Source organism: Ursus americanus, chromosome 32 (assembly GCF_024610735.1).
Source record: "Ursus americanus isolate L20-20 chromosome 32, mUrsAme1.1.p, whole genome shotgun sequence".
In the NCBI taxonomy this organism is placed as follows: Eukaryota; Metazoa; Chordata; class Mammalia; order Carnivora; family Ursidae; genus Ursus; species Ursus americanus.
In genome coordinates this window covers 27,848,929-27,921,017 of record NC_142158.1, presented here as the reverse complement: position 1 = coordinate 27,921,017, position 72,089 = coordinate 27,848,929, and positions in this window count along the sequence as shown.

The window sequence follows — 72,089 nt, the reverse complement described above, 5'->3', positions numbered from 1 at the left end:
GTTCCCCCCCCACACACACACACACAAGAAGACCAGCACAGACCCCTCACATGTACCAAGTCAAGTGATCAGAAACTAGTGCAAATCTTCACCTATAGGAGAAATAGAATCTAGCTTCCTTTAACAAGTAAGCCAAACACATCGAGTTCAAACTTGCCACATACTGGACAACACTCCCCATTACAGACAAGGAGAAATTCCTCAGAGGACTGACCTGAGTGAAAGAGCAGTCAAAACACACCACCAGAGTGCACACTCTGAAACACCTTCTGAAGCACCAGGCCCAAGAAAGTACAGGACCTTCACTCAATATAGCCATTTCTCTCAGGGGCAGGAATATAATATGCCAACAAACTGGACAATCTGGAAGAAATTGACAAATTCATAGAAACATATAAACTACCAAAACTGAAATAGGGAGAAATAGAAAATTTGCACAGAACCATAAGGAGCAAAAAAAAAAAAAAAAAATTGAATCAGTAATCAAAAATCTCCCAACAGAGTTCAGGGTCAGATGGCTTCCCAGGGGAATTCTACCAGACTTTTAAAGAAGAGTTAATACCTATTTTTCTGAAACTGTTCTAAAATATAGAAAGGGAAGGGAAACTTCCAAACTCTTTCTATTAGGCCAGCATAACCTTGATTCCAAAACCAGACAAAGACCCCATTCAAAAGAAGAATTACAGGCCAATATCTGCGATGAACATGGATGCAAAAATTCTCACCAAGTTACTAACAAATCAAAGACAATAGTACCTTAAGAGACTTATTTACCACAATCAAGTAGGATCTATTCCTGGGCTGCAGGCGTGGTTCAGTACTCACAAATCAATCAATGTGATACACCTCATTAAAAAAAAGAAAGGATAAGAACCAAGGAGGTACTTTGCTTTAAAGAAGAAAGCTTTTAGCTTGATTTTCTAGTTTAAATATGTGTGGGGCCCATGACGCAGTGAGGTGTAGTGAACCCATGAGGGCAGATCAGGGGAAAGGGTAGACGGAATGTTATTCTCAACTGAGTGTATGTCTCTACTTCATTCCTGCTCATTACTCACAAGGAGGCTTTGGAACCTAGACTCTTCAAAACCTCTTAATATGAGCCATAATCAAGCAGTTAGGGCCTTCGATCTTTTCCTGTTCCTCCTCACTGGCATCTAATTATTATTGTCTTGCCCTATCCAGCTAGAAAATATTTTTAATTATTAGATTTCCTGGTATCATGTCCCAGACATCTCTCCCAATATGCTTTGACATATTATTTTTGATAGTGCTGACATTTGTTAACTTACCATGGCAAAACTGATCACCTATCTGAACTTTTTTTATCTCTTTGAAATTTATATGATACATGATATCCCTGAAATAAAAACATTATTTTAATAAAAGCTGCAAGGATCGAGTAAGTTGCTTAGGCCAACCAATGTGGAATACCTCACCAATTGAGGCAATATTTTAAAAGATTTAGGTGCATGCTCTTATTAATGAGGTATTAAAACTTACTAACACCAGAAGGCACGTATGTGTCCTAGCTTGTGAAGTTATGAATCCAATATTTCATTTCATTGAACCACATCAGACATTCCTAACAAGGGAACCATCATACACAGGTACCCCTTAAGAACTTTCACTATGTGATCTGGTGGCTTGGAGCAGCTGGTTGAACGAAATGATCTACTTCTCAAGGATGGCAACATCCTGGGGTGATTTGGCAGAAAGTCCACCAGATTCCCATTTCCTGTGCAATACCTAATAGCAGTACTAACGGCTTGAATTCCTGCGTGACTAATTATGGATAAACAAATATCCTTTAGGGCAAAGCTACAATATTCTGAATTCCTAATTATTGAAACAACAGTAGCCATTTCATCATTTTATAGTGCTTCAGACTGAATAAACCAATAACTTCACTGAGACAACCAGTCGGTGAGACACTTGGGTACAGATCAGCAATCAGAACAAAGGAAGATGAAGAGAAAGACATTAAGGTTTGCTTGTGGCCCACATAGAGATTCCTTGGAGGAAAATGAAGCTTCAGGGGGCAGAGCTACATTCAGGGGAGTAATACAAGGAAGCCAAAAAAGCAATCCTCAAAAGAGATATGTGAATCATTGGAGGATTTAATTTCTACATTTTCTGCTATAAGTACTTAAAAATTCATATATCCTGATTCTCCTAATTTAAAGTAATTATAGAAAAGAAGGTTTTTGTTTGTTTGTTTATTTGTTTTTAACAAATAAACCTAATTCCTCTATTTGGTTATAAATTAATATATGTATTTAAAATTATAAATTTGAAAATGAGGATTCTCTAATTCTTTCTTTTATCTCCAGAAAGGATTTATTTATTTATTTTTATTATGTTCAATTAACCAACATATAATACACCATTAGTTTTTGATGTAGTGTTAAACAATTCATCAGTTGCATATAACACCCAGTGTTCATCACCGCTCGTACCGTCCTTAATACCCACCTGGTTACCCCAATCCTCCACCCACTTCCACTCTGGAACCCTCAGTATGGTTCCCAGAGTCCAGAGTCTGTCATGCTTTATCTCACTCTCTGATTTCTTCCCATTCCATTTTCCATCCCTTCCCCTGTAGTCCTCTACACTATTCCTTATGTTCCACATATGAGTGAAACCATATGATAATTATGTTTCTCTGCTTGCTTACTTCACTCAGCATAATCCCTTCCAATTCCCACCATGTCAATGCAAATGGTGGGTATTCATCCTTTCTGATGGTTGTATATATGTAATATTCCGTTGTATATATGGACCACATCTTCCTTATCCATTCATCTGTTGAAGGGCCTCTCGGCCCCTTCCACAGTTTGGCTATTGTGGACATTGCTGCTATGAACTGATTTCTGTGCATTGATTTTGTATCCTGCCACATTGCTGAATTGCTGTAAGAGTTGTAGTAATTTGGGGGTGGCGTCTTTTGGATTTTCCACATAAAATATCATGTCATCTGTGAAGAGAGAGAGTTTGACTTGCCGATATGAATGCCTTTTATTTTTTTAGTTGTCTGATTGCTGAGGCTACAACTTCTAGTATGTTGAACAAAGGTGCTGAGAGTGGGCATCCTTGTCATGTTCCTGACCTTAAGGGGAAAGTGCTGGTTTTCCCCCATTGAGAATGATATTTGCTGTGCTTTTTTCACAGATGCCTTTTATGATATTGAGGTATGCTCCCTCTATCCCTATACTCTGAAGAGTTTTAATCAGGAAAGGATGCTGTATTTTGTCAAATGCTTTTTCTGCATCAATCGAGAGGATCATATGGTTCTTGTCTCTTCTTTTGTTAATGTGATCTATCACGTTGATCAATTTCCAAATGTTGAGCCACCCCTGCATCCCAGAAGCAAATCCCAGCTGGTCGTGGTGAATTATCCTTTTAATGTGCTGTTGGATCCTTTTGGGTAGGATCTTGTTGAATATTTTGGCATCCATGCTCATCAGGGATATTTGTTTGTAATTCTCCTTTTTGATGGGGTCTTTGCCTGGTTTTGGATCAGGGTAATGCTGTCCTCATAGAATAAATTTGGAACCTATCCTTCCATTTCTATTTTTTGGAACAGCTTCAGTAGAATAGTTATGATTTCTTCTTTAAATGTTTGGTAGAATTCCCACTTGGAAGCCATCTGACCCTGGACTCTTGGTTTTGGAGAAGTTTTTGATTACTGTTTCAATTTCCTTGCTGGTTATTGGTCTGTTCAGATTGTCTATTTCTTCCTGTTTCAGTCTTGGTAGTTTATAAGTATCCAGGAATGCAACTATATCTTCCAGACTGAGTAGTTTGTTGGCATATAGATGCTAGTAATAAGTTCTAATAATTGTCTCTATTTCCCTGGTATTAGTCATTATTTCTCCCCCTTTCATTCATGATTTTATTAATTTGGGTCCTTTCTCTTTTCTTTGGTTAAGTTTGGCCAGTGGTTTATTGATCTTATTAATTCTTTCAAAGAACAAGCCTCTAGTTTCACTGATCTGTTCTACTGTTCTTCTAGTCTATTTCATTGATTTCAGCTCTAATCTTTGTTATTTCTCTTCTCCTGCTTGTTTTAGGCTTTATTTGGTGTTCTTTCTCCAGGCCCTTTAGGTGTAAGGTTAGCTTGTGCATTTGGAATTTTTCTAAACTTTTATGAGAGTCTTGGATGGCTATGTATTTTCCTCTTAATACCACTTTTGCAGTATCCCATAGGTTTTGAACTAATGTGTTTTCATTTTCATTGGTTTGCATAAATTGTTTAAGTTCCTATTTAATTTCCTCGTTGACTCATTCGTTCCTTAGCAGGATGCTTTTTAACCTCCAAGGGCTTGTGTTCCTTCCAAGTTTTTCTTGCAGTTGAGTTCCAGTTTCAAAGCATTTTGGTCTGATATCATGCAGGGAATAATCTCAATCTTTTGGCATCAGTTGAGACCTGATGTGTAACCCAATATGTGATCTATTCCGAAGAAAGTTCCATGTGCACTTGAGAAGAATGAATATTCTGTTGTTTAAGGATGGAATGTTTTGTATATATCTGCGAAGACCCTCTGGTTCAATGTGTCCTTCAAAGCTTTTGTTTCTTTGTTGATTTTCTGCTTAGATGATCTGTGTATTGCTGTGAGTGGAGCATTGAGGTCTCCTACTGTTAATGTATTATTATTGATATGATTCTTTATTTTGGTTATTTGGCTTATGTAGTTGGCTGTTCCCATGCTGGGGGCATAGATATTTAAATTGTTAGATTTTCTTATTGGATAGACCCTTAAGAATGATATAGTGTCCCTCTACATTTTTACTACAGTCTTTGGTTTAAAATCTAATTTGTCTAATATGACCATTGCTACCCAGGCTTTCTTTTGAGTTCATGGTAAATGGACTTCCATCCCCTCACTTTCAATCTGGAGATGTCTTTAGGTTCAAAATGAGTCTCTTGTAGACAGCATATGGATGAGGCATGTTTTTTTTTTTTTTATCCAATCTGAAACTCTGTGTTTTTTGGTGGGAGCATTCAGCTTGTTCACGTTGAGAGTAATTATTGAAAGATGAATTTAGTGCCATTGTATTACCTGTAAAGTCCCTGTTTCTATAGATTGTCTCTGTTAATTTCTGGTCTGTATTACTCTTGGGGTCATTCTTCTTTTATAGAATCTCCCTTAATATATCTTGCAGGGCTGGCTTGGTGATCACATATTCTTTCAGTTTCTGCCAGTCCTGGAAGCTCTTTATCTCTACGACTATTCTGAATGAAAGCTTTGCTGGATAAAATACTCTTGGCTGCATGTTCTCATTTAGTATCCTGAATATGTCTTTCCAGCCCTTTTGGGCTTGTCAGGTCCCTGTGGATACGTCTCATGGTATTCTGATGTACCTCCCTCCATATGAAAGAAATCTCTTCCCCCTAGCTGCTCTCAGGATAGCTTCCTTGGCTCTAAGATTTGCAAGCTTCATTATTATGTGTTGGGATGTCGATCTATTTTTATTGATTTGGGGAGAGGTCCTCTCTGCCTCTTGGATATGAATTCTTGTTTCCTTCCCAAGATTAGGGAAGTTCTCGGCTATGATTTACTCAAATATACCTTCTAGTCCTCCTTCTCTCACCACCCACTTGGGGATCCCAATAATTCTGACATTGGAACGTTTCATAGCATCATTGATCTCTCTTAGTCTATTTTCATGAGCTACTGGCTGCCTCTCCCTTTCCTCCTCATCTTCCTTCTTTTCTATCAGCTTATCTTCTAGATCACTGATTTGTTCTTCTGCCTCATTTACCTTGGTGATTAGAATATCCAGTTTAGACTGCATCTCATTCATAGCATTTTTAAGTTTGGTCTAATTAGATCTCATTTCTTCCCTTAGAGATTCTATATTGTCACTAATCCTTTTTTCAAGCATAGCTATTGACTTCATGATTGCTATCCTGAAGTCTGTCTCTGACATCTTGCTTATATCTGTATCCCTTAGTTCTGTGGCAGGGGACATTGTGTCTGGTTCTTTTCTTTGTTGGGAGTTCCTCCTCATAGTCATTCTGTTGAGAGTTGGTTGAGGGAATGGACAGAGTCCAAAATATCAACCACTACCCAAGCAAAATAAACCTTAGAAAAAATCTGAATTGTTTAAAAGCTACCACAATACGCCACCAAAGCCAAGATAGTCCAAAACAATAAAAAAGAAAGAAAAAAAAGGGTGGGATGTGGAGAGAGATTATAATCTCTCAGGGTGGACAAAGCAGGGTATTCTGCCTGTTCCTGATTCATTTTTGTCTCTGTGTTAGAAGACACTATATCCCAAAATTGCAGAGAAGTCAGAACGTATATATATATATATATATAGTCTTGATAAAATTGAGGGTAGGGGAAAAAAAGATGGCAGTGGAGTAGGGGACCCTATTTCAACTGGTCCCCTAAATTGAGCTAGATATCTACCAGACCATTCTGAACACCCATAAAATCAGTCTGAGATGTAAAAAGATACATCTGGATCTCTACAAAAAGGACATCTCCAGCAGTTGATCTCAAGGTATGAAGTGGGGAGCTGAGATTCTGTGGGCAGATACTGGAAGATAAACAGAGGAGGAGGAAGCCTCCATGCCCTTGTGCCCAGAAGGCAAAAGCCTCCCATGCTGGGGACTGGGCACAGACTCACAGACTGGTATTGGTGGGAAAGGACTTTAGGGCAGCTCCCCCAGACTGAAATCTGAAGCTACGGGGGCATGCGTGTGAACAGGTGGTGACTGGTGGTTTTAGAAGCACAAAGGTCAGAGACACGCCCAGCTCTGGGAACGAGGGCTGGGAGAGCTGCTGTGGGGCACGCAAACCAGGATGCTGTGGGTTTTTAGTAGCACAGACAGCAACAGAGTCAGCGTGGCCTGGAGAGCTCAGTGAAGAGCAGACTGTGATCTCTCTGTTCTGAGACAGAGGTTTGGATATGGTCACTTCTGCTCTGACTCTCAGAAGAGACACGGAAAGCTGCCAGGGAAAGCTGTCAGAAAACAAAAGCCCCAAAAAACTGGTTTTCACTGACCCCATTCCTCCTCCAACAGGGGGCAGGGCAACTCTGCCCAAACAGGATTGCCTGAGTATCAGCATGACAGGCCCCCTCCCCCAGAAGATAGGCTGGAAGAACAAGAGGATCACATCCCTAAGGTCCCTATAAAACAGGTGCATCTTGCTTGGGTTGTGGTCACTAATTCCGACTCTGTACATGCCCTCAACCACCCCTCAACAGAATGTCTAAGAGAAGGAACTGCCAAGCAAGGAACAAATCAGAGATTATGGCCTCTGCCACAAAAACTAATGGATATGGATATAACCAAGACGTCAGAAACAGACTTCAGAGTAACAATTATCAAGGCGATATCTAGGCTTGAGAAAAATATTAAAACAATATAGACTCTCTAAGGGTAGAAATGAGATCTAATCAGGCTGAACTTAAAAATGCTATGAATGAAATGCACTCTAAACTGGATGCTCTGACTGCCAGGATAAATGAGGAAAAAGAATGAATTAGTGAGTCAGAGGATAAGATGGTAGAAAAGAAGGGAAACAAGGTAGCATGGGAAAAACAAATTAGAAGCCAAGGTCTCAAACTGAGAGATTAGTGACTCAATGAAATGTTCCAATATCAGAATTATTGGGACCCCTGAGGGAGAGGAGAAAGAGACAGGTCTAGAAGATATATTTGAGCAAATCATAGCTGAGAACTTCCCTAATCTGAGGAAGGAAACAAACATTCATGTCCAAGAGACAGAGAGAACCCCGCCTGAGATCAATGATATTAGACTGACACCATGACATAAAACAGTACAGTTTGCAAATCTTAGATCCAAGGAAACAATCTTGAAAGTGGTGAGGAGGAAGATATTTCTTACGTACAGAGGGAGGTACATTGGACTAACATCAGACCTGTCCACAGAGACATGGCAAGCCAGAAAGGGCTGGCAAGACATATTCAAGGTACTAAATGAGAAGAGTGTGCAGCCAAGGATACTGTATCCAGCAAGGCATCATTCAGAATGGATGGCGAGACAAGGAGCATCCAAGACCGGCAGAAGCTGAAAGAATATGTGACCACCAAGCCAGCCCTACAAGAAATATTAAGGGGGAGTTCTATAAAAGGAGAAAGCCCCCAAGAGTGATATAGAATAAAAATTTACAGACACAATCTATACAAACAAGGACTTCACAGGCAACATGATGACAATAAAATTGTATCTTTCAATAATCACTCGCAATGTGAATGGCCTAAATGCTCCCATAAAATACCACAGGGTTGCAGATTGCCTAAAAAGATGTCCCATCCATATGCTGTCTACAAGAGACTCACTTTGAACCTAAAGATACATCCAGACTGAAAGTGAAGGGATGGAGAACCAGTTTTCATGCCAACAGGCCTCGAAAGCTGGGGTAGCAATTCTCGTATCAGACAAATTCGATTTTAAGCTAAAGACTGTAGTTAGAGATACAGAAGGACACTATATCATTCTTAAAGGGTCTATCCAACAAGAAGATCTAACAATTATAAATATTTGTGCCCCCAACATGGGAGCAGACAATTACATAAGCCAGCTGTTAACCAAAATGAAGAGACATAGAGATAATAATACGTTAATAGTAGGGAACCTCAACACTCCACTCTCAGCAATAGACAGATCATCTAAGCAGCAAATCAACAAAGAAACAAGAGCTTTGAATGACAAACTGGACCAGATGGACCTCATAGATATATACAGAACATTCCACCCTAAAACAACAGAATAATCATTCTTCTCAAATGCACATGGAACTTTCTCCAGAATAGACCACATACTGGGTCACACATCAGGTCTCAACTGATACCAAAAGACTGAGATAATTCCCTACATATTCTCAGACCACAATGTTTTGAAACTGGAACTCAATCACAAGAAAACATTTGGAAGAAATTCAAACACTTGGAAGCTAAAGACCATCCTACTTAAGAATGTTTGGGTCAACTAGGAAATCAAAGAAGAACATAAGCAATTTAAGGAAACCAATGAGAATGAAAACACATCAGTCCAAAACATATGGGATACTGCAAAGGCAGTCCTAAGAGGGAAATACGTTGCCATCCAAGCCTCACTCAAAACAATAGAAAAATCCTGAATACACACTCTATATTTACACCTTAAACAACTGGAGAAGGAACAACAATGGAGGCCTGAGCCACACACGAGAAGAGAATTAATTAAGATTAGAGTAGAGATCAATGAATTAGAAAGCAGAAATATAGTAGAGCTGATCAACAAAATTAGAAGCTGGTTCTTCGAAAGAATTAATAGAATCGATAAAACACTGGCCAGATTTATCCAAAAAGAAAAGAGAAATGTCCCAAATTAATAAAATTATGAAAGTGTATAGATCACGACTAACATCAAGGGAATAGAAACAATTATTATAAATTATTATCAACAACTATATGCAAATATATTAAGCAACCTGGAAAAAATGGATATATTCCTGGAAACCCATAAACTACCAAGACTGAAACAGGAAGAAACTGACAACCTAAATAGACCAATAACAAGTAATAAGAATGAAGCAGTGATCAAAAACCTCCCAAAAAATGAGTACAGGGCATTAAGGAGTCCATAGGGGAATTCTACCAAACATTCAAAGAAGAAATAATACCTATTCTCCTAAAGCTATTTCAAAAAATAGAAACAGAAGGAAAGCTACCAAACTCGTTCTATGAGGCCAGCATTACCTTGATCCCAAAACTAGGCAAAGACCCCATCTAAAAGGAGAATTACAGACCAATATCCCTGATGAATAAGGATGCCAAAATTCTCAACAAGATCCTAGCTAATAGGATCCAACAGTACATTAAAAGGATTATCCATCATGACCAAGTGGGATTCATCCCTGGGATGCAAGTGTGGTTCAATATATGCAAATCAATCAGTGTGATAGAACAGATTAATAAGAGACAAGAATCATATGGTCCTCTCAGTTGATGTAGAAAAAGCATTTGACAAAATACAGCATCCTTTCCCGATTAAAATCCTTCAGAGTGTAGGGATAAAGGGAAAATTCCTCAATTTCATAAAAACCATCTATGAAAAGCCCACAGTGAATATCATTGTCAATGGGGAAAGGCTGAGAGTCTTTCCTTTATGATCAGGAACAAGACAAGGATGCCCACTCTTGCCATTATTGTTCAACATAGTACTAGAAGTCCTAGCAGCAACAATCAGACAACAAAAAGAAATGAAAGGTATTCAAATTGGCAAAGAAGAAGTCAAACTCTCTCTCTACAGATGACAGGGTACTTTATATGGAAAACCCAAAAGACTCCACCCCCAAATTACTAGAACTCATACAGCAATTCAGCCATGTGGCAGGATACACTAACAATGTAACTGTAGAAAGAGATATTAGGGAATTGATTCCATTTACAATAATACCAAAAACGATAAGATACCTTGAAATAAACCTAACCAAACAGCTAAAGGATCTATACTCTAGACACTGCAAAACATTTATGAAAGACATTGAAGAAGACACAAAAAGATGGGAAAACATTCCATGCTCATGGATCAGAAGAATAAGCATTGTTAAAATGTCTATGCTACCCAGAGCAATCTATACTTTCAATGCCATCCCGATCAAAATACCAATGACATTTTTCAAAGTGCTGGAACAAACAATCCTAAAATTTATGTGGAACCAGAAAAGACCCTGAATTGTCAAGGAAATGTTGAAAAAGAAAAGCAAAGCCGGGGGCATCATGTTGCCTGATTTCAAGCTATACTACAAAGCTGTGATCACCAAGGCAGCATGGTACTGGCACAAAAATAGTCACATAGATCAATGGAACAGAATAGAGATCCCAGATATGGACCTTCAACTCTCTGGTCAACTAATCTTTGACAAAGCAGGAAAAAACATCCAATGGAGAAAAGAATGGTGCTGGGAAAATTGTACAGCTATATACAGAAGAATGAAACTTGACCACTCTCTCACACCAAACACAAAGATAAATGCTAAATGGATGAGAGACCTTGATGTGAGACAGGAATCCATCAAATCATAGAGAGAACATAGGCAGTAACCTCTTTGACATTGGCCACAGCAACTTCTTTCAAGACACGTCTCCAAAGGCATGGGAAACAAAAGCAAAAATGAACTTTTGGACTTCATCAAGATAAAAAGCTTCTGCACAGCACAGGTATAGTCAACAAAACAAAGAGGCAACCCATGGAATGGGAGGAGATATTTGCAAATGACACTAGATAAAGGGCTGATATCCAAGATCTATAAAGAACTTCTCAAACTCAACACCCAAGAAATAAATAATCAAATTTAAAAAATGGGCAGAAGATATGAACAGACACTTTTCCAAAGAAGACATTCGAATGGTGAACAGACACATGAAAAAATGTTCAACATCATTAGCCATCAGGGAAATTCAATCAAAACCACAATAAGATACCACATTACACCAGTTAGAATGACAAAAATTGACAAGACAAGAAACAACAAATGTTTGAGAGGATGTGGAGAAAGGGAAACCCTCTTACACTGTTGGTAGAAATGCAAGCTGGTACAGCCACTGTTTTAGAAAACAGCGTGGACATTCCTCAAAAAGTTAAAAATAGAACTACCCTACAACTCAGCAATTCCACTACTAGATATTTACCCCAATGATAGAGATGTAGTGAAAACAAGGGGCACGTGCACCCCAATATTCACAGTAGCAATGTCCACAATAGCCAAAATGTGGAAGGAGCCGAGATGAATGGATTAAGAATATGTGGTTCATATATACAATGGAATATTACTCAGCCATCAGAAAGAATAATACCCACCATTTACATCAAAATGGATGGAACTGAAGGAGATTATGCTAAGTGAAATAAGGCAAGCAGAAAAAGACAATTATCATATGATTTCACTTATTTGTGGAACATAAGGAATAGCAGGGGGGACATTAGGAGAAGGAAGGTAAAAATGAATGGGAGGCACATCAGAGGGGGAGATGAACCATGAGAGATATGGACTTCAGGAAATAAACTGAGGGTTTTAGAGGGGAGTGGGAGGGGGTGGGTTAGCCTGGTGATGGGTATTAAGGAGGGCATGTATTTCATGGAGCACTGGGTGTTATATGCAAACAGTGAATCATGGAACACGACATCAAAAACTAATGATGTACTGTATGATGAATAACATAGAATAATAATAATAATAATAATAATAATGATAAAGTTGAATAGAGTGAAAAACAGACTAGTATGGGGCATAAATCTATGAAACATATATGTGAAAAAAAGTTTAGAAGTGACTTAAAATCATAGGTTGGGAAATAATCTATTTGAAACAAGAATATGGTTTTAAAAAAAAGAAAAGAAAAAAGGGGAAAAAAAGAATAAGAAATGAACTAAAAAAGAAATGTAAAATCTTAGCCTGATCTACAACCAAGTCGTGAGGGAAAACCTGGAGCTTTCTTTGTTATTTTCCCCTGGTGCTGGAGTTTTACAGTCCTATGGGAGATAAGCTTATCATCACCTGTTCTTCCACTCTGTCTTCTGAGGAGGGTTGCTGCTCTGCTTCTCAGGAATCTTTCCTGGGTGGAGTTGCCCCACCCCTTGTCAGGGGCATGGGCTTAATATTAGCTAGTTGGCTGCATGGCTTTTTTTCCCTGAAGCCTTTCTGCTTTTCTTTGGACAGTCAGAGCAAACATGGCCATGGGCGAATCTCCAGTCCTGAGCCACAACCTCATGGTCCCCTCGCCCCAACAAATCCTCCAGGTCAAACTGTCTCCACCTCTGTGAGCCCTAAACTCCTCAGACTCACACATATCCTGCCCACCGCACCTCTCCCAGGGGAATCAAGGGGACTGGCAAGTGTCTCTGTGCTTTGTGACTTTGCAGTTGCTAGCAGCTGTGGGCTCATGCATGCACCCTCTTCCACAGCTCCCAGATCATGCTGGGTGCTGCCCCAGTGTCCTTTCAGGGGTCACACTGCCCTGAGAGCTGTCCCTGTCATGGGCGTAAGCCATTTTAGATCTCCCCTAGGATGTTAAACATCCTGTACCGTCTAGTCCTTTTCAGAGTGATCAGGCAGAGGGTGGTCTCCCTACCTGCTTGGCTCGCAGTTTATGGTGACCAGAGCTGAGTCCCTTCTGGGCTCGCTGACCATAACCAGTCTCCCCACCCCACTCCCCACTTGGGCACTCCATCAGTTCAGGCTCCCCCATTCTTTCTGAGTCTCCTGGAATCCTGAGACCACAGTGATCCACTTAGAATTCTGCCCTATTCATCCCCTGTGCCATTTTCAGAAGGGGGTGCATCTCACTAGAACACATTTCCAAGGGTCCTGATTTTTTGCTCCAGTGTTGTATCACCTTCCAGTGGCCAGTTTATGGAGGCTCCCTCCCTCCTCCATTTATCTTTGGATATTCCCCCCCAAAGATTCAAGTTTCCACACCTCCTACCTTGCAAAAAAGTAGTCTTTTTTCTGCTTGTGGAGATCCAGATGAATCTTACATCTCAGGTTGAATTTGTGTGTGTTCAGAATGGTTTGATAGATATCCATCTAAATTCCAGGGACCAGATGAAACGAGGTCCCCTACTCTGCCACCATCTTGCCCCCCCACCCTAATTCTTTTTATTTAAAATGTTATATAGAGGGGCACCTGGGTGGCGCAGTCGTTAAGCGTCTGCCTTCGGCTCAGGGTGTGATCCTGGCGTTCTGGGATCGAGCCCACATCAGGCTCCTCCACTAGAAGCCTGCTTCTTCCTCTCCCACTCCCCCTGCTGGTGTTCCCTCCCTCACCGGCTGTCTCTATCTCTGTCAAATAAATAAATAAAATCTTTTTTTAAAATGTTATATAGAAAGGATAGTCATAATAGGTGGAATTTGTCTTCTGTCATACATAATTTAATCAAGTTAAACAGGGAAAATTCACATTAAAATTTATTCCACTTAAAAATATAGTTAACTGGGGTACCTGGGTGGCTCAGTTGGTTAAGTGACCAACTCATTTGCTCAGCTCATGATTTCAAGGTGGTGAGATCAAGCCTGATGTCAAGCTCCCTCCTGGGTGTGCAGCTTGCTTAAGATTCTCTCTCTCCTTCTTCCTCTGTCCCTTACCCCCTCTTGTGCTCTCTCTCTCAAAAAAAAATTGTAATTAATTGCTAGCTTACATTTATGGTTAAATGTGGAGGATAACAGCAAGATAATACTCCTTATCCAACAACTTGAAAAATTAGTAAATTGAATGAGAATCTTATATTTAAAAAAAATTAAAAGGCTGAGGAATTAATATTGACTTTCTGAACTACCTTAGTGATTCAATGACCATTTTATTTCCAGGGGCATTTGCTCATTCTGTCAAGGGGTTTGGCCCAAGCAGAGGGACTATGCTTTTGACAGCACATTTGACAATGAGGTGGACCTGGAGAAATGAATTAGAAAGTAGAGACTCTGAAAATGAGGGTTATAGTTTTCCATGGGACAATTACTAGGTGCTGGGGCGGTACAGAAGGTCAGCAGAAGCAAGAAGAGAGAAGAGGGGGGCAGTGTAAAGTTTTCTATAATTTTGAGATGCAAGTAGCATAAATTAACAAAATTAAAACAAGTTGGTTATCAAGGAAATTGTTCTCTGACCATTACAAGGAACAAACAAATTATGGTCCCCTGATTTGATATGCAATTTAATTCCATTGTTGGAAATAAATTTTGAGAGAATGCTATGAACCTGTAGAACTGTGTACCATGGCATTTCCTGATCTGCCTCAGTAGGAGGTGTGACGCATCAACTGGAGGTCAGGTGACAGTAGGTCAACCATGGAGTCCACACTTAAGGCAACAGGAGCATAAAATCTAAAGTGTGGAAAGAAGAAATATAACTCAACAGAAGTGCTAAAAACTAAAATGCAAAGAAAATTACACAGAGAGTTGATATATCTGTTTGAGACGGTGTCTTAAATTTAAAAAGCAGAAGTAGTTATGCTAAGTGAAATAAGCCAATCAGAGAAAGACAATTATCATATGTTTTCACTCATACAAGGAGCATAAGGAATAGTGCAGAGGCCAATAGAGGAAGAGAAGGAAAACTGAATGGGAAGAAATCAGAAAGAGAGGCAAACCATATGAGACTCTTGACTCTGGGAATGAGCATTGTGGAAAAGGAGGTAGGTGGGGAGATGAGGTAACTTAGTGATAGGCTTTAAAGAGGGCACATGATATGATGAGCACTGGGTGTTATATTCAGCTAATGAATCATTGAACATTATATCAAAAACTGATGATGCACTATGCCTTGGCTAATTGAGTTTTAATAAAAAAATTTACTTTATATGCAACTAATGAATTGTTGAACACTACCTCAAAAACTAAAGCAATAAAACTAATGCAATAAAAATTACAGAAAAAAAGTAGTTGATTTTACCAAGAAAGGTCAAGATTTAAAGTGAAGGAGCTCTAGAAATGTCTTTATTGATTTTTTTCTGGCCTCCATAAAGATTAATGGTAGAGAGGGGCGCCTGGGTGGCACAGTCGTTAAGCGTCTGCCTTCGGCTCAGGGCATGATCCCAGCGTTCTGGGATCGAGCCCACATCAGGCTCTTCCGCTGGGAGCCTGCTTCTTCCTCTCCCACTCCCCCTGTTTGTGTTCCCTCTCTCGCTGGCTGTCTCTGTCAAATAAATAAATAAAATCTTAAAAAAAAAAAAAAGATTAATGGTAGAGAAACCAGCTCCCCTGCTCTAGTCAGCAGTGGCCAAAGTCTCTCAGTTGAACAGTTCAGAATTATAGTAGGTTTACTTGGTGTAAATTCCTGATACTTTTAATGGATTTTTTGTGGTAGAACTTGGGTATTACTTTTTGGCTTAGATTTTTCCTATTTAACTTTTTTTTCTTTTACACTGACCATGGAGCTAACAATTCAACCAGTAGTAAAAGAGTTATTAGCAATTATTAAGCTCGTAGGCTGAGACATGTGAGAAACAGCACCTGGACTCCTGATATCTGTGCAGTTGCAAGGCCATAAATTCCTTCAAGTCCCTGAAATTCTCCAAAGCAAAGAAGTTTGGTTTTTTTGTTTTGTTTTGTTTTGTGGAGTTTGCCCTTCTGATAGTTCCTTGTTCATGCAAGACCATTAAACTAAAAGAGCAGCCTCCAAATAGCACAGTTTTGCATTTCTAATCTACAGAGTTTGTACCCACATTTTCTCAAATCTAAGTGACAGGAGGAGAAGGTGGGTTGGGAATTTATCTCACTAACTTATGCAATTTCCCACCTGAGAGGGAGGACCATGTGAGGTTTTTTCAGACATGGAACAAACTACTTCAAGGCCAAAAATATCCATGATGCTGATATCAGTGTGAGGAGATGAGTCAGCAGGGCCAGTTGGGGGTCTTCAGTCCCTCAGTTTGATTCAAATCTGGGACCAAATCCAAGAAATCAAGAGATATCTAGTAAATTCAATTGATGATCCCCAGGATTTAGTATGTTAAACTAAGTTCAAGTAATCCAACAACACATGAAAGGTGGGTAGTTCCTGAGTTCTTGCCTGGAACAACTATTAGAAGTTCTGATTGAATTTTGTGGACTGACATCATTTAATGCATAGCGTAGCCTGGAGAAAACAAGCCTGATGATTGTAAATATATGCAGTTGCTTTTTGCACGGACAGGTTATAAACAGTTCTGGGGCTTGAGATGTAAAAGTAAAAATCAGCTACTCTCAACATCCTGGGGATATTTTTTGTAATCTGGGGGATTAATTTTGCTAGACTACAAAAAATTGTAGAGGTAGCAGATATATACAGTCCTTACTCTAAACAAGGTAAATATGTTGACTCCGGAAGTTGGTGTGAGAATGTTTCACTTAAATTTCTACTATATGCTGTTGTTTTGAAAATAATAATATACACAATAATAGCAGAGGAAAAGGCAGACATTCTTCAGAGGGTGTTTTAGTGCATGTGCATGTGTGTGCGTGTGCATTCACACTCAAAAGCAGATAAGTATCTGGATTAAATACTGTCTTTATGGTCATATGAGATTTTTATTACCATCATATAAAAGGAGAAGGGCAAAGTACCAGATAGAGTACACTCCATGATATTCCATGTCCTTAGGTCACTTTCATATTCCTGTTGGTTGCAGTACAGGGAGGAAGGCAACTGGATGATCTGAGCGAAGCTTCTAAGTAATGGGTTTCAGTATTTCAGAGAGGGTTCAAGAGGAGAAGAAGGTCCAGTGTATCCTGAGAAACTAATATTTTTGGGTTGGTGATTAAGCCAGGTAAATGAAAAGAAATTTTTATGGTGGGGAAAAAAGTCAGAGTTGTGTGTGTGTGTGTGTGTGTGTGTGTGTGTGTGTGTGTGTGTGTGTGTGTTTATGAAGGAACTGAAAAATGTCAATAGGGAGAGTAAAAATCCAGGGGAAAGCGTCTCAATTTAATGTCTTTCACCCTCATGATTAGTCCATCTTTGTTCTACCTACATCCTTTCTCTAGTTAGAAAATATTAACTATTCTAAAATAAAAAGCTGTAATCCTCTCCAACCTTAGATACTAGGTGTTCATCTTACTCTCTCTGGTTCTTAGAAATTATGTAGCTTTATCTTGTTTATGATAGACCATTCCATGGTCCTTATATTTTTCTTAGATCCCTTATTTCTCTGATAACTGCCTTTCCAGCAGGAATATTTATTTCCTGTCAGATTAGAACACTCTGAGTCTCTTTTCTTCCCTGTGCCCCCTCCCCAATCTCAATCACTCACCCAAAACCCACTCAGGAATTCATTCAGGCAAATTAAGATCTTCTCTATATCTTCTTGCTTTTTATATCTCCTTCAGGAAAATGAGGGATTACAGAAGTCTTGTAACCAGGCAAGGCTTCCTGCAGTCCCCTGAATTGGGGCTGACAAATGAGGTTACCTTTCTCAAAGTGCACACTTGACCCAGAACAGAAGCTCCTTCCAACCCCAACCTTGTCCTCGATTTAAAAATGTAGGCTAAGCCCAGATGGCAATTTTGTCCTATATCCCTAGGGAGTGATGGAGGTCAGCTTCCTGAGGAAAACTGACCTAGTTCATGATTTTTCTGTTTGTTTACAGGAAAGAAGTAAAGAAAAACACTTTTAAGCTATATAGGAGTCAACTTTCGTCTCTGGGATTCCATATTTCACATCTTACATCATAATGACTAAATTGTCCAAGATTATGTTAGCTACCCTTCTAATCATGGTGCTAATTTTTTTTTATCAAGTCACCCCTGAGGAGCCCAGAGAAAATGGTAAGTTTAAAAATGATTGATGTTATAGGTCTGGATATTTTTGGGATTATGACCTGAGCCAAAGGCAGATGCTTAACCTACTGAGCGACCCAGGGACCCCATGGACTGTCATATTTTTATTTTCATTTGCTTGCATGTAGTTTTTAATTTCTTCTTTCAATTCCCACTTAACCCATTTATTCTTTAGTAGGATGTTCTTTAACCTCCACATACTTTTCATCTTTCTAATTTTTTTCTTGTTGTTGACTTCAAGTTTCATAGTGTTGTGGTCTGAAAATATGCATAGTGTGATCTCAATCTTTTTGTACTTGTTGGGGACTGACTTGTGACCTAGAATGTGATCTATTCTAGATAATGTTCTATGTACACTTGAAAATAATATGTATTCTGCTGCTTTATGATGAAATGTCCTGAATATATGTTAAGTCCATCTGGTCTAATGTGTCATTCGATGCCATTGTTTCCTTGTTGATTTTCTGCTTAGAGGATCTGTCCATTGATGTAAGTGGGGTGTTAAAGTCCCCTACTACTATTGTATTATCAATGAGTTTATGTTTCTTATCAATTGATTTATATATTTGGGTTCTTCAACATTGGGGGCATAAATATTTACAATCGTTAGATCTTCTTGATTGACAGAGCCCTTAATTATGATATAGTGCCATTCCTCATCTCTTGTTACAGTCTTTGGTTCAAAATCTAGTTCGTCTGATATAAGAATAGCTACTCCAGCTTTTTGTCACCCATTATCATGAGAGATCGTTCTCCATTCCCTCACTTTCAATCTGCAGGTGAGTATAGGTCTAAAATAAGTGTCTTGGGGTGCCTGATGGCTCAGTCAGTTAAGATTCCAATTCTTCATTTCAGCTCAGGTCATGATCTCAGGATCCTGGGATCAAGGCTTGCATCAGGCTTCATGCTCAGTCGGGAGTTCACTACAGGATTTCTCTCCCTCAACATCTGCCCTTCTCTCTCTCTCTTAAATAAATAAATCTTTAAAATATTAAAATAAAATAAAGAGTCTCTTGTAGGCAGCATATAGATAGGGTTTTTTAAAATTATTATGATATATTAGTCACCAAACAGAACATCATTAGTTTTTGATGTAGTATTCCATGATTCATTGTTTGCATATAACACCCAGTGCTCCATGCAATACGTGCCCTCCTTAATACCCATCACCAGGCTAGCCCATCCCCTCAAACCCCTCTCCTCTAAAACCCTGTTTGTTTCCCAGAGTCCATAGTCTCTCATGGTTCATCTCCCTCTCAATTCCCCCCACCCTTCATTTTTCCCTTCCTTCTCCTCATGTCCTCCCTGCTATTCCTTATGTTCCACAAATGAGTGAAACCACATGATAATTATCTTTCTCTGCTTGACTTATTTCACTTGGCATAATCTCCTCCAGTTCCATCCATGTTGATGTAAATTGTGGGTAATCATTCTTTCTGAAGGCTAAGTAATATTCCATTGTATATATGGACCATATCTTATTTATCCATTTGTCTGTTGAAGGGCATTTCAGGTCCTTCCACAGTTTGGCTATTGTAGACATTCCTGCTATGAACATTGGAGTTCACGTGTCCCTTGTCTTCACTACATCTGTATCATTGGGGTAAATACCTAGTAGTGCAATTCCTGAGTTGTAGGATAGTTCTATTTTTAACTTTTTGAGGAACATCCACACTGTTTTCTAAAACAGTGGCTGTTTCTTACCAACGATGTAAGAGGGTTTCCCTTTCTCCACATCCTCTCCAACATTTGTTGTTTCTTGCCTTGTCAATTTTTGCCATTCTAACTGGTGTAAGGTGGTATCTCAATGTGGTTTTGTTTGAATTTCCCTGATGGTTAATGATGTTGAACATTTTTTCATGTGTCTGCTCGCCATTTGTATGTCTTCATTAGAAAAGTGTCTGTTCATATCTTCTGCCCATTTTCTGATTTGATTATTTGTTTCTTGGGTATTGAGTTTGAGAAGTTCTTTATAGATCTTGGATACCAGCCTTTCATCTGTAGTGTCATTTGTAAATATCTCCTCCCATTCCATGGGTTGCCTCTTTGTTTTGTTTACTGTTTCCTTGGCTGTGCAGAAGCTTTTTATCTTGATGAAGTCCCACAAGTTCATTTTTGCTTTTGTTTCCCATGCCTTTGGAGACGTGTCTTGAAAGAAGTTGCTGTGGCCAATGTCAAAGAGGTTACTGCCTATGTTCTCTGCTATGATTTTGATGGATTCCTGTCTCACATTGAAGTCTTTCATCCATTTAGAGTTTATCTTTGCATATGGTGTGAGAGAGTGGTCAAGTTTCATTCTTCTGTATATACTTGTCCAATTTTCCCAGCAACATTTATTGAAGAGACTGTCTTTTCTCCATTGGATGATTTTTCCTGCTTCATCAAAGATTAGTTGACCAGAGAGTTGAAGGTCCATATCTGGGATCTCTATTCTGTTCCATTGATCTATGTGACTGTTTTTGTGCCAGTACCATGCTGCCTTGGTGATCACAGCTTTGTAGTATAGCTTGAAATCAGGCAACATGATGCCCCCAGCTTTGCTTTTCTTTTTCAACATTTCCTTGACAATTCAGGGTCTTTTCTGGTTCCACATAAATTTTAGGATTGTTTGTTCCAGCACTTTGAAAAATGTCATTGGTATTTTGATCGGGATGGCATTGAAAGTATAGATTGCTCTGGGTAGCATAGACATTTTAATTATGTTTATTCTTCTGATTCATGAGCATGGAATGTTTTCCCATCTTTTTGTGACTTCTTCAATGTCTTTCATAAGTGTTCTGCTGTTTCTAGAGTATAGATCCTTTACCTCTCTGGTTAAGTTTATTCTGAGATATTTATTGTTTTTTGGTGTTATAGTTATGGAATCTATTTCCTAATTTCCCTTTCTTCAGTTTCATTGTTAGTATATACAAAAGCAACTGATTTCTGAGCACTGATTTTGTATCCTGCCACATCACTGAAATGCTGTATGAGTTCTAGTAATTTTGGGGTGGAGTCTTTTGGGTTTTCCACATAAAGTATCCTGTAGTCTACAAAGAGAGAAAGGTTTGACTTCTTCTTTGCCAATTTGAATACCTTTTATTCTTTTTTGTTTTATGATTGCTGTTGCTAGGTCTTCTAGTACTATGTTGAACAATAATGGTGAGAGTAGACATCCTTGTCATGTTCCTGATCTTAAGGGAAAGGCTCTCAGCTTTTCCCCATTGAGAATGATATTCACTGTGGGCTTTTCATAGATGGTTTTTATGAAGTTGAGGAATGTACCCTGTATCCCCACACTCTGAAGGGTTTTAATCAGGAAAGGATGCTGTATTTTGTCAAATGCTTTTTCTGATCAATTGAGAGGACCGTATGATTCTTTTCTCTTCTCTTGTTAATCTGATCTATCACACTGATTGATTTGTGAATGTTGAACCACACTTGCATCCCAGGAGTAAATCCTACCTAGTCCTGATGGATAATCCTTTTAATGTACTGTTGGATCCTATTAGCTAGGATCTTGATGAGAATTTTGGCATCCTTATTCATCAGGGTTATCGGTCTGTAATTCTCCTTTTACATGGTGTCTTTGCCTGGTTTTGGGATCAAGGTAATGCTGACCTCATAGAATGAGTTTGGAAGTTTTTCTTCTGTTCCCTTTTTCTGAAACAGCTTCAGGAGAATAGGTATTATTTCTTCTTTGAATGTTTGCTAGAATTCCCCCATGGAATCCATAATACCCTGGACTCTTGTTTTTTGGGAGGTTTTTGATTACAGCTTCAATTTCCCTACTGGTTATGGGTCTGTTGAGATTGTCTATTTCTTCCTATTTCAGTTTGGCAGTTTCTTGCAAAGCAAAACATAGTTTTACATACAATCCAGCAATTGTGCTCTCAGGTATTTACCCAAATTAGCTGAAAAGTTATGTCTACACAAAACCTGAACATGAAAGCTTGTAGCAGCTTAAAACATAATTGCCAAACACGGGAAACAACCAAGTGCTTCAATGGATGAATGAATAAACAGACTATGGTACATTCATACAACAAAACATTATAAAACAATACAAAGAAATTAGCCTTTTGCATCAATGCTCATTAGAGTTATAGACCTGCAGTTTTCTCCTCTTATGATGTCATTGTCTGGCTTTGGTATCAGGATGATGCTGACCTCATAAAATTAATATGAAGGTGTTCCCACTCCTATCTTTTGGAAGAATTTAAGAGTAATTGTTATTAGTTCTTTGATGATTGGTAAAATCCACCTGTGAAACCATCTGGTGCTAAATCTTTCTTGGGAGGTTTTTGATTACTACTTAAATCTCCTATTTATTGTTCTGTTTAAACATTCTATATCTTCTTAATTCAGTCTTGGGAAATTGATGTTTTAGGAATTTATTAATTTCTTCTGCATTATCCAGTTTGTTGGCATGTAATTATTTATAATGATTTCTTATGATCCTTTATTTCTGAGGCATCTGTTTTAATATCTCCATGTTCACTTCTGATTTTATTTATGTCTTCTCTCTTTTTTCCTTTAATCTAGTCTAGCTAAGTGTTTTTAATTTTTTTACCTTTTCAAAAAACTGACTCATTATGTTGTTCATTTTTTCTAATGCTTTTGTATTACCAGTTTGATTTATTTCTGCTCTGATCTCTACTATTTTCTTCCTTCTGCTAAGTTTAGGCTTAAGTTTGTTCCTCTTTTACTTCCTTGAGATGTAACTTTAAACTGTTTGAGATCTTCTCTAGTATAGGTGTTTATCTCCATAAAATCCTGCTTATTATTTCCTGAACATAAATGTAAAAAATCCTCAATAAAATGTTAGCAAACTAATTCAATAGCACTTTAAAATCATTATTCACCATTATCAAGTGGGATTTATTCTTGGCATACAAAGTTGGTTCAAAATACACAAATCAGTCCATGTCATACAACACATTAATCAAATGAAATATTTAAAATAACATGTTCATCTTAATAGATGCAGGGAAAAAATTTGACAAAGTTCACCATCCATTCATGATAAAAGAGAACTCCAAATAAAATAGATGTAGAAGGAACATACATCAACACAAGAAAGGTTATATCCAAACAGCCCACAGCTAACATCATAAATAATATGGGAAAACAGAACACCCCCTCTTTTTTTAAGATACAGTACAAGGTAAGCATATTCACTTTCCAGATCAGAAAGGAATAAGTAAAATTTTCTCTGCAGATGACATGTTCCTACTGTAGGAACTGTAAAAATACATCTTTATATATAATACATTTATCTATCTATATCTATATACTACATCTATATATACTACATCTATCCATATCTATATATCTATCTATATCTATATCTACTACATCTTTATCCATTCATTTATTCATGGACACTTAGGTTGCTTCCATACCTTGGTTGTTCTAAATAACATAGCTATAAATGTAAGGGTGCATATATATTTTTTATTAGAATTAATATTTTTCTTTTCTTTGGGTAAATACCCACAAACAGAATTACAGGACTGAGACAACATGGATGGAGTTACAGGGTACTACTTGTACATGACAACATGGATAGAACTGGAGGGTAATATGCTAAGTGAAATAAGTCAGACATGGAAAGACATATAGCATATGATTTCAATTATATATGGAATATAAAACAAAGAAACAACACCAAAAATAAACAGATTCATAGTCAACAAACTAACAGTTGCCAGAGAAGAAAGGGATGGGGGGCAGATAGGCAAAGTACATGAAGGACATTAAGAAGTATAAACTTTCAGTTATGAAATAAGTAAGCCAGGTGGAGAAAAACTAAAGCAAAGGAAATACAGTCAATAATATTGTAATAACTTTTTATGGTAACTGCACTTACTATGGTGTACTATGTTGTTTACCTGAAACTAATATAATATTATATATCAACTCTACTTCCATTAATTTTTTAAAAGCCTCCATCAAAAAACTTTCATTTTTATTTATTTTTTATTTAAATTTGATTAGCCAACATATAGTACATCATTAGTTTCAGATGTAGTGTTCAATAATTCATCAGTTGCGTATAACAACCAGTTCTCATCACATCATGTGTGCTCTTTAACGCCCATTACTCAGTTGCCCCACACCCCCATCTGCTCCCCTTCTGCAACTTTCAATTTATTTCCCAGATTCAAGAGTCTTTCGTGGTTTATCTCACTCTCTGATTTCTTCCCATTCAGTTTTCCTTCCCTTCCCCTATGATCCTCTGCACTATTTCCTATTTTCCACATATGAGTGAAAAAACTTTTAGAATATACTTAACTAATGAATCATTGAACACTATATCAAGAACTAATTATGTACTATACAGTGGCTAACTGAACATAACAAAAAAAAGGAAAAGAAAAGAAAAGAAATTGTGCAACACAAAATCAACCCCAAAATCAATAGCATTTCTTTACACCAATAATGAACTATCCAAAAAGGAAATCAAGGGAGCAATCTCATTTACAAAATCAAGGAAAAGAATAAAATACTTAGGAATAAATTTAACCATGGAGGTGAAAAATCTGTACACTGAAAACTATAAAATATTGATAAAGGAAAGTTAGGAAGGCACAAATAAATAGAAAGATATCCCATGTTCATGGATTGGAAGAATTATCATTGCTAAAATGACCTTGCCACCCACAGTAATTTACAATTGCAATGCAATCCCTATCAAAGTATCGATGGCATTTTCGTGGAATAGAAAAAACAATGCTAAAATCTGATGAAACTGCAAAAGACACCAAATTGCTAAAACAATCTTGAGAAGAATAACTTTGCAGATATTACACTTAGTGGTTTCAAATTATATTAATCCAAACAGTATGACACCAGAATACAGGCAGACATATAGATCTATAGAACAAAATCACCCAGAAATAAACTCATGCATATAGGGTCAACTAATTTTCAGGAAGGATGCCGAGAATACACAATGAGGAAAGGATCATCTTTAACAGTGTTGGGAAAACCATATATTCACAGGAAAAAGAATGAAATTGGTCTTTATCTTATACAATACACAAAAATGAACTCAAAATGTGCTAAGGAATTAAATAGAAGTCCTGAAACTATAAAACTGATAGAAAAAAAAAAGCAACATAGGTAAAATGCTCCTCAACGATGGTCTTGCCAATAAATTTTTTTTAAAGATTTTATTTATTTATTTGACAGAGATAGAGACAGCCAGCGAGAGCGGGAACACAAGCAGGGGGAGTGGAAGAGGAAGAAGCAGGCTCATAGCAGAGGAGCCTGATGTGGGGCTCTATCCCATAACGCCGGGATCACACCCTGAGCCGAAGGCAGACGCTTAACCGCTGTGCCACCCAGGCACCCCTTGCCAACAAATTTTTTGATATGACACCAAAAGCACAGGCAACAAAACCAAACTTAAACGAGTGGAGATATGTCAAACTAAAAAGCTTCTATGCAGTAAAGAAAACCATCAACAGAGTGAAAACACAACCTATAGAATGAGGGTAAACATTTGCAAGCCAGGTTAAAGAGTTAATATCCAAAATATGTAAGGGATTCAAATAACTTATACCTGTTAGAATGACCATTATCAAAAAGACAAAAGATAGGTGTTGGAGTGGGTGTGCAGAAAAGGGAATCTTTGTACACTGTTGGTAGGAATGTAACTCGTTTAGTCATTATAGAAAACGGTATAGAGGTTTCTTTAAAAATGAAAAATAGAATCACTGTATGATTAAGCGATCCCACTTCTGGGTATATATTCAAAGGAAATAAAATCAGTATGTTGAAGAAGTACCTAAATTTCCATATTCATTGCAATATTATCCACATTAGCCAGGTTATGGAATCAACTTAAGTGTCCATAAGGATAAATGGATAAAGAAAATATTATATATATGTACACATATACATACACACATGTGCACATGCACAATGGAACAGTATTGAGTGCTAAAAAAAAAAAAAACCTTCCATTTGCAACATGTTTGAACCTGAAGGGCATTATGCTGAATGAAATAAGCAATATGGAGAAAGACAAATACCATATGGTACCACTTACATGTTGAATCTGGGGGGGGGGGGGAAAGTGAATTTATAGAAACAGAACAGAATGATAGTTGCCAGGGCTGGAAAGTTAGGGAAATGGGGAGATGTGAGTCAAAGGATAAAAGTTCTCAGATATAAGATAAATAAGTTCTGGAGATCTAATGTACAGCATGGGGACTGTGGTTAAAAATACTATATTGTATACTTGAAATTTGCAAACACTGCAAAGCACAAACATTCTCACCTAAATACATACATATATAAATACATACATACCAATAACTGTGTGAACTGATGGTTGTATTAATTTAACTTGATCATGATAATTACTTCACAAAGTATAAATATGTCAAATCAACATATTTTACAGTTTAAATACATATGATTTTATTTTTCAATTATACTGCAATAAAGCTAAAGAAAAGGTGGGGGGGAGAAAAATTAGATAGCTTTATAAACCTATTGGAATTTCTAAAACAAAATATTTAGAAGCTGGAATACCAAGTGCTGGTAAGGATGTGGAACAAGAATTCCCATTCACTGATTGTGGGAAAGAAAAACAGTAAAGTATCTTTGATAATCAGAATTACCAATGAATGATTCAATTATACAAAATGAAATAGGGAAGAAAGAAGCTGACCTAAACTTATTTATTGGCATAAATATCTTCTTAATATACACTGATTATAACTTTAACGTGTATAGAATTTGTAGTGATGTCAAATAATCAAATAATGAATGTCAAATCCTGGTATTTGTAATTTGTATTTTCTTTTCTTTCTGATCTTTTAAACTAGAGATCTATTGATATTTTTGATATAATATTGATTTAGTCAAAAAGAAAACTGTGGTTCCTATTACTTTTTCTATTATATATCTGTTTTCTACTTAATTGACTTCTGCTCTGATCTTCATCATTTACTTTCTTTTACTTTTGAAGAGTTTAACTCTTAATTTTTAGTTTCTTAAATGTAGAAGATAAGGTCTTTAATTTGAGATCTTTCTGTTCTTTTTATATAGGTATTTTAGTGCTAAAATTATGCCTCTGAATACTACATTAGCTATATACCACAAATTTTAATATATTTTCATTCTCATTTGTTAAAATTATGTTTTTTCCGTTTTTGTTTTTTCTGAGAGAGAGAGAGCATTAGTGGGGGAGTGAGGAAGAGGGAGGGAGAATTTTAAGCAGGCTCCATGCCCAGTGGGGAGCCCAACACAGGGTTCAATCTCAAGACCCTGAGATCATGACCTGAGCCAAAATCCAGAGTTGGTAGCTTAACTGACTGAGCCACCCAGATGCCCCTAAAATTATGTTTGATGTCACTTTTGATTTTTTCTTTGGGTCATGGGTTTTAAAAAATATAGTATTTGATTTTCACATATAGAGCAATATTTTAAAAAATATATTCACCCTAATTAAATTTAGCGGTCAGAGGACACACTAATTGAGTTATTTAAAATTTATTTGAACTCTGTTATATACATGGTTATGATTTATCTTAATGAATGTTCTAAGTACACTTTTTGTTCTTACTACTTTGTTTTTGCATACAGTGTTTTATAGGTGTCTGTTATTTCGAATTTGTTGATAATGCTATGATCTTTTATATTCTTACTATTCTTCCTTTTACTTGTCCCATCAATTACAGGGAGAAAACTATTAAGCTATTCAGCTATAATTGGGGATTTGCCTAAGTCTCCTATTAGTTTGGTCAGTTTCTTCTAGTATTTTGAAAGTGTGTTATTAGGTATAAACAGATTTAGAATTGTTATATATTCTGCAGATATTGATCTTTTATCACCATGAGATGTCTCTTCTTTTTCTTGTAGTATTTCTTCTGAAGGCAATTCTGTCTAATATTACTATGACAGTGTCAAATGATTTACCGGTGCGACTTGTTGGAGGAGTAAATATCAGTGTCAAACAAACTTGGGTATGTAATATTCTTCTTCCAACAGAGCAGAATATTATCTATCACATTTGAGAAGAAGCTTTACGTGATTAAGTTTCTGATTTGGGCTCTCATGTATTCATGCTTTCTCCCAAGATAGCAACAATAAGGACCTATTATATTTACAGGCCCCATCTTAATCCTGAGCACAGAGTATCCAGCTAAGTGCAACCAGGTGCAGAAGCTGGAAGAAGGAAGGAAGGAAGGAAGGAAGGAAGGAAGGAAGGAAGGAAGGAAGGAAGGAAAAAAAGAAAGAAAGAAAACAGAAAGAAAGAAAGAAAGAAAGAAAGAAAGAAAGAAAGAAAGAAAGAAAGAAAGAAGAAAGAAAGAAAAAAGAAAGAAAAAGAAAGAAAGAAAGAAAGAAAGAAAAAAGAAAGAAAGAAAGAAAGAAAGAAAGAAAGAAAGAAAGAAAGAAAGAAAGAAAGAAAGAAAAAGAAAGGTGGGAGGGAGGCAGAAAGACAGAAAAAAAAAAAAACCCAGAGCATCTTCTACTTTTGAATATTAACATTACCCAAGGCTAAAAACAATTGACACTGATATTTATTCTTTCAACAAGGTGCACTGGTAAATCATTTGGCAATGGGCATCAATGTGTAAGTTTATTTTAAGGAGGAAGTGAAAAATAATACAATCTAAAGTAAATGTCAATGGCAACAGAGTGATGGGAAGTTTGTTCATATAAGTTATATAGTCATTCAGGATGATGATAATATATATGCTGGAGATAGGAGGCAGAAATAAAATCTCTGAGGCAATCTGTGAGATTCACAAATTGAAAATCAGCCTATTAACCTCTCTAGAACACAAATACAAATTTTCTTAATTATTCTGACATTTAGATAAATGCAATATATTTTTCTTCTGTTTTTCAGTGATCAGTACAGAAAAGAGTCATTTTTTTTTCTTTAGCATTATTCTAGTGCTTGTCCTCTTTGTGGGGAGTTTTCAGTATATTTTCATTTTTTCTTTCTCCTCCAATGGCATTTACATGTGTATTTTTAAATTTCATCTTTTCTGTCAATGCCTGTAAGAATATAGTAATTTTATATAACTCTCTTGGTAAGGATATCTAGAGATTACTCTACCTTGTTTTCTAACCTCTATCCTTCAACTTCCACCTAACCCCATTCTCCTTTTTCCCTTACTTTCACTGCTCACTATCTGCAATTTTTCTCTATTCTTGTCTTTTCTGAGCACGAGTGATTACCAGATTCACTATTAAGATGTTAAGATGAGAGATATTGGGGTATCAAACCTGAAGTTACTGCTATTTATATGATTTTCTGAAAAACATTTTAGATTTTGGTTACCCATTACAATTTCTGACTTATCATTCCCTTGATGTGATCATTTTAATTTTTCCAAATCTTCTAGAAGTCTAGCTATCTCTATCAGTGCCAGATAAATTACTCTTTGATACCTATTACTTTAGAGAAGTGCTTCTTTTTAACTGACATTCTCTAAGAAGCCTTTATTGTTAATGTCTTCAAAGATTAAGATCATAATTTTCTCCTTAGATGTTGTCATTACCAAATGCTTCCACATATAGTTTGTCAGACAATATTGCTTTGAGCACCTGTTACAAAAATTGAACAGTACCTGCTTTCCAAATTTACTGATTGAATTCAATTTTTCTTTTATATATTTGTCAAAAAAAATCCTCATAAGAAAGAGAAGGTGAGGGGCGCCTGGGTGGCACAGCGGTTAAGCGTCTGCCTTCGGCTCAGGGCGTGATCCCGGCGTTATGGGATCGAGCCCCACATCAGGCTCTTCTGCTATGAGCCTGCTTCTTCCTCTCCCACTCCCCCTGCTTGTGTTCCCTCTCTCGCTGGCTGTCTCTGTCTGTCAAATAAATAAATAAAATCTTTAAAAAAAAAAAAAAAAGAAAGAGAAGGTGAGTTCCATTACTCTTTTGACCTCTAGTTATTCCCTGTTGTTAGTTTTTTAACTTCTTAATTTTTCTTTTGGGCTTTAATCATCAATTGAATTTCTTTATTTTCTATGACATAACAATGTGAATAAAGTTTGCCTCTCAAATTGAAACCTACATAAGTTTTAAATGTACCTTTACTTCCACACATTGTCTTTTTTGTCATAACATCTCCTTTGACTGGTTCTACCACCTCCCTCTTTCACTTATAAGGAAACTTGTTATTGGATTGGACCAGTCCAGATAATCAAAGATAATTCCATCTCAAGATCCTTAACTTAATTACATATGCAAAGTCTCTTTGCCATGTAAGATAACTTACTCACAGATTCCTAGGATAAGTGTGTGGACATGTTTAGGAGGCCATTATTTTGCCTATCGCAATATTTCTGTATCCTTCAACAGTATAGAGATGCTTTGTAGTTTTTATGCTTTAAAGGTTTATTTGTTATATGTTATATACACTTAAAGTAGGAAATTTCAGCACCACAATATGTGCTCTGAAGATAAATTGTGAACATATCTCTATGGAATTTTTAGAAAATTTGAGAAAACTAGAGCAGAGCATTTTATTCCCCTTTTATGAACTTTATATAAAAGTTTTTTGATATAGGTTTTTAGATATATGTAACAATATACTATGTCTTTATTTTATCCTCTGGCTTCTTTCACTCAGTACAACTATTTTGAGATTCATCCATGAAGAAATTGTTTACTCTTATTTTTTACTGAATAATATTCTATTATATGGATATACTATAATTGATTCATCAATTAACCAGCTCTTAAGCATTTAGTTTGTTTCCATTTTGGGGAACATAGATAGATATGATAGATGATTGATAGATAGATAGATAGATAGATAGATAGATAGATAGATAATAGATAGATAGATAGATAGATAGATAGATAGATAGATAGATAGATAGGGACATATAGTTACATTGTTATATAATGACCATCTTGTCTCATTGCAAATTTTGACTTAAAATCTATTTTGTCTTATATAATTACAGCAACTCCCACTTTTGGTTTCCATTAGCATGAAATATGTTTTCCTTTTCTTCACTTTGAGTCTATGTACATCCATAAAGCTGAAGTAAGTCTCTTATAGGTAGCTTATAGTGAGTCTTATTTTTTCAATCCATCCAGCTACTCTGTGCCTTTTGATTGGTGAATTCAATTGATTTACACCAAGAGTAATAATTGATATGTAAGGGCTTACTAACATCAGACATCTTATTAATTACTTTCTGATTGTTTTGTTTTTCCATTTTTTCCCTCTGTTTTTGCCTACTTCTGTAAATTGTTGTTTTGAGTTTTTTGTTTTTGTGTTTTTGGTTTTTTGTTTTGTTTTGTTTTGTTTGTTTGTTTTGTCATTATATGCTCCATTTCCCTCTTCTTAGTCTTTTGTCAATTGGATCTACTCTAGGTTTTTGCTTTGCTTGCTATAGGGTTTACATAAAATATATTATAGATTAAATAGTTAATTTTAGATTAATAGCAACTTATCTTTGATAACTTACAAAGGTTCCACCTTTTATAGTATTGATTTACTTCTTTTTATGTTGTGATTTGACTAACAATGTATAGATTCCATAGTTATTTTTACTATTCGTTTCCTTTAACTACTATAGTTGAGTGGTTAAAATGCTATCTTATCATAGAATTACAATTTTCTAAATCTGTGTGTTTTTCATCTTTACCATTGTGTTGTGTACTTTCATGTTTTCATGCAGTGACTAGTATCTTTTCATTTCAGCTTGGAGAACTGCTTTCGGCATTTTTTATAAGACAGGTCTTGTGGTGGTGAACTCCCTCAACTTTTTTTGTCTGGAAAAGCCTTTATGTCTCATTCATACTTGAAAGATAATTTTGCTAGGTAGTGTATTATTTGCTCATAGTTTTTAAATTTCAACACTCTGAATTATGCATTCTACTCTCTCTTGACCTATGGAGTTTCTGGTGAGAAATCTGCTTATAGCCTGATGGGGACTCCTTTGTACGTTAATTTTTTTCCTGGTTGCCTTTAAGATTCTATCTTTGTCATTGATTTTTGTTTGTATGTTTGTTTCTACTGTGTTTATCACTACCATAAAAACTGTTGAAAAAATTCATTCTCAGTTCTCCAACAGCTCTCATCCTTCCCTCTTGCCCACACAACTCCTGATCCATTTCCTCAGGTCAAAACTGAACTTGTTCACTGCCATTTTCACAGAAAACAACCAGTGTCAGGGAAGAAGGTTAGATGAAGGCAGCAGTACTGTCCAGGTTCCATCCAAAGGTAGGATGGGCAGAGATTAACAGAATTCAGAAGAAGGGCTGGTGGCTTTACAATGGCATAATCTAACTAAAGTGGACTGCAGAGGAGATAGGGTAGCGATCAGAAGCTTTAGAGGGCATATAATGGGCTTGTGTCAAACCCAGAAAGAAAGAGACCAGGAGAAGAATGGGGAAAGCAGGGAGGCAGTCTTGCAGAAAGTTTCACAATTCTTCTATGTTGGGAGGTGCAGGTAGTCTAAAGGGGACTAAGAACCTCATTCATTTTGGAGAAAAACTTACTCTGATGTTGGAAAGTCACAAAGATGCCATGGACACTAAGCAAGGCTACATACAAAGGGATGAACAATTTTACAAACCACAGTGACCACAGACCAGATTGGTGGGCATCATGCTACTGACTCATAAACTACAAAATCCAAAAGCAGGGAGAGTGGCCTTTCAGGGAGTAACTCTGCACCAGTCATCCATACTTGACCCAAGGTCAAATTGGTGAGTTTCACAGAGCAACTGGCAACATAGGGGTAGGGGCTGTGACATAAAAAGGACTTAACAACAAGCAGCCAGAAGAAGGAAATGGTAAGAAACTGCTCCAAGGATCTCAGGAATTAGGGCAGTACTGCAGACTGGATAGACAGATGCACAAGAAACAGCATCAAAGAGGTTTCCTGTTCAGCAGCCAGTTGACAAGGAGAAAGATCCAGAAGGCAGCTGAAGGGAGCAAAGATGGGGTCCTGAAGATGAGTCTCTGGAGGCTGAATCAGAAGAAAGACCATACAGTGGGCACCAGTGATAAAACACAACTCTGGACCCCAAATGAGTGAGGTAGCAGTTTCAGCTGGGTGTCACTGACCAAGGGTGGTGGGTGAAACAGTCTCATAGTAGCCATTATAGGGCCAGAGGGAAATATAGGGCCACTAGGTCACAGAAGGCTCCTTCTGGCCTGGATGAGAAGGCAAAGTCTCATAGGGAAGGTACATCAATGCCTGGGTGGTAGAGGCACAAAAGTCCTCACATCAACAGTGACCTTTTTTTGCAAAGTGTCAGCAGAAAAGGTGGTTGGATTTCTCTTCCAATCACAAGACATAGGGTATAGAATGGACACAAAAATAAAACCTATCCATATGCTGCCTACAAGAGACTCACTTTAGACCTAAAGACACTTGCAAATTGAATGTGAGGGGATAGAGAACCATCTAGCATTCTCATGGATATCAAAAGAAAGCCAGAGTAGCCATATCAGACTAACTAGATTTTAAATCAAAGTCATAACAAGAGATGAAGAAGGGTACTATATCATAATTAAGGGGTCTATTCATCAAGAAGATCTAACAATTGTAAATATTTATGCCCCCAATATGGGAGAACCCAAATATATGAATCAATTAGTAACAAACATAAAGAAACTCTTTGATAGTAATGCAATAGTAATAGTGAAATTTAACACCCCACTTTCAGCAATGGACAGATCATCTAAGCAGAAAATCAATAAGGAAACAATGACATTGAATGACACACCAGACCAGATGGACCTAGCAGATATACTCAGAGCATTTCACCCTAAAGCAGCAGAATACGCATTCTTTCTGAATGCACATGGGACATTCTTCAGAATAGATCACATATTGGGTCACAAATCAACCCTCAACAAGTACAAAAAGATTGAGATCATATGATGCATATTTTCAGACCACAGTGCTATGAAACTTGAAATCAGCCACAAGAAAAAAAAAATTGGAAAGACCACAAATACATGGAGGTAAAGAACATCCTACTAAATAATAGATAGGTTAACCAGGAAATCAAAGAAGAAATTTGAAAGTACATGAAAACAGGGGCTCCTGGATGGCACAGTCGGTTGTGTTTGACTCTTGTTTTCAGCTCGGGTCATGATCTCATGGTCATGACATTGAGCCCCATGTTGTGCTCCCTGCTCAGCATGGAGTCTGCTTAATATTCTCTCTCCCTCTCCATCTGATCCTCCCACTCATGCTCTCTTTAAAATAAGTACATAAATCTTATTAAAAAGTACATAAAAACAAATGAAACTGAAAACACACCAGTCCAAAACCTCTGGGATGCAGCAAATGCAGTCCTAAAGGGAAGTATATTGTAATATAAGATTATTTCAAAAACCAGGAAAAGTCTCAAATACACACCCTAACCTTACACCTAAAGGAGCTAGAAAAAGAGCAACAAAAAAATAGTAAATCCATCAGAAGAAGGGAAATAATAAAGATTAGAGCAGAAATCAATGATATAGAAACAACCAAACAACAACAAATAAATAAACCAGTAGAACAGATCAGTGAAACTAAGAGCTTGTTCTTTGAAAGTATTAATAAAATTGATAAACCCCTAGACAGACTTATCAAAAAGAAAAGAGAAACAACCCAAATAAATAAAATCACAAATGAAAGAGGAGAGATCACAACCAACACCACAGAAATACAGTCATAAGAGAATATCATGAAAAAACATATGCTAATAAACTGGGCAATCTGGAGGAAAAAATAGGCAAATTCTTGAAACTTATGGACTACCAAGGGTGAAACAGGAAGAAATAGAAAATTTGAACAGACCAATAACCAGCAAAAAAATTAATCAGTAATCAAAAATCTCCCAGCAAACAAAAATCCTGGGCCAGATGGCTTCCCAGGGGAATTCTACTAGACTTTTGAGGAAGAGTTAATACTTATTCTTCTCAAACTATAACAAATAGTACAAAAGGAAAGAAAATTTCCTCATTTTTTCTATGAGACCAGCATTACCTTGATCCCAAAACCAGCAAAGACCCTACTAAAAAGGAGAATCACAGGCCAATATCCCTGATGAACATGGATGCAAAAATTCTCAACAAGATACTTGCAAATTGAGTCCGACAGCAAATGAAAAGAATTATTCACAATGATCAAGCAGGATTTATTCCTGAGCTGCAGGGGTGGTTCAATATCTGCAAACCAATCAACGTGATATGCCGTATTAAGAAAAGAAAAGATAAGAACCATATGATCCTCTCAATAGATTTGACAAAAGCATTTGACAAAATACAGGGTCAATTCATGATAAAAACCATTAACAAAGTAGAGATAGATGGAACATACCTCAACATCATAAAGGCTATATATGAAAGATCCACAGCTAATATCATCCTCAATGGGGAAAAGCAGAGAGCTTTTCCTTTATGGTCAAGAACAAGACAGAGATGTCTACTCTCACCATCACTATTTAACATAGTCCTGGACATCCTAGCCTCAGTCTTTATACAACAAAAATAAATAGAAGGCACCCAAATTGGGAAGAAAGAACTCAAACTTTCACTATTTGAAGATCACATGATACTCTATGTAGAACACTCAAAAGACTCCACTAAAAAATTGCTAGATCTAATACAGGCATGTAGCAAATTTGCAGGATTTAAAATCAATGCACAGAATTCTGTTGCATATCTATACAACAATAATAAAGCAACAGAAAGAGAAATCAAAGACTTGATCCTATTTACAATTGCATCAAAACCCCTAAGATACCTAGGAATAAACCTAACCAAAGACGTAAAAGATCTGTATTCTGAAAACTAAACACTTATGAAAGAAATTGAGACACAAAGAAATGGAAAAACATCCCATGTTCATGGATTGGAACAACTAATACTGTTAAAATGTCTACACTGCCCAAAGCAATCTATACATTCAATGCAATTCATATAAAAATAACACCAGCATTTTTCAGAGAGCTGGAACAAACAGTTCTAAAATTTGTATGGAACCAGAAAAGACCCCAAAAAGCCAAAGTAATGTTGAAAAAGAAAACCAAAGGTGGAGGCATCATAGTTCCATACTTCAAGCTGTATTACAAAGCTGTAATCATCAAGACAGTATGGTAAAGGCACAAAAACAGGCATATTGATCAGTGGAACAGAGAACCCAGAAATGGACCCTCAACTCTATGGTCAACTAATCTTCAACAAAGCAGGAAAGAATATCTAATAGAAAAAGGACAGTCTCATCAACAAATGGTGTTGGAAAAACTGGACCATAACATGTAGAGGAATGAAACTGGACCACTTTCTTAGACCATACACAAAAATAAACTCAAAATGGATGATTGATCTAAATGTGAGCCAGGAATTCGTTAAAATCCTAGAGAAGAACATCGGCAGCAACCTCTTCAACTTCAGCCAGAAAAACCTCTTGCTAGACAGGTCTCCAAGGGCAAGGGAGAAAAAAGCAAAGATGAACTATTGGGACTTCATCAAGATAAACAGCTTTTGCATGGCAAACAAAAGAGTCAACAAAACTAAAAGGCAACCTACAGAATGGGAGAAGATATTTGCAAGTGTCTTACCAGATAAAGGGCTAGTATCCAAAATCTAAAAAGAACTTATCAAACACAACACCCAAAAACCAAAAAATCCAGTCAGGAAATGGGCAGAAGACATGGACATACATTTCTCCAAAGAAGACATCCTGGCCAGCAGACACGTGAAATGATGCTCTACCACACTTATCATCAGGGAAATACAAATCAGAACCTCAATGAGATACCACCTCACATCAGTCAGAATGCTAAAATGAACAACTCAGGAAACAACAGATATTGGTGATGATGCAGATAAAGGGAAACCATCTTAACACTGTTGGTGGGAATGCAAACTTGTGCAGCCACTCTGGAAAACAGTATGGAGGTTCCTCAAAAAGTTCAAAATAGAACTAACCTATGATCCAGCAATTGCACATACATCCCAATATTTACAGCAGCAATGTCCACAATACCACAATAACCAAATTATGGAAAGAGTCCAGATGTCCATCAACAGATGAATGGATTAAGAATCTGTGATATATATCACATCTTATTTATCCATATATATATATAACACATCTTCTGTATGTGTGTGTATGCACACACACACACATATATATATGCATGTGCATGCACACACACACAGACACTAGACTATTACTCAGTCAGCAAAAAGAATGAAACCTTGCTATTTGCAACAACATGGGTAGAACTAGATGGTATTATGCTAAGTGAAATAAGTCAGTGAAAGAAAGACAAATACTATATGATTTCCCTCATATGTGGAATTTCAGAAACAACACAAACTAACATGGTGGGGGGGGTAAATAAGATAAAAACAGAGAGAGAGAAAAACCATAAGAGACACTTAACTATAAGAAAAAATTGAGAGTTTCTGGAGGGGAGGAGGCTAGGGGGGCAGGGTAATTGGTTGGTGTGCATTAAGAAGAGCATTTGATGGAATGAGCATTAGGTGTTATACGCAACTGATGAATCACTGAACTCTACTCCTGATTTGAATAATGCACTGTATTAACTACCTTGAATTTAAATAAATAAGTAAAGAAAGAAGGAAGAGTTAATACCTGTTCTTCTCATACTATTCCAAAAAATAGAAGAGGAAGAAAACTTCCAAGTTCATTGTGTGAGCCCAGCATTACCCTGGTACCAAAACCAGATAAAGACACTACCAAAAAAAGGGGGGGGACTATAAGCTAATATCTCAGATGAATATAGATGCAAATATCCTCAACAAAATATTAGCAAGCAGCATAGAACAATACATTCAAAATTATTCACCATGATCAAGAGTGATTTATTCCTGGGATGCAAGGATGGGCTAGTATTCACAAATCATACATGATACATCACATCAATAAGAGAAAAGATAAAAGCCACGTGATCATTTCAATATATGCAGAAGAGCATTTGACAAAAACAACCATTCATGATAAACAACCTCAACAAAGTAGGTTTACAGGGAATATACTTCAACCTAATAAAGGCCATATATATTTAAATCCATAGCTAACATCATCCTCAATGGGGAAAAACAGGGTTTTCATCAAACGTCAAGAACAAAATAAGTATGTCCACTGTCATCACTTTTATTAAACATTGCACTGGAAGTCCTAGCCATAGCATTCAGAAAAGAAAAAGGAATACAAGACATCCAAATTGGTAAGGAAGAAGCAAAACATTCACTATTTGCTGGTGACATGATACTCTATGTATAGAAAACAATAAAGACTCCACTAAAACAACACTGGAACTGATAAATAAATCCAGTAAGGTCATAGGATACAAAATCAGGGTAGAAAACCCATCACATTTCTATTTTTTCTCATTTTTATTAAATTCAAGTTAGTTAAAATACACTGTAATTTTAGGTTCAGGTTTAGAATTTAGTGATTCAACAATCACATACAACACCAAGCCCTCTTCACAAGTGTCCTCCTTTATCCCCTCCACCTATGTAACCCATCTTCCTGCCTACTTTCCCTCTGGTAACCATTAGTTTGTCCTCAATGCTAAAGGTGTGTGTTTCTTGGTTTTCTTCTTTTTCCTCCCCATGCTCATTTGTTTTGTTTCTTAAATTCCATACATGAGTGGAATCATGTGGTATTTGTCTTTCTCTGGCTGACTTATTTTGCTTAGCATAATGCTCTAACTCTATCCACATCATTGCAAATGGTAAAATTTCATTCGTTTCTAGAGCTAAGTAATATTCCATTGTGTATATATATCATTACTTCTTTTTTAAAATTTAAATTGAATAAATTAACATATAATGTATTATTTGTTTCTGGGGTAGTGGTATATGATTCATCGTCCTCCAGCAACCCTCAGCTTGTTTCCTAAGATTAAGAGTCTCTTAAGGTTTTTCTCTCTCTCTGGTTTTGTCTTGTTTCATTTTTTCCTCTCTTCCCCTATGATCCTCTGCCATGTTTCTTAAATTCCACATATCACTGAGATCATATGATAATTGTCTTTCTCTGATTGACTTTATTTTGCTCAGCATAATACCCTCTAGTTCCATCCACATCATTGCAAATGGCAAGATTTCATTTTTTTTATGGCTGCATGACTTTCCATTGTATATATGTACGTATACCATTTCTTCTTTATCCATCCATCTGTTGATGGACATCTAGGCTCTTTCCATAGTTTGGCTATCGTGGACATTGTTGCTATAAACATTGGTGTGCAGGTGTCCCTTCGGATGACTACATTTGTATCTTTGGGGTAAATACCCAGTAGTGCAATTGCTGGGTTGTAGGGTGGCTCCATTTTCAACTTTTTGAGGAACTTGCACACTGCTTTCCAGAGTGGCTGTACCAGCTCACATTCCCACCAACAGTGTAGGAGGGTTTCCTCTTCCCCACATCCTTGCCAATGCCTGTTGTTTCCTGATTTGTTAATTTTAGCCATTCTGACTGGTGTGAGGTGATATCTCATTGTGCTTTTGATTTGTATCTCCTTGATGCTGAGTGATTTTGAGCATCTTTTCATGTGTCTGTTGGCCATTTGGATGACTTCTTTGCAGAAATGTCTGTTCATGTCTTCTGCACATTTTTTGGACTGGATTATTTGTTTTTTGGATGTTGAGTTTGAGAAGTTCTTTATAGATCTTGGACACCAGCCCTTTTTTGATATGTCATTTGCAAATATCTTCTCCCATTCTGTTGGTTGTCTTTTGGTTTTGTCAACTGTTTCCTTTGTTGTGCAAAAGCTTTTAATTTTGATGAAGTCCCAATAGTTCATTTTTGCCTTTGTTTCCCTTGCCTTTGGAGATGTGTCTAGCAAGAAGTTGCTGTGGCTGAAGTCAAAGAGGTTGCTGCCTGTGTTCTCCTCTAGGATTTTGATGGATTCCTGTCTCACATTAGGTCTTTCATCCATTTTGAGTCTATGTGCATGTTGTAAGGAAATGGTCCAGTTTCATTCTTCTACATGTGGCTGTCCAATTTTCCAAAAAACAATTTGTTGAAGAGACTGTCTTTTTTCCATTGGATATTCTTTCCTGCTTTGTCAAAGATTAGTTAACCATGGAGTTGAGGGTCCATTTCTAGGTTCTCTATTCTGTTCCATTGACCTATGTGCCTGGTTTTGTGCCATTACCATACTGTCTTGATGATGACAGCTTTGTAATATAGTTTGAAGTCCAGATTTGTGATGCCACCAGTTTTGGTTTTCTTTTTCAACATTTCCCTGGCTATTCAGTGTCTTTTTTGGTTCCATACAAATTTTGGGATTGTTTGTTCCAACTCTGTGAAAAATGTTCACTGTATTTTTCTTAGATGGCTTTTATGATGTTGAGGCCTGTTCCCTCTTTCTATACACTGTAAAGAGTTTTAATTAAGAAAGGATGCTGTACTTTGTCAAATGCTTTTTCTGCATCTATTGAGAGGATTGTATGGTTCTTGTCCTTTCTTTTCTTAATGTAGTTTTTCACATTGATTGATTTGTGAATGTTGAATCACTCTTGCAGTCCAGGAATAAATCCCACTTGGTCATGGTGAATAATCTTTTTTATGTACTACTGTTGTATCCTATTGGCTAGTATTTTGGTGAGAATTTTTGCATCAATGTTCATCAGGGATATTGGTCTGTAATTGTCCTTTTTGGTGGGGTCTTTGTCTGATTTTGGGATCAAGGTAATGGTGGCCTCATAGAGAGTTTGGAAGTTTTCTTCCATTTAAATTTTTTGAAACAGCTTCAGAAGAATAGGTATTAATTCTTCTTAAATGTTTAGTAAAATTCCGCTGGGAAGCCATCTGGCCCTGGGCTCTTGTTTTTTCGGAGGTTTTTGATTACTGCTTCACTTTTCTTCCAGTTTATGGGTCTGTTCAGGTTTTCTATTTCTTCCTGGTTCAGTTTTGGTAGTATCTAAGAATGCATCCTTTTCTTCCAGATTGCCTAATTTGTTGGCATATAGTTGTTGGTAACATGTTCTTACAATAGTTTGTATTTCTTTGGTGTCAGTTGTGATCTTCCCTCTTTCATTCGTGATTTTATTTATTTGGGTCCTTTCTCTTCCATTTTGAGAAGTCTGGCCAGGGGTTTATCAGTCTTATTAATTCTTTCAACAAACCGGCTCCTAGTTTCATAGGTGTGTTCTACTGTTCTTTTGTTTCTATTTCATTGACTTCTGCTCTAATCTTTATTATTTCTCTTCTCCTGCTGGGTTTAAGCTTTCTTTGCTGTTCTTTCTTCAACTCCTTTGATTGTAGGGTTAGGTTGTGTATTTGAGACTTTTCTTATTTCTTGTGAAAGGCTTGTAGTGCTATATACTTCCCTGTTAGGACCACATTTGCTGCATCCCAAAGATTTTGAACAGCTGTGTTTTCATTCTCATTAGTTTCCATGAATTTTTAAAATTCCTCCTTCATTTCCTGGTTGACTCATTCATTCTTTAGTAGGATGCTTTTTTGCCTCCATGTATTTGAGTTCTTTCCAACTTTCCTCTTGTGATTGAGTTCCAGTTTCAAAGCCTTGTGGTCCAAAAATGTGCAGGAAATGATCCCAGTCTTTTGGTATCAGTTGAGACTTGATTTGTGACCCAGGATGTGTTCTATTCTGGAGAATGTTCCATGTGCACTCAAGAAGAATGTGAATCTGTTGATTTGGGATGGAATGTTCTGAATATATCTGTGAAGTCCATCTGGTCCAGTGTGTCATTCAAAGCCCTTATTTCCTTGTTGATCTTCTGCTTAGATGATCTGTCCATTGCAGTGAGGGGGGCATTAAACCCCCTGCTATTATTGTACCATTATCAATGTGTTTCTTTGATTTTGTTATTAATTGGCTTATATAATTGGTTGCTCCCATATTAGGGGCATAAATATTCACAATCATTAGATCTTCTTGTTGGATAGACCCTTGAAGTATGATATGGTGTCTTTCCTCCTCTCTTATTATAGTCTTTGGTTTAAAATCTAATTTGTCTGACATAAGTGTTGCCACCCAGCTTTCATTTGATGTCCATTAGCATGATAAATGTTTTTCTACCCCCTCACTTTAAATCTGAAGGTGTTTTTAGGTCTAAAATGAGTCTCTTGTTGACAGCATATTGATGGCTCTTGCTTTTTGATCCAATCTGATACTCTGTATCTTTTGATTGGGGCATTTAGCCTATTTACATTCAGAGTAACTATTGGAAGATATGAACTTAGTGCCATTTCATTGCCTGTAAAGTGACTGCTATTGTATATTGTCTCTGTTCCTTTCTGGTCTATGTTACTTTTGGGCTCTCTCTTTGCTTAGAGGACCCCTTTTACTATTCTTGTAGGCCTGGTTTGGTGATCACAAATTCTTTTAGTTTCTCTTTGTCCTGGAAGCTCTTTATGACTCCTTCTATTTTGAATGACATCCTAGTTGGATAAAGTATTCTTGGCTGCATATCTTTCTCATTTAGTACCCTGAATAGATCGTGCCAGTCCTTTCTGGCCTGCCAGGTCTCTGTGGACAGGTATTCTGCCAATCTAATGTTTCTACCCTTGTAGGTTACAGGCCTCTTGTCCTGAGCTGCTTTCAGGATTTTCTGTCTCTGAGATTTGTAAGTTTCACTATTATATGTCAGGGTGTTGACTTATTTTAATGATTTTGAGGGGGATTCTCTGTGCCTCCTGGACTTTGATGCTTGTTTCCTTCCCCAGATTAGGGAAGTTTTCTGCTATAATTTGCTTCAATATACCTTCTGCCTCTCTCTCTTTCATTCCTCTTCTTTTGGGATCCAACTATTCTAATATTGTTTCACTTTATGGTATTACTTATCTCTTGAGTTCTCCCCTCATGATCATAGTTGTTTATCTCTTTTTCTCAGCTTTATTATTCTCCACTGTTTGGTCTTTTATTTCACCAATTCTCTCTTCTGCCTTATTTATCCTAGCAGTTCGGGCCTCCATTTTTTATTGCATCTCCTTAATAGCCTTCCTATTTCAACTTGGTTAGAGTTTAGTTCTTCTATTTCACCAGAAAGTGATTCTCTACTGTCTTCTATGATTTTTTCAAGGCCAGCTAGTATCTTTATAATTATTATTCTGAATTCTAGTTCTGCCATCTTCCTAATGTCCATATCGATTAGGTGTCTGGAACTCAGTACTGCTTCTTATTCTCTTTTATGAGGTGAGTTTTTCCATCTTGTCATTCTGTCCAGAGAGGAATATATGAACAGGAGAAGAAAATACTAAAATGGCAACAATGACCTCAGAGAAATATACACTAAGTAAATCAGAAGAGATCTAAAACACAGGGGAAAAAAAGAATATAATCAGACAGGTGAGCAGAATAGAGCAACACTCTGTATTCTGTGTGTATTTTGTTCTGCTTTTTTAGAAAACTAGATCCCAAAATTATAAAGAAAGAAAAACTTATATGTGTACAAAAGTAAAATTAAATACAATGAATGGATAGAATGTAACTGTAAAAATGGAAATTAAAAGACAAGAAAAAACAAAAGAGATAGAAAAACAACAATAACACCAAAAAAAGGAAGGAATGTAAATAGACAGGTGAACAGAACAGAGCAATACACTACCTCCTAAGTATATTTCATTCAGTTTGTTAAAGGAAACTACATCTCAAAATTGTAAAGAATGAAAAATATATATACAAATATAAAATTAAATACATTGAATGTATAGAATGTTAACTGCTCTGATGCCTGGGAGTTCTGCTGCATTAAGGCACCTCCAGTCTTCTGTGATCCCAGGGATCCTGAGACCACAGGATCCATCCCCACTTAGCAGCCTGGGCAACTTCCCTCACCAGAGCAGACTTCTAAAAGTTCCATTTTTGTGCTCTGCTGCCAGTAGGTGGCTGACAAAGTCTCCCTCCCCCCACAGTCTGTCTTCCCATATATCACCCAATTCACTTCTCTGCATCTCCTACCTTGCAAAAAGTGGTCGCTTTTCTATTCGTAGAGTTTAGCTATTCCTTTCTTCAATCTCCAGTCGAGTTTGCATGTGTTCAGAATGATTTGACAGCTATCTAGCTGAATTCCTGGGACCAGATGAAACTAAGGTCTCCCACTCCTCCACCTTCTTGGACTCTCCACCATTACTTCTTTATCCATTCATCAGTCAATGGGCATTTGGACTCTTTCTATAATTTGGCTGTTGTTGATAATATTGCTGTAAACATGGGGTGCATGTATCTCTTCAAATCTGTATTTTTGCATCTTTTAGGTAAATACCTACTAGTACAATAGCTGGATCCTAGGGTAGTTCTCTTTTTAACATTTTTGGAACCTCCATACTCTTTTCCAGACTGGCTGCACCAGTTTGCACTCTCACCAACAGTGTAAGAGGGTTCCCCTTTTTCTGCATTCTCACCAGCACCTGTCATCTCCTGTGTTGTTAATTTTGGCCTTTCTGACAGGTGCGAAGTGATATCTCATTGTAGGTTTGATTTGTATTTCTCTGATGATGACTGGTGCTGAGCATCTTTCTATGTGTCTGTTGGCCAGCTGGATGTCTTCTCTGGAAAAATGTCTATTTTTGTGTTCTGCCCATTTTTTAAATGGATTATTTGTTCCTTGAATTATTCTTGTAAGTTTTATAAGTTCTTTATATATTTTGGCTACCAACCTTGTAACAGATATGTCATTTCTAAATATCTTCTCCAAAGATTGTCTTTTAGTTTTGTTGATTGTTTCCTTCATTGTGCACTTTTTTTGGGGGGGGGGTCCCAATTGTTTATTTTTGCTTTTGTTTCCTTTGCCTCAGGAGACATTTGCAGTAAGAAATTGCTACAGCTAATGTCAAGAGGTTACTGCCTGTGTTCTCCTCTAGGATTTTCATGGTTTCCCAGCTCACGTTTAGGTCCTTCATCCACTGTGAATTTAATTTTGTGTATGATGTAGGAATGTGGTCCAGTTTCCTTTTTTGCATATTGCTGTACAGGTTTCAGAATACAAATTGTTGAATGGATTGTCTTTTTCCCATTAGATATTCTTTCCTGGTTTGTCCAAGATTAATTGACCACATAGTTGTGGGTTCATTTCTGGATTTCTGATTCTGTTCCAGTGATCTATGTGTCTATTTGTGTCAGTACCATACTGCCTTCTTCATTACAGCTTTGTAATATAACTTGAAGTCCAGAACTGTGATGGCTCCAGCTTTTCTTTTCTTTTTTTTTTTCTTTTCAAGATTGTTTTGGCTATTTGGCTTCTTTTGTGTTTCCATACAAATTTTAGTATTTTTTTGTTCTACCTCTGTGAAATATGCTGGTGTTATTTTGATTCAGATTGCATTATATGTGTAGATTGCTTTGGGTAATAAAGACATTTTAACAATATTTGTTCGTTCAATCCATGAAATGGAATGTTTTTGCATTTTTTTGTGTGTCATCTTCAATTTCTTTCATCAGTGTTTTATAGTTTTCAGAGAGTACAAGTCCTTCACCTCTTTGGTTAGGTTTATTCCTAGGTATCTTATTTTTTTGTTATTGTTGCAATTGTAAATGATATTGATTCCTTAATTTCTCTTTCTGCTGCTTCATTATTTGTGTGTAGAAACTCATCAGATTTCTGTACATTGATCCTGTATCCTGCAGATTTACTGAATTCATTTATCAGTTCTAGCAAGTTTTTGATTGTGTCTTTCGGGTTTTCTATATAAAGTATCATGTCACTTGCAAGGAGTGAAAGTTTGACTTCTTCCATGCCAGTGTGAGTGTGTTCTATTTCTTTGTCATCCTTTATTTTGTTGTCTGATTGCTGTGGCTAGGACTTCCAGTAATGTATTAAATAACAGTGGTGAGAGTTGACATCCCTGTCTTGTTCTGACCATAGAGGAAAAGCTCTCCATTTTTCCCTTTGGAGGATGATATTATCTGTGGTGGGTTTTTCATAGATGGCATTTATTATGTTCAGATATGTTCCCTCTAGCTCTACTTTGTTGAGGGTTTTATCATGAATGGATGTTGTACTTTGTCAAATGCTTTTTCTGCATCTATTGGAAGGATCATTTGGATGTATTCTTTCTTTTATTAACGTGGTGTATGACTTTGATTGTTTTATGAATATTGAACTGCACTTGCAACCCAGGAATAATTCCCACTTGATCACAGTGAATGATTCTTTTAAGGTACTATTGGATTTTGATTTGCTAGTATTTCATTGAGAATTTTTTCATCCATGTTCACCAAGGATATTGGCCTGTTGATCTCTATTTTATTAGAGTCTTTATCTAGTTTTGGTATCAGAGTGTTTCTGGCCTATAGAAGGCATTTGGAAATTTTCTGTCCATATCTTTTTTTTTGGAACAGTTTAAGAAGTATTAACTCTTCTTTAAATGTTTGGTAGAATTCGCCTGTAGAGTCATCTGGCCCTATACTTTTGTTTGTTGGAGGATTTTTTATTACCGAATCGATTTCTTTTCTGTTTGTTGGTATGTTCATGTTTTCTATTTCTCCCTCTTTTAGTTTTGATAGTTTATATGTTTCTAGGAATGTATCCATTTCTTCCAGGTTGTCCAATATGTTGGTATACAGTTTTTCATAATATTCTTTTACACTTTTTTGTATTTCTTTGATGTTGGTTCTAAATTTCTCCTCTCTCATTTGCGATTTTATTTATTTGGATCTTTTTTTTCTTCTTGATAAGTCTGGCTATTTTTTTTAATCAATTTTATTAATTTTTTCAAAGAACCAGCTCCTGGTTTTATTGATCTGTGCTATTTATTTTAAGTTTCTTTATCATTTATTTCTGCTTTAAGTTTATTATTTCCCTTTCCTGCTGGAGTTAGGTTTTGTTTTTTGTTCCTTTTCTAGCTCGTTTATGTGTAAGTTCAGGCTCTCTTTTTGAGATTTTTCTTGCTTCATTAAGTACACCTGTATTGCTATATCTTTTCTTCATAGGAATGCTTTTGCTGCATCCCAAAGGATTTGGACCTTCATGTTTTCATTTTCATCTGTTTCCAGTATTTTTCCATTTCTTCCTTAATTTCCTGGTTAACCCATTCGTTGTTTAGTAGCATGTTGTTTATCCTCCATGTATTTGTGGTCTTTGCAGGGTTGTTTTCTTTGTTTTGTTTTGTTTTTTTAATCTTGTGGTTGATTTCAAGATTCATACAGTTGTGGTCAGAAAATATGCATGGTATGGTCTCAAACTTTTTGTACCTGCTGAGGAATGATTTGTGACCTAGTCTGTGTTCTGTTCTGGAGAGTGTCCCATGTGCAGTTGAGAAGAATGTGTATTTTGCTGCTTTAGGATGAAATGTTCTGAATAAATATTTTAAGTCCATCTGGTTCAGTGTATCATTCAAAACCATTGTTTCCTTGTTGATTTTCTGCTGACATGACCTGTCCATTGATGTAAGTGGGGCCCTTACATCCCCTACTATTTTTGCTTTACTATCAAAGAGTCCCTTTATGTTTGTTTTTAATTGTTTTATATATTTGGGTGCTCCCTTGTTGGGGTCATAAATATTTGCAATTGTTAGATCTTCTTGCGGATACTCCTTGTAGGATATAGTGCCTTTCTTCATCTCTTGTTATAGTCTTTGGTTTAAAATCTAGTTTGTCTGATAGAAGCATTGCTACTCTGACTTTCTTTTTACATCCATTTGGAAGACACATATTTCTTCACCACCTCACTTTCAATCTGCAGGTGTTTTTGGGTCTAAAATGAGTCTCTTGTAGGCAGCCCATAAGTGGGTCTTGATTTTGAATCCATTCTGACAGCCTATGTCTTTTGATTGGACCACTTAGTCCATTTACATTCATAGTAATTATTGATAGATATGTATTTAGTGCTATTTTATTACTTGTTTTGTAGTTATTTTTGGAGATTTTCTCTGATCATTTCTTGTACTTTTCACTTTCCACTCAAAGATTTCCCTTTAACATTTCTCACAGTACTGGTTTAGTGGTCACAAACTCATTTAGTTTTTGTTTGTCTGGGAAACTCTTTCTTTCATTCTATTCTGAATGATTGTCTTGCTGGATAGTGTATTCTTGCTGCATATTTTTCCCATTCAGCATGTTGAATATATCATACCACCCTCTTCTGGCTTGCCATATTTCTGTGGAAAGATCTGCAACTAGGCTTATGGTCTTCCCTTGTAAGTTAGGGACTTCTTTTTTTCTTGCTGCTTTTAAGATGTTTTCTTTATCACTATACTTTGCAAATTTACTTTAATATGTCTTGGTGTTGGCCTGCTTTTGTTTTGATGGAAGTTCTCCGTCTCCTGGATTTGGGTGTCTTTTTCCTTTCTCAGATTAGGGAAGTTTTCAGCTATTATTTCCTCAACTAAATTTTCTGTCCCCTTTTCTCTTTCTTCTTTTTTGTGTGACTCCTATAATAACAATGTTATTATGCTTAATGGAGTAACTGAATTCCCTAAGTCTTTTATCATGTTGCATAATTCTTCTTTCTTTCTTTTGTTCAGCTTCATTATTTTGCATTATTTTAGTTTGTTCTGTAAGTCCTCAGGTTGATTTCTTGGGCATTCAGAATGATTTCAGAGTTATCAGGTTGTGTTCAAGATATGAGATGAGCCTAGGGTCTTCCTACTAGACCTCCATCTTAACTCCCATCATCACATTTTTATACACAGTAATGAAGCAGCATAAAGAGAAATTAAGAAAACATTCCTATTTAGAATCACACCAAAAATAATAAAAAGCTTAAGAAGAGACATAAGGAAGTGGAAGACCTGCACTCTGAAAAGTTCTTGATGAGAGAAATTGAAGCACACACAGATGGAAAGATATTCCGTGCTCATAGACTGGGACAACAAACATTGTTAAAATGTCCATACAACAAAATTAGCCTACACATTTAATGCAATCCTTATCAAAATACCTGTAGCATTTTTCACAGAACTAGGAAAAACAATTCTATGGAACCACCCTGAATAGCCAAAGTGATCTTGAAAAAGGCAAACAAAGCTGGAGGTATCATTATTCCAGATTTCAATTCAGATTACAAAGCCATAATAATCAAAACAGTATTGTACTGGAACAAAAATAGATGCATATCTGTGCAACAGAATCAAAAACACAGAACTAACCCACATTATATGGTAAATTAATCTTTGACAAATGAGGAAGGAATATCCAATGGGAAAAAGATGGTCTCTTCAACAAATAATTTTGGGAAAATTGGTCAGCTACATGCAAAAGGATGGAAACACTCTCTTGCACCATACACAAAAACAAACTCAAAATGGATTAAGGACCTAAATATAAGACCTGAAACCATAAAAATCCAAGAAGGGAGCACAGGCAATACCATCTCTGACATTGGCCATAGCAACATTTTCTTAGATATGTCTTTTTAGGTAAGGGAAATAAATGCAAAAATAAGTTATTAGAACTACATCAAAATAAAAATCTTCTGCCCAGCAAAAGAAACCACCAACAAAACTAACAAAAAATCTATTGAATGGAAGAAGACATTGGAAATTCTGTATCCAATAATAGGTTAGTATCCAAAATATATAAAGAACTTATGCAACTCAATGCCAAAAAAATCCAAATAACCCAATATAAAACAATTGACAGAAGATATGAACAGACATTTCTCCAAAGACATTTCCCCAGATGGCCAACAGATACATGAATAGATGCTCAACATCATTCATCATCAGGGAAATGCAAATCAAATCCCCAGTGAGATATCACTTCACACCTGTCAGAATGGATAAAATAAAAAACAGAAGAAACAACCAGTGTTGGCAAGGATGTGGAGAAAGAGAAACCCTCATGCATTATTGGTGGGAATGCAAACTGGTGCAGACACTGTGGAAAACAGTTTGGAGATTACTCAAAAGTGAAAAATAGAACTACCCTATGATTCAGTGATCACATTACTGGGTATTTACTAAAATAATTTGAAAACATTAATTCAAAAAGATATATGAATCCCTATGTTTATAGCAACATTATTTATAATAGCCAAAATATGGAAGCAGTCCAAGTATACACCAATAGATGAATGGATAAAGAGGAAGTGGTGATATATACAATGGAATATTATTCACCTATAAAAAGAATGAATTCTTGCCATTTGCAACAACATTGATGGAGCTACAGAGTATAATGCTAAGTGAAATAAGTCAGAGAAAGACAAATACCGTAAGACTCACTCATATGTGGAATTTAAGAAACAACAACAAAAAAAAAAGAGCAGAGGAAAAAAACAGAGAAAAATAAAAAAAACAGACTCTTGACTATAGAGTACAAACAGTGGATTACCAGGGGAGGTGGGTAGGGAGGATGGATGAAAGAGGTAAACTGTATTAATAGTGCACTCATTTTGATGAATACTGAAGAATAAGTTGTTGAATCACGATATTCTACACCTGAAACTAATATAACACTCTGTGTTAACTATACTGGATTAAAAGAAAAATAAAAATGAAACAATAAAATAAAATAATAAAATAAAATTCATAATGCTTTTGTTGAAGTTTATCTTACAGAAAAAAAAGGGAAAATAAGCTGTTAAAAATGACATAATATAAAAATGCATATGGGGTGCCTGGCTGGCTCAGTTGGTTGAGTATCCAACTCTTCATTTTGGCTTGTCATGATCTTGGAGTCCTGGGATAGAGCCCTGTGTTGGACTCCATGTTCAGGGGTGAGACTACTTGAGGATTCTCTCTCTCCTTCTCACCCCCCCCCATTTCTTCCTCAAATAAATATTTAAAATATATATAATGATGTATGCTAACTATACTTTGATTAAAAAAATAAATTAATGACATAAAAACAGAGAAGTGGTAAATGAAAACATTCAAAAACATCCCTGAATATAAGTAGAAAATAAGATGAATATAGATAGAAAAAATAAGCCTAACCTATATAGGTTTTGCTTACAAAATTAAATAAAAAATTGGAGGAAGTACAGTTAAACCTTGAACAAAATGGGTTTGAACTGCACTAGTCTGCTTGTACTGAGTTTTTTATTTGTTTGTTTAAGTTGATAGCAAAAACCATAGGCATTTATTTACAGTTGCCCACCCTAGTTTCCCCAGGACCAAATCAAAGGTAACTGTTGCTAAAGTTGTGCTTATTGCCTTCTCAATACCCAGGGAGGCCCACCGAGGTTGTCAGCAGCCCCCAGGGGCCCAAGACGAGCCAGGGTTTCAGGTCATGGTTGTGCCCAGTGGATGGTCTGTAGAGCACCCAGCCCTGGCAAGCAAGAGGTGGGCTGAAGCAGAGGAATGTGCCCGGGGTATAGGTATGGCCCTGCACAGGGAGCCTTGTGGTCTTGGTGCCCCTGGAGCACCCCCAGTCCTTTACACACCATGGACTATGGAGGTCTGTGCCACAGTGGTTGTTGGCTTCCAGTTTTTCCTGGACAGAGGCAGACACCTTCCCACACAGGTGCCCCAGACACAGGAGACACTCCAGGGGTCCAATGCACTCATTTGTGACAGATGCTGCCAGTGGTTATAGGTCACTGGTACAGCTACAGTCAAATGGGACACATGTACTGTGCCTCTAGGCCACTGTCACTACCAGGCTGCAGAACATCAGCATCCAAGGCCAGGCCCACCACCACCACTACCTTTTCCCAGCTCAGCCTGGCCAGGTTCACCTACCTATATGTGGATTATTTTTTTCAATTAATATGCCTATAGTGCTGTGAATGTATTTTCTCCTCCTGATTTTTAAAATAATATTTTCCTTTCTCTAGCTTGCTTTATTATAAGAATACAGGTTATAATGCATGAAACATACAAAATGTGTTAATAGGTTGTTTATGTTATTGGTAAGGGTTTCCAATCAATAGTAGTCTATCTACAGTAGTAATTAAGCTTTGAGAGAGTCAAAAGTTACACTTGAATTTTGATTGCACAGGGGTTCAATGTTCCAACCTCTACATTGTTCAAGGGCCAACTATATATTTACTCAACACTGAGATTTTACTCTGATATATATTCTTTTTTTCACTGAATATTTTGAATTTTTTCTTGTTTTCCATTTCTTTTATTATAAGATGTTGAGCTTCTTTTCACATGTTCATTTGTATTGTGAACTACATTCATATACTTTGCTTATTTTTCATTGGATTGTTGGTTCTTTCATTAATTAACAAGATATATTTGTGTCATAGAAATAATGCTTTTGTCTAAATATGATGTGTAAATAATTGAAATACATTTGGAATTTGTCCATTTCTTTCCATCCATAGCCACTACAGTAGTCCTAGTCAATATTTATTTTTCTCTCTTGAGTGATTGCAACAACCTCCTAACTTGACTTTTTATTTTCATTCAAAAGAGATAACTAAGTAGTTGGGTTGGATTAGGTTTGGGGATTAATTTAGACAAATGCAGTAAAGGAACATTTAGTAATAAATTTAAAGTATTGTTGAGTGTTTATTAAAGTGCTTTAAAAAAGGTATATCTTGATATGGAAAGAAATGAAGCCAAGAAAGAAATGATGAATTGGGAGAATGAAGCAGTACCAATGGCCACAAAGTCTAAGGGCTGTATTGTTTGTTTCTTATTAATAGTTGTATTGGTGTATATTCAGCACATTATAAAGTGCACTTATTAAACATGTAGCATTGCATATGTTGTGAAATACATATGCATTCTTGAATCCATAACCATAATACAAAAAATGTACATATTCATTCCCCCCAAACTTTCCTCATGAAATTTATATTATGTCCCACTGTCCCTTTCTTACCCTCTTTACTCTCACACAGTCATTGTGTCCCACACATTCTGTCATTACAGATTAGTTTTCACTTTCTATAATTTTCTAAATGGAATCAAACATTATGTACAACTTTGTATTTGCTTCCATCATTCAGCATATCTATTTTAAGATTTCTCCATGGTGTTGCATTTATCAATAGTTCATTACTTTTTATTGTTATATATTATTCCATTGTATGTACATATAATAATTTTTCCATTCATTCTCCTACTGATAAATATTTAGGTTCTTTCTAGTCTTCAGTCATTATAAGGAAAGTCATTGTGGATACTCATATAGAAATGTTTACATAGACATATGTTTTTATTTTTTATTTTGCACAGAAGAATGGCTTAATCATATGGTAGATTTATAGTTTACATTTTCAAGAAACTGTCAAACTTTCTTCCAAAGCGGTAGTATCGTTTCATATTCCTAAGACCAATGTGTGTGAGTTCCAGTTTCTCTACATCCTTGCCAACACTTGATATGGTCAGGCTTTTTAATTTTAGACATTCTAATAGATGTGTAGTGGTATCTCATTTTGTTTAAATTTGCAATTCTTCATGATTAATGATACCAAACATCTTTTCATGTACCTATTTTCCATCACATATCTTATATAGTGAAGCATCTGTTCAAATCTTTTGCCTATTTTGTATTATATTTGTATTAGCATTTTGAGAGTCTTTATATATTCTGGATATAAATCTTTTATAAGATTTGTGGATTACAACAATGGTTTCTTCCAAACTATGGATTATCTTTTAATTGTCTTAAAAGTGTCTTACAAAAAAACCATTTTGTTGATTTTAATGAAATTTAATGTATCACTGTTTTCTTTTGTGGATTGTGTCTTTGGTATCATATCTAAGAAAATATGTTTAACTCAAGGTCACAAAGATTGTCCCCTGTGTTTTCTTTGAGACCTTTCGTAGGTTTAGATTTTATATTTACATCTATGATTCATTTATATATTTGTTTATATATTCAAGGTTTGGATCAAAGCTTTTATTTTTGTATGGATATGTATCTATTGTCTTTTCACCTTTGTTGGCAATCAGTTGTTCTGCTGTGTGTACGTCCGTTTCTGGACTTAGTTGATCTGTTTGGTTTTTCCTTACACCAACACTACATTGCTTTCATTCAAGTAACTTTATAATAAATTTTGGAGTTAGATAGTAGTACTCTGCCAATCTTGGTCTTTGGATTTTTGTTTGTTTGTTTGGGCTATTCAAGTTTTTTTGAATTTCCATGTGAGGTTTATAATTATCTTGTCATTTTCAACAAAGAGTATGCTGATTTTTTAAAAAGATTTTATTTATTTATTTCACAGAAAGAAAGCAAGTGCGTGAGAGAGCACAAGCAGAGGAAGCAGCAGAGGGAGAAGGAGAAGCAGATTCCCTGCTGAGCAGGGAACCTGATGGAGGGCTCTATCTCAGGACCTCAGGATCACGACCTGAGCTGAAGGCAGATGCTAAACAAACTGAGTCACCCGGGTGCTTCAAGGGTATGCTGAATTTCAGTTGTAATATGTTGAATCTGTAGATCAATTTGGGGTGATATAGTATTCTAACATATTAAGCCTTCTAATCCATAAATATGGTATGATCATCCAATTATTTAGGTCTTCTTTAGTTACTTTCACACGGTTTCCATCCTCACATAGTTTCTTCACATGCTGGTTCTGTCCAATACTCGCTGGAGGAGTTAAAGTAGACCCTCTGTACATCCCTTGAGTTCTATCCTTGGGCAACTCTCTCCTCTTCTATACTCTGCCTTAGTCTGCCTAGGCTCTCAAGATTGTCCCCTCCACTCCTGTTCTTCCAAGCTCCTCCTGTTTCCTCTTTTTCTTTGATTCAGCCTTGAAACTTTCTTAAGAGAATAAGCTGTGGAAAATTAACGCTTTTCCTTGTTTCCTATCCCTTTGAAACCACTGTCCTCTACTGTCTGATTCCCAATATCTTGGGTCCTATTGTTCCAGGCATTTTGTTCAGCTCTTATGATATTTCAGGGTAAGGATTAAATGCATCTTGACTGGAATCAGAAATCTTGAACAAATTATTAAGTCGTCTTAACGAAACAATATTTTTTTTAAATAAAAAGCATCTTTTATGGAACTGTGGCACATTAACCTATGAACAGAATATTTGTTTAAAAATAAAGGATTCTTAACTGATTTTTTAAAAGGAAAATTGAAATTGTGAAAAAAATATGCCATGATTTTGTAAGCAGTTTTCTCAAATACATTGGAAATATCAATTATGGGTGTAAAAGAGTACAAGTAAGAGTAACAGGCAGTTTTGAAGTGTACCATCAATGAATTTTCTCAAGTTTGTTCAGGTTTCAACCTAAGTGTTAAAGAGGAGGAAAAATTTGATATAAATCTTGGAAAGTGATCGGAAGGTCAATATAAATTCAAACTAAACATGAGAGTAGAGTGGCTTACCTGACTGGATTGCAAAACAAAAGAAGTAGATTTGTTAATGAGGCCTGTCAATGTAATATCCTGAGAGCAGCCTTCAAGGTCTCTAGAAAGATAATCTCACCTCTCTGAGCAGGGAAAAAGAGACTTGGGTTAAGTACTTAACCACTTCTCGACAGGTATGAATAAGTAGTGTTTACTCAAGGAAATCCCAGTATCACTTACTGTGAGTAAATGAAGAAGCTTGGAAAAAACTGATTGATAGTATATGTTAATTTGTGGTAATTAAATGGACACAAAAAATGAAAAGAGCCAGAAAAGAGATTGTCAGAAAAAGGATAATTTAGAGTACGATGTCTGAATTAAATGGAAATGAGAATATGACAGAAGAATGGAAAATTTTGGATCTTGGGCTGCAATTATGCATTGCATACATAAGAAATGTAGGAAATTAAGAGGTAGAAAATGTAATAAATTAAAAAGTAGAATGTGATGTATGAGTGGGACAAGTCTTTCTCAGAATTCTAGTTGGAATATTTGATGTAGAATGACAGACTTTTCCATTTCACAGATAGTTAGCATAGCCTTGATTCTGGGTATGCAAATCTGTCCCATAAAATGTCTCTGCAAAGTCCATTTTCTAGTTCAGTCCTCTATGGTGGGCTGAGATTAACCAAGCATCATTGTTGTGGGATTTTTGAGGAGGAGAATCCCTAGAGAGCCAGTTATATAAGTCAAGTGAAACTTCCTTAGCACAGGACGTGTAATTTCTCTTTTGATGTGTTCCTCACAGCAAGTGGTATAATGTCACGAAAGTAGCTGATGTTCAAAATATGTTTCTGTTGTTTGAACAAAGACAAAGCTCAGACCTCCCACAGTGGGAGCAGAAAAATACAAATGGGTCTTCTTAGGTGAAAGATGACTAAGAATGAAAATTGAGTCTAATCGCACATCTACATTTTGTTTTGTTTTTCAGAAAACGTCACAAAATATTATATAATTGTAGCTGTATTTGGAATCATCATTTTAATACTTCTAGGATTATTAGTTTATAAATGTTACAAGAAAAGTGACAATAAAAAAGGTAAGATAAAAAAGGAATGCAATAAATTATGACAAATCGAATAGAATGATTGGGACAGGTGAGAATAGGGAAAGAGTATCATCATTTTTTTCTTGAGATATTAAGCTGTTTAGGAAAACAATGAAGATCAAAATAATAACAGTGTTTCTTCCATAGCATATTTAAACTAATAGTTGTTTATAATCAGTCTACTAATGGCCATATTTTGAAGTAAAAAGAATAGGTGTATTAGGTATATTTTTGTTGTTGAAGTTGTTAGTGTTGAGAAAACAGAAAGCAATAAGATGTGGGCATTTGATGCAAATTTTATTCTAAACTCAAATTTTCATTTTTTTTAAATGATTTTTTATTATATTATGTTAGTCACCATACAGTACATCCCCGGTTTCCGATGTAAGGCTCGATGATTCATTAGTTGTGTATAACACCCAGTGCACCATGCAATACGTGCCCTCCTTACTACCCATCACCGGTCTATCCCATTACCCCACCCCCCTCCCATCTGAGGCCCTCAGTTTGTTTCTCATAGTCCATAGTCTCTCATGTTTCATTCCCCTTCTGATTACCCCCCCTTTCTTTATCCCTTTCTTCCCCTACCGATCATCCTAGTTCTTATGTTCCATAGATGAGAGAAATCATATGATAGTTGTCTTTCTCTGCTTGACTTATTTCACTTAGCATTATCTCCTCCAGTGCTGTCCATGTTGTAGCAAATGTTGAGAACTCGTTCTTTCTGATAGCTGAGTAATATTCCATTGTATATATGGACCACAACTTCTTAATCCAGTCATCTGTTGAAGGGCATCTCGGCTCCTTCCACGATTTAGCTATTGTGGACATTGCTGCTATGAACATTGGGGTGCATATGGCCCTTCTCTTCACTACGTCTGTATCTTTGGGGTAAACACCCAGTAGTGCAATGGCTGGATCATAGGGTAGCTCAATTTTTAACTTTTTAAGGGACCTCCACACTGTTTTCCAGAGTGGCTGTACCAACTTGCATTCCCACCAACAATGTAGGAGGGATCCCCTTTCTCCACATCCTCTCCAGCAATTGTTGTTTCTTGCCTTGTCTATTTTTGCCATTCTAACTGGCGTAAGGTGGTACCTCAGTGTGGTTTTGATTTGAATTTCCTTGATGGCTAATGATTTTGAACATTTTTTCATGTGTCTGTTAGCCATTTGTATGTCTTCATTGGAAAAGTGTCTGTTCATATCTTCTGCCCATTTTTTGATTTGTTTATTTGTTTCTCGTGTATTGAGTTTGAGAAGTTCTTTGTAGATCTTGGATACCAGTCCTTTATCTGTAGTGTCATTTGCAAATATCTTCTCCCATTCCGTGGGCTGCCTCTTAGTTTTTCTGACTGTTTCCTTGGCTGTGCAGAAACTTTTAATCTTGATGAAGTCCCATAAATTCATTTTATCTTTTGTTTCTCTTGCCTTTGGGGATGTGTCATGAAAAAGGTTGCTTTGGCCGATGTCGTAGAGGTTGTTGCCTATGTTCTCCTCTAGAATTTTGATGGATTCCTGTCTCACATCGAGGTCTTTCATCCATTTGGAGTTTATTTTTGTGTATGGTGTGAGATAGTGGTCAAGTTTCATTCTCTTGCATGTATCTGTCCAATTTTCCCAGCACCATTTATTGAAGAGACTGTCTTTTTCCCACTGGATGTTTTTTCTTGCTTTATCAAATATTAGTTGCCCAAAGAGCCGAGGGTCCATTTCTGGGCTCTCTATTCTGTTCCATTGGTCTATGTGTCTGTTTTTGTGCCAGTACCATGCTGTCTTTGTGATCACAGCTTTGTAGTACAGCTCGAAATCCGGCATTGTGATGCCCCCAGCTTTGTTTTTCCTTTTCAACAGTTCCTTGGAGATTCGGGGCCTTTTCTGTTTCCATACAAATTTAAGGACTGTTTGTTCCAGTTCTTTGAAAAATGTCCTTGGTATTTTGATCGGGATAGCATTGAAAGTGTAGATTGCTCTGGGTAGCATGGACATTTTAACTATGTTAATTCTTCCGATCCATGAGCATGGAATATCTTTCCATCTTTTTATGTGTTCCTCAATGTCTTTCAAGAGTGATTTATAGTTTCTAGAATATAGGTCCTTTACGTCTCTGGTTAAGTTAATTCCAAGGTAACGTATGGTTTTTGGTGCTATTGTAAATGGGATGGATTCCCTAATTTCTCTTTCTTCAGTCTCGTTATTCGTGTATAGAAATGCAACTGATTTCTGAGCATTGATTTTGTATCCTGCCACGTTACTGAATTGCTCTATAACTTCTAATAGTTTGGGAGTGGCTTCTTTTGGGTTTTCCATATAGAGTATCATGTCATCTGCAAAGAGAGACATTTTGACTTCTTCCTTGCTGATTTGGATACCTTTTATCCCTTTTTGTTGTCTGATTGCTGTTGCAAGGACTTCTAGTACTATGTTGAATAATAGTGGCGAGAGTGGGCATCCTTGTCGAGTTCCTGATCTTAACGGAAAGGCTTCCAGCTTTTCCCCATTGAGAATAATATTTGCAGTAGGCTTTTCATAAATGGCTTTTATGAGATTGAGAAATGTACCTTCTATTCCTACACTCTGAAGGGTTTTAATCAGGAAAGGATGCTGTATTTTGTCAAATGCTTTTTCGGCATCGATTGAGAGGATCATATGGTTCCTGAGTCTTTTCTTGTTGATATGATGTATCACGCTGATTGATTTGCGAATATTGAACCACGCTTGCATCCCAGGTATGAATCCCACTTGATCGTGGTGGATAATCCTTTTAATGTACTGTTGGATTCTATTAGCAAGTATCTTGTTGAGGATTTTGGCGTCCATATTCATTAGGGAAATCGGTCTGTAATTCTCCTTTTTGATGGGGTCTTTGCCTGGTTTGGGGATCAAGGTAATATTGGCCTCATAGAATGAGTTTGGTAGCTTTCCTTCTGTTTCTATTTTTTGAAATAGCTTTAGGAGAATAGGTATTATTTCTTCTTTGAATGTTTGGTAGAATTCCCCAGGAAAACTGTCCGGGCCTGGAGTTTTGTTATTTGGAAGGTTGTTTATCACTGACTCAATTTCTTCATAATTAATTGGCCTGTTTAAGGAATCAATTTCTTCCTTTTTCAATCTTGGTAGTTTATAGGTTTCCAGGAAGGATTCCATCTCTTCCAGATTGCTTAGTTTATTGGCATATAGCTGTTGATAAAAATTTCTAATAATCCTTCCAACTTCAATGGTGCTCGTCATGACCTCTCCTTTTTCATTCATAATTTTAATAATCTGGGTCCTTTCTCTTTTCTTTTGGATAAGTCTTGCCAGTGGTCTGTCAATTTTATTGATTCTCTCAAAGAACCAGCTTCTAGTCCTGTTGATCTGCTATACTGTACTTCTGGTTTCTGCTTGATTGATTTCAGCTCTAATTTTGGTCAACTGCTTCCTCGTGCATGGATTAGGCCTGTCCCTCTGTTGCTGTTCCAGCTTCTTGAGGTGAGAATATAAAAACTGCATTTTAGATTTTTCTATTCTTTTGAGTGAGGCTTGGATGGCTATGTATTTCCCCCTTAGGACTGCCTTTGCAGTATCCCATAGGTTTTGGACTGTTGTATTTTCATTCTCATTGGTCTCCATAAATTGTTTAATTTGATTTTTGATTTCCTGGTTTATTGAGTCATTCCTGAGCAGGATGGTTCTTAGTGTCCAAGTGTTTGAGTTTCTTCCAAATTTTTCCTTGTGGTTGAGTTCCAATTTCAGAGCATTGTGGTCTGAGAATATGCAGGGGATAATTTCAATCTTTTGGTATCGGTTGAGACCTGTTTTGTGTCCCAGAACATGGTCTATTCTTGAGAATGTTCCATGGGCATTAGAATAGAATGAGTATTCTTTGGTTCTGGGGTGTAGTGTTCTATATATATCTATGAGGTCCAACTCGTCGAGTATGGCATTCAAAGCCTTTGATTCTTTGCTTAGTTTTTGCCAGGGTGTTCTGTCTATTTCTGATAGTGGAGTGTTGAGGTCCCCTACTATTAATGTATTTTTATTTATATGTCTCTTTATTCTGGTTAAGAGTTGGCTTGTGTATCTTGCTGCTCCCTTGTTGGGGGCATATATATTTATAATTGTCATATCCACTTGTTGAATACTTCCCTTAAGAATAATATAGTGCCCTTCTGCATCTCTAACTATAGTCTGTAGTTTAAAATCCAATTTATCTGATATGAGAATTGCTACCCCAGCTTTCTTTTGAGGTCCATTTGCGTGAAAGATGGTACTCCATCCCCTTACTCTCAGTCTGAATGCATCTTTGGGTTTGAAATGAGTCTCTTGTAGACAGCAAATGGATGGGTCATTTCTTTTTATCCAATCTGCAACCCTGTGGCGTTTTATGGGATGGTTCAAACCATTTACATTAAGACTGATTACTGAGAGATATGATTTTAATGTTGCCATGTTGCCAGTAAAGTCTTTGTTTGTATTGGCTGTGACTTTCTGTTCTATATCACTCTTGGGGCCTTTTTACTTTTATAGAACCCCCCGTAATATCTCCTGTAGGGCTGGTTTCGTGGTTACAAAATTGGTTAGTGACTGGCGATTCTGAAATGTCTTTATTTCTCCATCAATTCTGAATGACAGCCTTGCTGGATAAAGGATCCTTGGCTGCATGTTTTTCTCTGAAAGAGCTTTAAATATGCTCCCCCAACCCTTTCTCTCATTCCAGGTCTGTGTAGACAGGTCTGATGTAATTCTGATGCTTTTGCCTTGGTACGTGAGAAATTTCTTTGCCCTGGCCGCTTTCAATACTGTATCCTTGCATCTAATATTTGCGAATTGCACTATGACGTGACGTGGCGTAGGTTTGTCGTGGTTGAGCTTGGGAGGGGTCCTCTCTGCCTCTTGGACACGAATGTTTGTTTCCCTTGCTAGATTAGGGAAGTTTTCAGCTACAATTTGTTCAAATATCTCTTCTAGACCTCTGTTTTTCTCCACCCCCTCGGGGATGCCGATGATTCTAACATTGGATCGTTTCATTGAGTCAGTAATCTCCCGTAACCTACATTCGTGGGTGTGGATTTTTTTAAGACCATCTTCTATTTTCATTTTTTCCTCTATTAACCCATCCTCCAATTCACTAACCCGTTCCTCTGCTTCTGCGACCCTGGCCGTCAGAGCCTCTAGTTTTGCCTGCATTTGGCTCATAGAATTTTTAATTTCTGTCAGATTCACTCTCATATCTGTCCTTAGGGATTCTATATTCTCAGTAACCTTTTCGTTAATAGATTTTTCAATTCTACTCATCATTTTGACCATCGTTACTCTGAATTCCATTTCTGATAATTTGGTTACATCCATATCCATTATTTCTGTGGCAGAGGCCACAGACTCACTGTCTTTTCTTTGCTGGGGGGTCTTCTCCTTCTTGTCATTCTGATGAAGAGAGGTTGCGGGGTTTCCAGAGCCCAAATTACTGACTGGGTCCCAGGCCGTGCCCCTTGTTTTATAGGGATCTTAGGGATGTGGGCTTCTTCTTTAAAGATTTTATTTATTTATTTATGTGGCAGCCAACCAGCGAGAGAGGGAACAGAAGCAGGGGAGTGGGAGTGGAAGAAGCAGGCTCTCAGCGGAGCCTTTCCGGAACGCCGGGATCACGCCCTAAGCCGAAGGCAGGCGCTCAATGACTGCGCCACCCAGGCGCCCGGGTTGTGGGCTTCTTGATTTTTCAGCCTGCCTTCTGGGGGAGGGGCCTGCCTAAACGATACTCAGGCAGCCCTGTTTGGGTAGAGTCTCGGCGTCCCCTGCGAGGGGGGATGGGGATGGGCACTCCCTGAGCCGGTATTTCCAGGCTTTTGTTCTCTGGCGGCTTTCCCTGGCAGTTTGCTGTGCCTCTTCTGAGAGTCAGAGCAGCAGCGGCCAAATTTCAGCCTCTGTCACAGAACAGAGGGATTGCGGTCCGTTCTCTACTAATGTTCTGGCCACTTTAACTCTGTTTCTGTTGGTGCTGCTCAACCCTGCAGCATCCCGGGATGTGCGCTCCACACCCGGCGTCCCAGCCCTCACTTCCAGGGCCGGCGCGTCTCTGTCCTTTGTGTTTCTAACGCCGCCAGCCGCCCGCCTCCCCGCGCGCTCCCGGATCTCCCGGTCTCAGTCTAGATCCAGTGAGCGCACCGGGATTCCGGGGTTCCGCGAGATGCCTGGTGGCGCGCGCACCCGGCTCACGGTCTCAGTCTGCTGTTTTGCGGGTGCCGTCCGCGAGCCCCGCCCGCTCTCCCGTGCAAGTGTCTACCGCCTCCCGGCACCCGAACGTGGCGGCTCTCTCCCCCTTCCGTTTATCTTCCGATATCTGTGCACAGTTTCATGGCTCCCCGCTTCGTACCTCAATACTCAGCGCTGGAGATGTTCATTTGTAGAGATCTAGATGCATCTTCCTGCGTCTCAGGCTGGTTCCGTGGTTGTTTAGGCTGGTCTGGTACCTATCCAGCTCGACTCGGAGGACCGGCTGAAAACGGTGTCTCCTACTCCTCCGCCATCTTAAGTCCCAAATCCTAAACTCAAATTTTCAATTCACTCCCAAAGATCTCTGTTTCTTGCTATCCACGGCCGATGTAATCCTTTCCCCTTGAATAACTGTATTCTTATCTGAAGTTTGAAGTGATATCAGTTCCATCATTAGATTGTAAAAGATTCTAACATCTGTCTTGTTAGCTGACTTTCTCCCTTACTAACCTTAACAAAGCAAGATACCATGTTGAGGAAAACCATTTGGTAAGGGTCTGATGGCAGCCTTAGGCCAACACCCAGCTAGAAACTGTTGGAATTCTGTGTGCAGCCATATAAATGAGCTTGTAAACAAATCCTTCCCTAGCCAAGATCCCAGTGGTGCCCAATATCTTCATTGCAGTCTCATGAAAAACCCTAAGGTGGAGAATCAGGTGAAGCTGTACTGTGTGATAATAAATGAAACTGTGAGATAATAAATGTGTGTTGTTTTAATCCACTAAATTTGTGGTTATCTGCTATTTAGTTATAGATAATAATACAAGTTTTATTTATAATTATTTTTGGAAAACAGGCATAATCTTGGAATAGATCAAGCAAAATGAAAGTTATAGTCATCTTAATTATGGTTCATGTGCAGTGGAGCCGGTGATTTTTTTAAAAAAAGCATTTGTTTGCTAAGTGGACAACCTCGTTTAGTTCACTTACTCTTTTTTAAATACAATTTTATTGATCTTGAGTTTTTGAAGTATTGTAGTTATATCATTTCAAGATGACAGTTTTTCTTTCTGCAGTAAAGTTGTAGATAGACGATAGGAGATAATTTTTTTTTTAATTTTACTATGTCATTGCCTAGAACATCTGAATTATATTGAATGTCCTTGCTTTATTTTTTTCATATTTAAAATTGATTTATGTTTTTAAAGATTTTATTTATTTATTTGAGAGAGAAAGAGACTGAGTACTGCTTATGTTTTCATTTTTGTTATTAAGAAAAAATGTTTATCAGTTTCTGATGGATACTCTATCAGGTTAATCATGTTTTCTTCTATGCCTACTTTTCTAATTTTTTCTTTCTTTCTTTCTTTCTTTCTTTCTTTCTTTCTTTCTTTCTTATTTAGCATATAGTACATCATAAGTTTTTGTAGTGTTCAACAATTCATTAGTTGCGTTCAAATCAAGAATGAATCTATTATGGTTGTTTAATTTTTTGCACATATTGAAATGATTATTCTTAATTTATTATTCTGGAAAAATACATTAATATGATTTATAACTTTTAAATCATTCTTGTAATTTTGATAAAAACTTACATGTTCACTATGTACAATTTCTTAGTATACTGCTGTATTAAGTTAACTAAAATTTGGTTGAGTTCATAAATCTCATTTGTTCATTTCTCATCAAGCTTAATTTCTTCAAGACTGGAGTAGAATAATCCCATGATAATTTTTTTTCCTTCTTAGGTTCATAGTATCTCTTATTTAAAGATCACATCAATTTTGGGGCACCTAGGTGGCTCAGTCATTAAGCATCTGCCTTCAGCTCAGGTCATGATCCCAGAGTCCTGGGATCAAGCCCTACATCAGGTTCCATGCTCAGCAGGAAGCCTGCTTCTCCCACTCCCACTCCCTCTGCTTGTGTTCCCTCTCTCACTGTCTCTCTCTGTCAAATAAATAAATAAAATCTTTAAAGAAAATCATATCAATTTTATCAAGGTCCTTATTTTGAACCTTACATAATATAGCTGCCAATCAATATATTTCTGAATTACTGGGAGGATGGAACACAGTAGGATTTCAAAACTTTGAATACATGATAATGACTGAAAATATAACTTTTTCAGCAAGTTAGTAAAAAGTTTTATAATCATATAAAAGAAAGCTAATGTTTGACATGCTGTTATGACATGAAATATTAATTTAATATTATGTCTCTGCCCTTTATTCCTCATAAATCTGAGTCCTAATAAAAGATTCATTTCCCTTTCAGGTTTACTCCAAGGACATTCAGGTAAGATGGGAATATTAATTTTTTCAAAAAAAAAAAAGAAAGAACCAATTAAAGCAATTAAGCATAAAAAAATATTGTTACCACTATAATTAGAGCTTATTTATAAAGATTTGTATGTTCATTTGCTAGAGCTGCCATAACAGAGTGCCAAAAATTAGGTAGCTTAAATAAAAGAAATATATTGTCTCATAATTCTGGAGGAAATAAGTCTGAGATCAAGATGTCACCAGGGTCAGTTCCTTTGAGTGTGGTGAAAAACAATCTATTGCATATCTCTTCCCTAACTTCTCATGGTTTGCTGAGAATCTGTGGCATTTCTTGAGTTTTAGACCTCTGACTTTACCTTTACATGGTGTTCTCCCTGTTTCTCTTCACGCTGTCTTCCTTTTTGCATTGTCTGTGTTTGTGCCCAAATTTCTCCTTTTCTTAAGGATAACAGTCACATTGGATTATGGCATAATGACCTTATCTTAACTAATTACATGGGCAATAATGCTACTTTTGAGTAAAGACACGTTCTGAGGCACGGTGATATGAAACTTTATCATATGAATTTTTGGGCAAAATAAATAAACCTGTAACAATTTCTTACTTCTAAAAGCCTAACAATCATAAGTGATCACATTGTGTTACCACAAAACAAACAAACTTACATCACCAGCAATGAGAGTAGGAAATTGAACATGAAACACACTCAAAAGAGAGTCTGTCTTGTCCCTCCCAATTACTACCCCCTTCTCTGTAAATAACCACTATTTGGACAACTATCAGCTAGCTTGAACAGGGATTATACCACTATAGAAAATTTTTAAGTTTTTTTTTTTTAATGTGGGTGTAGTTAATGTACAATGCTACATTAGTTTCAGGTGTGCAACATAGTGATTTGATAGAGTTTATACATTATGCTATTCTCACCACAAATTTAGCTACCATCTAACAGCATACAATGCTATTACAATATCAGTGATTATATTCCTTATGCTTTACTTTTTATTCCTGTGATTTATTCATTTAATAACCAGAAGCTTGTATCTCCAATTCTCCATCACCCATTTTGCTCATCTTCCACTCCCCTCCCCTCTGACAGCCATCAGTTTATCCTCTCTATTTGTAGATCTGATTCTGCACTTTCTTTTTATACATTTGTGGGGTTTTGTTTGTTTTGTTTTTTAGATTCCACATATGAATGAAATCATATGTCTTTTTCCTTCCGACTGATTTCACTTACTTAATTCCCTTTAAGCCATCCTTATTGTCACAAATAAATAAACCACTTTGTAACACCATACACAAATATAAACTCAAATGGATTAAAGACCTAACTGTGAGGCATGAAACTATAATAATCCTAGCAGAGAACATAAATACTGATTTTTTTATGTAGTGTTCAATGATTCATTACTTCCATATAATCCCCAGTGCTCATCACAACATGTGCCTTCCTTAATACCCCTCACCCAGTTACCCCAACTCCCCACCCCCTCACTTCTGTAACCCTGTTTGTTTCCTGGAGTCCAGAGTCTCTCATGGTTTGTCTCCCTCTCTGATTTCTTCCCATTCGGTTTTCCCTCCCTTCCCCTATGGTCATCAGCCTTAGCAACACTTTTCTAGGTATGTCCCCTAAGACCAAACTGTTGGGACTAGGTCAAAATGAAGAGCTTTTGCACAGTGAAGGAAACCATCAACAAAACATAAAAGGAAGCTACTGAATGGGAAGATATTTGCAAATGATATATCTAATGAAGTGTTAATATCTATAATATAGAAAGAATGTGTACAAATGAGCACAAAATAAAGAAACTGATTACAAAATGGGCAGAGGACTTGCATAGACATTTTTCCAAAGAAGACACACAAGGGAAGACATCCAGGGAAATGCATATCAAAACCACAATGAGACATCACCAACTGTTGAATTTGGTTCAGGTCATGATCTCAGAGTCCTGAGATCAAGTGCTGCATCAGGCTCCACACTAATGGAGCCTGCTTAATATTCTCTCTCTCTCTCCTTCTGCCCCTATTCCCATTCACACACTCTCTCTAAAATAAAATTTAAAAACATTTTATTAAATAAATAAATAAATAAATAAAAGAGTACACTTAATGAGCCCTAAGAAATGTAAAGAATTGTGGAATCATTATATTGCACACCTTAAACTTACATAACACTGTGTTAATTAAGCTCAAATAAATAATAAATAAAACATACATGTAGAATGAACATAATAAATAATAAATCACTGAAAGGAAAAGCATCAACTCTATACCCCATGAAAAAGTATTCTATGAATGGGGGTAAAATAAAGACATTATCAGATGAAGGAAAACTAGAAGACTTCATCACTAGGAGATCTATTTTTTAAAAATGACAAAAAAGGCTGTTCCACCTAAAGGAAAATAATAGCATGGGAAAACTAAGAACATCAGAAATTAATGAAACAACAAAAATAATAAGTGCTTAGGTAAATATGAAATAATATCATCTAATTTTAATATTGAAAATTTTTTAAAAATGTATGACTGTTGAATGCAATAATTTTAACACTGTGTGGTTCTGAAATATGTGAAATAATACACCTGAAAGCTACAACATAAGAAGAGGAAAGTAATAATGCATGTATGGATTTAAGATGTCTACATTTGAAGTGGCAGAATGTTCATTTTAAGTAGAATAAGAAAGTTTAGGTATGCATTTTTTAAATTCCTAGAGCAAACATAAACAAATAGAATATAAAGATATATTGCCAAAATACAATAAACAAGTTAAAATGGAATACTAAAAAGTGCTAGAATAATTTGTAAGAAGGCAAGAATGAAAGAACAGAGAAAAAAGCACAGGAACAAACATTAACCAAATGTAATATGGGAACCTTAAATTCAACTATGTGAATAGCTTTATTAATTCTAAATGGACTAAATATGTCAATTAAAATGGCAGAGATCATCATATTGGACTTTTTTAAAGGTCCAATTATACAGTATTAGAACCCTACATTGAAAATAAATATTGATTAAAATAAATAAAAAATATAAATAATGAATAAATAGAATAGAAAAATATGTACAATACTAACACTAAAAGCTGGAGAAGATATATTAATATGAAAAATATACTTTAAAACAGAATATGAAGGATACAATCAGACATTAAATAATGATAAGGAGGCTTGGGTGGCTCAATCAATTAGGCATCTGCCTTCAGCTCAGGTTATGATCCCATGGTCCTGGGATCAAGCTCCTCATCAGGTTCCCTGCTCAGCAAGGAGTCTGTTTCTCCCACTTTCTTCTTCCCCTCCCCTTGATCATGGTCTCTCTCTCTCTCTTGCTCTCTCTCTCTCTCTCTCTTTCTCAAATAAATAAAGTCTTTAAAAACAAAAACAAAAAAAAACAGTAAATTCATTGGGACCATTAATATTTCTAAATTAACAAATTTTAACTTCAAAACAAAACTTCAAATACATGAAGTGAAAACTGATAGAATAATATTTGAAGACATCAACACTCCTCTTTTAGTAGACAGGAAACAATAGGATTTAGAATACCTAAATAGAAATCTCAATTTGACATTGATAAAGCACTCTAAAAACAACTGTAGAACTATTTTTCAATTGCACATAGAACATACACTAAAAACAAAATATTTGTGGCAAACATATTTTAGCATGTTTGAAGTAATAGAAACCATACAAATTATGTTCTATGATCATAAAGTAATTATATATCAAAGACAGAAATATAAATAAATTATACCCCACCCCACCCCCCTGGTATTTGGATATTAAGCAACACACTGCTAACTAGAATATGAATCAAGAAGGAAGTAACCAAGAAATAAAAAATATTTTGGATGAAAATGAAAATGCATCATATCATTATTTATGGGTGTAGTTAAAACAGTGCTTAGAGAATTTATTAAATTATATTCTTATATTCAAAAAAGTCTCTAATTTTCTAAAATTCCACATTAAAAATTCTTTAAATGAACAAAATAAAGCCAAAGCAATTAAAAGGAAATAAACAATAAATATAATACCAGAAATGAATGATATTGAAAGCAGAAAAACAGTAGAGAAAATTAATAGCTAAGATTGTACTTTGAAAAAACAATGAAATTGACCAATCTCTGGCAAGATTGGCAAGTAAAAAGTATACATATATGTATGAGGGGGCATTGATTACTGAGATTAAGAAGAAAGAAAGCAATGACTAAAGACTTAGAGACATTGAAAAATAGACAATATTGTTATCAAATTCAAGCCTAAAAATTCAACAAATTATAAGAAATGGGCAATTTCCTTGAGAGATGCAAACGGCAAAACTTCTTCCAGAAGAAATAGATATTCTGGGTAGTCCTATATCTATCATGAAATAAATTGAATTTGTAGCTTAAAATTTTTTAACAGAGAAAAATCCAAGCCCAGTTGGTTTCAATGGTAATTCTAGTGAACATTTGCAGAAGAAATATCATCAATCGGCAAACCACTTCCAGAATATAGGAGAGGTAGAAAAATATTTTACCTCACTTTATAAAACTAACATTATCATGATATAAAAATCAAGTAAAAATTCTAAAAGTATATATAAGAACATAGAGAAAAAGTCTCAAAAAAATATTAGCAAGTAAACACAGCAATACATGAAAAAGATAATGTAGTATGACTAAATCAGGTTTATTCCAGGAATGCAAAACTGGTCCAACATAAAAAAAAAAGTGACAAATATAATTTACCATATCACAATCTAAAAATGAAAAATAATGTGATCATTACAATAAAGACATAAAACACATTTGATAAAAAATCAATATCCATATTTCCATTCCTGTTGAAACCTATCAGCAAACTAGAAATGTATTTAAAAATCTTTAACCTGATAAAGGGCATCTACAAAGAAAACTACAGTTAACATCACCATTAATGAAGAAAGACTGAATACTTTTTCCCCTAAAACCAGATGAGACAAGGACGTCTGTTCTCATCAGTCTCATTAAACATCATAGTAGAGGTTCTAGCCAGATCAATATGGCAAAAAAAAAAAAAAGAAAAAGAAAGAAAGAAATTAAAATATGTATATTGGAAAAGAAGAAATAAGACTTTCTCTGCTTCTAGGTGACATGATTGTCTCCCTTCAGGGAATGCAAGAAATCAGATTCTGAAAAGAAGAAGTAAGTTTAGCAAGTGAAACTTAGTCCCGCAAGGATAAATTAATTTTTTTTTAAAAAGAAAATGACTAAACAAGTTGGGACCTGATAGATCAAAGTCTAAATGTGGAAAAGGGACTTGAAAATGTGTGGGGAGTAAAGTGGCAGCCCAGGGGAACCATTGCCTCTGGGAAAAAAGTCAGATCTATAGAGAAAAGAAAGGAGGAAAGAATCAACTAAGAGAGATAAATTAAGGATCATTCAGAAAGATAGAGATAAAAGGAAAGATAATATTTGGTCTCCCCTGTTGCCAACAACATTAATAAAGTAACTGCAAAGATGCAAACATACTGATAGCCGAAATCATCCTGAAATAGATACTCTGTCCATTAAATAAACACCCAAGCCACTTCCATATAAGACTATAACTAGAAGACAGAAAATGTAAACTAAATCTTTCGTGCAAACAAAAATATCCCCCAAATTAAGTATAAAATTTAAGAAGACAGTTATATCACACTGAAAACTGTATTAAATATGTTTAAGCATTTCATGACATGAGGGGAAAAAAAGAACACTTTGAATCAAAAATGCAAATACAAAGGATAGAAATGAAAAAAGAAAAAAGAAACTGCCCAAGGGTTCACTGAAGTCAGAAGAGAAATTTTAAAAGAATGAAGAATAAAGATAATAGATTCAGATGAAAAGTTTGTAAAGAATACTAAAGAAAAGGAAAAAAATAGAGAATTTTTGAAGTTTTTTTTAAATAAAAAAGATCAGAAACGAGTAGTAGAAATGCCAGAAAAAAAGATTGAACATTCTTCTTTGGTGATTCAGAGGAATGAAAAAAAACTGAAAGAAAAAAAAATCAAAATAGTGAACCAGTAATCATATTAAAAAAAAAAACTCAACAAAATAGTTCAAGTAAAAGAAAAATTGAACCAGAATAATCAAACCTAAAACAAATTATAGTATTGTTATCAAAGTTTAAATTTAAATTTAAAAGATCTTTAGGACCCCCCAGAAGAAAAGAAAAACTATCATTTAAAAAAAAAAGTTTTACCAGTAGTTTATTTTTCAAAAACAATAGAAGCAGGTTTTTCAGGAAACTTAAGAAAGGAGGTATTAGTACTAAGGATTCTAATAGAGGAGAAGCTTTAACCAACCAAAAGATGACTGAGAACCTTTAACAAATAACAGTGAGAGTATGATGCCAGTAAAATGCCAGAGTATGACGCTCCAAGCCCTTGGCCCTCAATAAAATCATTAAAAAATATTGGCTGAACTAATTTTATAAGTACTCTGGAAAATAGTCAAATGTCTGCAGGAACCAAATGAATGTCCAACCAAGAATGAAACATGTTCAAATGATAAAGTTTGTAACATATTTACTTCCCCTTTGCCTCACCTCCTCTATTCTGAGGTGTGATCTTGGTTTAGAAGAAATAACAGCACACCTCCCACTTCCATTCCTTATACCAGAAGGAGCAAAGGAAACCCTATTTACAATATTCTAACATGCGTTGGGGTTACCTGTAGGACTGGTAGCATCTCACCTAATTTGGATCTTAGACAGGAAAAAGTGCAATGCATTTGTTAAAGAAGTAGTAGGGAGCCTAGACCTAGAAACACTTTTGGCAAGTCATTATGGGTGGAGACATACAATAGACAATCTCAAACCCTGAGGGACATGAGGGGAAACTCCTTGGAAAACTAAGGCATTTAAAAGTAGCCAGGTATGTGGGAGAATTGAGAAAGACACATGAAGGCCCACATAAGACACTGCTCAGAAAAGGCCTGAGAAAACCTTCAGCTTTCATCTTAGTATTATTCCTAAGTTCAGATCATGCCCAACTAATCAGTGAAGGAATTCTTTGGCACAGAAAGAGTCAGCAAATACTGGGGGAGGGCTACTTTTTCAAATGTACAAATTTCAACAACAACAACAAAATTAAAGGCATACAGATAACAAGAAAACATTACTAATTCAGATGAAGAAAATAAATTTGTAGATCATACCAG